General features: G+C 37.3%; 3 protein-coding genes across 7 annotated transcripts; 1 reads left to right on the top strand and 2 right to left on the bottom strand.

Moving 5' to 3' along the window:
• Positions 1-21,340: 21,340 nt before the first annotated feature.
• On the top strand, positions 21,341-27,731 carry LOC113310646 (probable serine/threonine-protein kinase PBL11). 5 transcript variants are annotated; one of them, XM_026559380.1, is made up of 8 exons: positions 21,341-22,672; positions 23,190-23,745; positions 23,861-23,969; positions 24,241-24,316; positions 24,970-25,637; positions 26,115-26,372; positions 26,557-26,670; positions 26,823-27,731. In XM_026559380.1, the coding sequence occupies exons 5-8, from the start codon at positions 25,014-25,016 to the stop codon at positions 27,459-27,461; spliced, it is 1,635 nt and encodes a 544-aa protein (XP_026415165.1). In that variant the 5' UTR covers positions 21,341-22,672; positions 23,190-23,745; positions 23,861-23,969; positions 24,241-24,316; positions 24,970-25,013; the 3' UTR covers positions 27,462-27,731. The 5 variants fall into 5 exon arrangements, with proteins under 5 accessions (XP_026415165.1, XP_026415166.1, XP_026415164.1 ...); XM_026559381.1 differs by lacking the exon at positions 21,341-22,672 and having other exon boundaries at positions 23,719-23,969; positions 24,965-25,637; XM_026559379.1 differs by lacking the exon at positions 21,341-22,672 and having other exon boundaries at positions 23,720-23,969.
• Positions 27,732-27,742: 11 nt separating this feature from the next.
• LOC113310645 lies at positions 27,743-29,724 on the bottom strand. The gene is made up of 3 exons (XM_026559376.1): positions 29,102-29,724; positions 28,687-28,790; positions 27,743-28,298 (listed from the first exon to the last, which is right to left on the bottom strand). Exons 1-3 carry the CDS (start codon positions 29,660-29,662, stop codon positions 27,989-27,991), a joined length of 975 nt encoding a protein of 324 aa, XP_026415161.1. The 5' UTR covers positions 29,663-29,724; the 3' UTR covers positions 27,743-27,988.
• Positions 29,725-30,199: 475 nt separating this feature from the next.
• Positions 30,200-38,357, bottom strand: LOC113310501 (B3 domain-containing protein Os07g0679700-like). Its single transcript, XM_026559195.1, has 13 exons — positions 38,055-38,357; positions 37,761-37,898; positions 36,378-36,459; positions 36,164-36,265; positions 35,488-36,071; positions 35,286-35,382; positions 35,008-35,182; positions 34,814-34,890; positions 34,275-34,679; positions 33,409-33,458; positions 31,949-32,062; positions 31,782-31,849; positions 30,200-31,236 (listed from the first exon to the last, which is right to left on the bottom strand). The coding sequence occupies exons 2-13, from the start codon at positions 37,871-37,873 to the stop codon at positions 30,368-30,370; spliced, it is 2,736 nt and encodes a 911-aa protein (XP_026414980.1). The 5' UTR covers positions 37,874-37,898; positions 38,055-38,357; the 3' UTR covers positions 30,200-30,367.
• Positions 38,358-72,089: the final 33,732 nt, after the last annotated feature.

The raw sequence follows: 72,089 nt of genomic DNA, 5'->3' as shown, positions 1-72,089 counted from the left end.
AAATCAACAAGCTAAAAACAAATGACTCCTAAACCGACAAAACCGATCATGAAATGAAATCAATGAGCACTTTCGGAACCCTCACGAGTCTTGAGTCCTGTGAGCTTGTGATTGACAACATCCACTGCTTCTTCAGATAAGATATCCTCATTAAGAAGATCTTTAACATGTGTCTTCATGAGAACAAGGTCAGAATTAACCTTTTTCAACTCAGTTTGTAACACATCGAGACCCTTCATAGTATCAACGAGCTGCATTTCGCTTCTTCAAAGTATTTAAGAAAATCATGAACCACCTCGGTTGAAACCATCTCATCATTCTCTACATCTTGATGAGTATAAGCACAGGAGCATGGGACATCAGAATAATCCTCAGGATTTTGATATTTGATTTCATCAACTTCTACTAGGGTTCTTTTCTTCTTCCCTTTGGACTCGAAACCAATACCTTTATCAAGAAAACCTCTTGCAAAATCACAAGTGCGAGAAGGTGATGACATTCTTGACAACAAGAAAATAACCTAGAGTACGCGTACGTGACTCAATAGGATTGGTATTTAAATGGTTTCTTAGGGAATAACTTTAGGGTTTCTAAAAATTGGTTCGTGACAAGTCAATGTGGATACCCGTACGAAAACCAATATTGTCCCTAAAAACAAAAACTTAAAAACTGTAAAGCGCATGTTTACAAGGTAAAAAGAATACAACACGATTTTGCTACGTGAAAATTTTTCTTTCACAATTTTTTGGCTCAATAAAAATTTTGTATTCTCACATGAGGAAAAATTTAGAACAAAAAAGTAGCTTACAACTCTACTAAAAGAGGAAAAAAAAACTTTTCCAAAAAAAAAAAAAGATGATCGAAGTGATTCTTAAAACAAAACAATAATCAGGCAAAGCTATCTGTACACAAAAGTTTTAGCTACGAACGATAAAAGAATAGCTCAACTAATCAGAAAGCATTTAGTCAATATGTATACCTGATTATTAGTATATCTTACTCAACATGATTTTTCATGAGTTAGAATTCAACCCTTGCGATTAATTAACGCAAGTATGAGCTTTATGCTCATCAAATGGATATTGTTCACGGTTAATCCTCTTTTTCTTTTTAATTTTTGGAGGAAACCCTTTTTGATGTGAAAAAGTATCATAAAACTTAATATCATCAAAGTATGAGATTGAGTTTGAGTCCTTACCAGAAGAAGTTTGTTTGGAGGATTTTGACAGCATGTTAATAAGATCCTTGTATCCTTCAATTATCAGATTAAGGTTTCCCTTCATATCTTCATTGTTGTTTTCACCTACTGGTACCTTTCTCACATCTTGAACATCATCATTCACCTAAGGTTGAGAAGGATTTTTCTGAAATCTCCTTGACCGATTTGTATTAAGGCTACAATTAGTTCGAACGTTCGAAGAGCAGATTGAACTGACTTTCCTGGAAAAATTCACAGGGTGATTACTAAAACCAATAGGTTTAGACAAACGAATGTCAGTTACACCTTTTAGTATTAAATCTAAGTTGTGTTGAAGTCAACAAAAATAATTGTCATTCAACCTCAGTTTGCTCTTCCGTTGAATTTGTCCTTTTGAATCACAAAAGAGACATACTTTCTGATCACCGGAGTGATTAGAGTATGTAGGATTAGTAACATCGTTAGAAGATTTCTTCCTTCCGTGAGATGTGGTGATTCCTTGATTAGTGTAAGAAGTAACCACATCTTTAGCAAGCAGAAGGGTTTGCAGTTTAGCTTCTGAAACAGGTTTCAATAGAAAAACATGATTACACATAGTCATATTTTCCATCATCGTTGTTGAATCAGAAGTGATTGGTATAGTGGACTCCATAGAGCATCCTTTAGATTGAATATAGATATTACTCAATAGACGTTCTATTACCATGGCATCTTCCTTGAGTTTAGCCTCGGTTAAGGTTCGAGACGAACAAACTACAACATTTTCCTCACGAAGAACCCTTAATTGAGAATCACGATCTTTTATCATACCAATCATCGTATCGACCTTGTGTTTCAGCCTATTGATTTCAACTGCCTGGATTCTGACAAGTTTTAGAATCGCTGCACCCTCTTGGGCTGCTTCCCTTTATACTCCAGAGTCAGACTCGTCAGTAAGATAATCAGGGTAACACATATCAATACTTGTTTGTTTCGTAGGAACAAAATTTTCATCTATATGCGAGATCGACAAGTCTTTCTCTTTAATAGATTTCATAGGAACAAAACTTTTGTCTCTGGTGATGCGCTTGTCATAGATATTACTATTGTCCATAGAGATAAGATTGCTACAAACACAGACTTATGAGGTCTTAACGTGTTTTCCTGCTCTGATACCAATTGAAAAAGTGGGGGTCTAACAACCACACCTAGTATTGTTAGGAAATCTAAATGGACTAACTCTAATATAATTCCAAGAAAATCAACTAGACAGTCAGACTCGATCAAGGAAAATACATCCAAGAGTTATATCTCTGTTTCTCAATGTAATAAACAAATCAAACAGATAGGAATCCGCGAGACTGATTATTATGAGAAACAACTTGAACAGTACCAAAGACCAATGTTCAAGTGTCAATCAATTTCAATCAACAATTACCAATTGAGTGAACTGCGCACAACCTGTGATATTTCAATTATAGAAACAAATATAATGCAGAAAAGAAATAACATAGACACCAGAAGTTTTGTTAACGAGGAAACCGCAAATGCAGAAAAACCCTGGGACCTAGTCCAGATTTGAACACCATACTGTATTAAGCCGCTACATACTCTATCCTACTACAAGTTAACTTCAGACTGGAATGTAGTTGATCCCTAACCAATCTCACACTGATTAAGGTACAGTCGCGTTTCTTAGGTATCTGAATCCCAACAGAACTCTACACACTTGATTTCCTTAGCTGATCTCACTCACAACTAAGAGTTGCTACAACCCACAGTCGAAGACTTGATAAACAAATATGTCTCCCACAGAAAAGTCTATTCTGATAGATAAATCTGTCTCCCACAGAAATACCTACAAAGTTTTTGTTTCATCTTTTGATAAATCAAGGTGAATAGGAACCAATTGATAATCCGGTCTTATATTCTCGAAGAACAACCTAGAAATATCAATCACCTCACAATAACTTAACTATATGGTAGTATAACAAGTTGTCGTGGAATCACAAAGAATGAGATGAAGAGCTTTGTGATTACTTTTTATATCGTACCTATCGGAGATAAATCTCGAGCAAATATTAGAGAAGATAATACTCAATATGATAGAACAAGTAAGATCAGAACAGGCAACATTGGATGGAATCCTGATTTAAGATTCAAGCTAAGTTTGCTTAAACCAAAGCAATATCTCTCCACCGTTATATGGTCTTATCTTGTTACACACAAATGAAATATACCTTTATTTAGATATGGGTAACCTTACCTAAACGTGTATATTGAGTTGGCTCAATAACAGTTAACCGAAGTTATCCATATGAACACTTTTGTGTTAACCTCATTCATCTTAAAACTTCTAGATCAAATGATACTCAAATGAATGTAATTGTGTTACTCGTAGAGTTGTTCAATTGTTTATATTCTCATAGAAGTATAAAATACACAATTGAAGCAAAATCGGACTTGAGTCACAAGAATAAATTCATGAACATTTAGCCATGGTTTGAAAAGATTGCATTCCTTAATATATAAATGTATTTGTTCATGAGTATGTAATCATACTTAACCGATTTTAGAACTTAACCACATAAGTTTGCAAACGGGTACACAAACTTAAGTTCCGGACTTTGGTCACGTCCGACAGTTCGCAAGTGGGTATGTATACTGTCGTTCCAGACCGAACTCAGGTGAAACAGTTTGCAAACGGGTACGCAAACTTGGTTCCCGGACTTTAACTTTTAAAACCGTTCGCATACGGGTATGCATACTTGGTTCCCGGACCTGAATTATTCTTACAACAGTTTGCATACGGGGTATGCATACTGTGCTATATCAAGACAATGGTTAATTGTTATAAACTCCCATTTCAATCATTTAAAATATCCGTAGAAGACGACAATATCTGTCTCACACAAACTATTAGCTTATAAGTAATTTTCAAGTGATCGAATGATCAATACGAAACATTTCGAGTCTACGTCAAATGACTGTGTCACACAAATCATGTAAGATGTTCTAAGGCGATTTTCACATGATTATCTTTTGACTTTCGTCAAGAATGACGATGAACGAAGTTAAAGAAAAAAGCTTTCCAAGACATATTTCGAGAAAGATATAAGCGAGTTAAACTCGGCTCGAAATATCAAATGTGTATAATATAAAGTCTATATTGCTATACGACTTAGTATCAATAGGAGATAGAATAGAATAGACTTCTGAGTGATAGATGAGTTCAAGTCTCCAGATACCTTTTGTTGAGGAAGTTCCTCCAAGCTCCCCTTAGTAGATCTTCGTCTTCAATCGATGGACGTCGTGAATTCTAAGCTCAGCTACACATTCTATCCTAATCCGAGACATATCTATAAGTAGACTAGAAATCAAGACTTATAGTTTTGAAACCTAAACTTGACAAACAAGCTTGAGAACGCTTGCGAGTTCGGCCGAGCAGTGCTTTAACAACTTCAGGTAAGAAAAACCTTGGTTCTGCTTGTCTGATTACCAGAATTGGCAGTACCTATGGAATTGCTGCTCGTGGAACTAGTCTTGGTTTTCCATCATTACTCTCCCAAACTGATATCAAAAAGATGAAGAGGAACACGTCTTCCTCATGTAGAAGATCCAAGGATCAGGGAGCTTCAAAAACAAGTAGCCTGCTTGGAGGAACAAGTCAACTTTACTTTAGATGAACATTCTGAGCTTATTGCGGGGATGTACAAGATTTCCTAGAAATTACAAAATCTTGGTTAATCTATGAGCAAGAAGCTGTTGAGTTCTTTCTTCTACTGCTTTCTTGTATGTCTGCTGTTAAACTTCCGTTGAACTTCTTTTGGTTCGTAATAACTCTTACATCATGTCCATTTCAAGGAATTGGATGCTGGGTAATCCAATTCCTAGAGAATGCATCCAATTACTTGAAACGAAAGGTGTAAATGAACTTTGTGTAATTAAGAATTTTGATTCCTAGGAATCTAATTCCCTCCAAAATAGTAGATTTCCATTGCATTGATCCAATAGTGCAATGAAATTGGATTCTGGGGTAAGGACAAAGATAATTGAATTACCTCAACCGAACATGAATTTTTAGGATTTCAAAAGAATTCCTTGGAATCCAATTCCAGGAATTGGATTACCCCATAATTGAGTTCTTAGATTTCCAATTTTCCCAACCGAACGAGCCGTTAAGATGATCATATGACATTGGTGTTATTTAGACAAAATTATCGTTTTACATTCAATTAATTGTTGAATATGTCAATTTAACGAAAGTATATTTTTCATTAGATGGTTCTTTGCTTATGATAGATGCATGATTAGAACGTATTCACATGACTTTATCATATAAGTTACGTTATTTAGTATTTGTGTTCGTAATTGGATAAAAGAGGAGTAAAATTTTGAGAAAAACATCGCAATGTTCAATATTCAGACTACACTCAAGCTGCAGAGATTTCATAAGATTTATCTTCTGGTAACTGACGGAAAATAGTTTTGTTTCTTTAATTTGTACGTTCATCACTGGCTAGACCAGAATAATGTCTTATGAAACTATAATCTTTACTCTTTCTTTCTAACTAAAAGGAGCGAATTTATATTTTTTTAAATGTCCAAAAAAAAAATCTTCTCTTGTAAAGAGTAAGGTCGCTCTTGTCGTTCTCTTTGAGAATGATATAAATGGGGAGAGTTTAGTTTGAACTTGTGCTTAAACGCCATATCTTTGGGGAATGCTGTAGTGGAATCTTATAGGCGAGTGTAGTACCTTTAAACAATCTCCTAGATGAAGTAATAAGTTGTGAAACTTAGTGGTATCATCGAAAAAAACTTGGTATGACTCTTTAGACTTGATATTTCTTAAGGCGTAGTTCATTGCGATCCCTATTCGAAACCTTTGTCAATTTACAACAAAAAAGGGGAGAATTATTTAGTAGAAAGCTAACAAGAAATATCTAAGAGGGAGCGAATTACATGGACGAAGATAAACTTCAAATCTTGCAAAAAGAGACATGTAAAGAGTAAGAGGGTGAAAATATCACCATAATATTGCTTTAAAATCTTGGCACAATGGATTTTGAAATAGGTAAAAAGACTACGTACACTGGCATAACAACCATTGAGTAGATTGATTATTCATCTAAATGTTCTAACTTGAGTATTCTCATTAGTTGTTATAAGCTGCGGATCTTCAACAATAAGGTGATGAATGAGCACATGCAGAACCATAGAAGAACTTTAAGAAAAGAAGAGTTCAAGAGTGTTGAAGATTTAATCAAGATGCATTATGGAGACGAATCTAAATTTTATCTTTTGTTCAACCAATATGTAATTGATAGTCTTGTCACTAAACTGACAAAGGGGGAGATTGTTAGAGAATTGCTCGGTAAAACTCACAAGTTTTGGCATGTCAAGCTTGTTATCAGTTTTAGTTGATCAAAACTATGTATTAATTTATAGTCTACTAAAGTCAGTCTCGGACTAGGAATAGAGCATGGTAGTTAAGTATCAGAATTCACTAATCGGCCTTGAAGATTGAAGACTGAAGAACGACGTCAATGGAAAGTTCATCAACAAAGGTATGTGAAGACCGATTATCCTATTCAATCATATAATCTACCATTCGATCTACCGAGACAATTCGTATGAATTTAGTATAATGAAACTATAAGGAGTGGTCAAGTTATTTGAAAGTTCAAAAACTGTTTTACCAGCTCACGAACTTGAACTTATAAGTACAAAGATTTGATTAAATAATCTCAATTAAGTCGCGCACACGAACTGATTTGCTCAGTTGGCCAACTAGCTGATTTTGAGAGAATTCTGGATACTATTTAATTTGATAGTTGTTGATGGTGGTTTTTAGACAAGGGGTAAAATCGTAAAACCTTATGCATAGCATGACGTCACCGGTGACGCTAAACACATTTATTAGAAAATTTAATGCACTTATGTAAAAAATTACCAGGGTATCTTTTTTCAAATGCTAAACTAGGGTTTCGACACACAAAACCCTAAGTCGCACAATCGCTGCGCATCATGGCAACTATGCCAAAACCAAAGCCGCACAATCGCTGCGCATCATGGCAACTATGCCAAAACCAAACCCGCACAATCGCTGCGCATCATGGCAACCATGCCAAAACCAAGCCGCACAATCATTGCGCCACACGCGCCATTGGCACATGCCAAGTGACGCTTGCGACCTAGCATGCCAAGCCGTGCAAACCTAGGGCGAAGCCGCCACACGCGCCATTGGCACATTCCAAGCGACGCTTGCGACCTAGCATGCCAAGCCGTGCAAACCTAGGGTCAAGCCGCCACACGCGCCATTGGCACATGCCAAGCGGCGCTTGCGACCTAGTATGCCAAGCTGTGCAAACCTAGGGCCAAGCCGCCACACGCGCCATTGGCACATGCCAAGCGACGCTTGCAACCTAGCATGCCAAGCCGTGCAAACCTAGGGCCAAGCCGCCACACGCGCCATTGGCACATGCCAAGCGACGCTTGCGACCTAGCATGCCAAGCCGTGCAAACCTAGGGCCAAGCCGCCACACGCGCCATTGGCACATGCCAAGCGACGCTTGCGACCTAGCATGCCAAGCCGTGCAAAACTAGGGCCACGCCGCCACACGCGCCATTGGAACATGCCAAGCGACGCTTGCAACGTAGCATGCCAAGCCGTGCAAGCCTAGGGCCAAGTCGCCACACGCGCCATTGGCACATACCAACCGACGCTTGCGACCTAGCATGCCAAGCCGTGCAAACCTAGGGCCAAGCCGCCACACGCTCCATCGGGACATGCCAAACGACGATTGCGACCTAGCATGCCAAGCCATGCAAACCTAGGGCCAGGCCGCCACACGCGCCATTGGCACATGCCAAGCGACCCTTGCAACCTAGCATGTCAAGCCGTGCAAACCTAGGGCCAAAGCCGCTACGCGCGCCATTGGCACATGCCATGCAACACTTGTATTTTGGCATTACCACTTGCACCCGATGGGCAACCTACAACCAAGGCATTCCGCACAAGCCATTGGCACATGCCGTGCAACCCTTGCACTTTGGCATGCCGCGCCTACATCAAAGGCCGCGATTTCTCTTAAGATGCAAAATCTCGACCGCCACTGAGCCGGCACATCTCTCAAGCTCAACTTATCAAACACCAGCGACATGCTACACGTTTTCCACGAAAACACTCGAGACATCAATACATGTCACAAACTGGGGGATGCTCTTTAGGTTTTTGGTTTAGCGGTTTACAGCGTGCGGCATACACAAATGCCCGTTTCAAGACAGTGTATTAAGAATAAAACGGTTAGTAAATGCAGGAAGTAATGGTGAAACGCTCTTTCATTATGGAACACCAATTCCATCAAATTCCATCAATACCAGGCGTTACCACCTCTTCCCATTTAACTCATCCGTTTCTTTTTCTTACGAGGACAGAGTACGTTTCACTTAGACTTGTATAAATAGGTCTTACCTATTTCCACCAAGACAACAAGTTTTTGGTCAGGAGAAAGATAATACTAGCTTTCCCAAAAGCTTTCACCTTCTGATACAAGTCAAGTGCTACTCTTCCAGAACTGTTCTGGTCTCAACACTCTCTTCGCTTCCCTCCCTAAACCAGCCCTTCTCCTCCTCTTTGTGACCGAAGCAAATCCGGAACGACCATTTCTTGGTTTAGGCTGGAGTTGTACAGATTGATCTCTCGAATCTAAAGTACTCCCGTGCAGTACATTTGTTTAGGGTTTAGATTTGTTTCTCACTCACCTACCGAAATTACCAAAATCGACAGAAACGATTTTCACCCATAAACAATTGGCGACCACAGTGGGAGATTGATCTTTCGGTTACAATGCCAGTTTTCAATCCTCGATCTCATACTCCGATCCAGACCTCAGTACGGTGAAAACAAGCGATTTGTTCTGGGATCTATAACTCGATTACCAGACAACCTGGTTACCAGTCGTGATCCGCAAAGAGATGGCTGGGGACTTCACAGGAAGCTCCAAAGCGACTGGGGACTTTCCACAATCGCGGCGGTGCTTCCCACAAAACTCGATCTTACACACGGAGGTTCCCTTTTTCATCAGGAGAGCCGGGAAACCGAGTAAGTCTTGCCTAGATAGAATATATGGTTCACAATTTCAAGTTTTCACGGGAATGATAAAACCAATAGCCATGTTATGTTTCATCACATGTCATCTACCAACACGCAACGTTCACGGTTCCATATCTTCCCTGGGATGTCCGTATCACTTACAATCATAACCAAAAAACGACATCATCCTAAAACGGTTCATCCCGAATAATAACCCAAAACCCTCATAGGTAACACTTGTCTTTCAACCCATAAATCCAGAAAATCAAAACCATAAGCCAGGTGTTTCATTTGCCTTTCGAAAAAAAACATAAGAATTTCAGAAGACAGAATTGCATCCAAAGGAAGCCATTCAACGGTGGTTTTCCCTTCTCGAAGAAAATGTCCTTCGTCATTTGGAGGACCGCCTGTTTCAGATCCAACTCTTTGGACAGCCTTCCAACCTCCGCCTTTTGTTGTTTGACCACGTCTGCAGAAGGAACTTCGGTTACCTTGGCCTGCAGCCTTGTATCTCAGAGAAACCCTAACGCCCAGTCTTCTTGGAATCAGTTGCATGCCCATATGTACCTACCTTGCATCATAACGATTACCAGTCACTATTCATGAGGTAGCTGACGCTACCACGGTAATATTCGAAGAGAAGAACAATATTTCTACAGATTTATGGAAGGCATACCTATGGCTAGGGTTTGCACCAACACAAGAAATACTGGAGTACATACCTGGAATATGCTGGCCCACTTTACTGCTACCGCGCCACGCCAAGACAGCGCCCACGCCAAGCCAGCGCTCGTTCCAACAAGATCCAGCGCTAACAACTTGCATCTTCCCATGGCCAGCAGCTTGCATCTCTTCCAGCGCGCCGAAAGCTTGCCTCCTTCCAGCACCGGCAACTTGCGTCTTCCAGCGTTGACAACTTGCGTCCTTTCGATACCGGTAACTTGCATCTTTTCCAGCACACCGACAACTTGCGTCCTTCCAGCACCGGCAACTTGCGTCTTCCAGTGCTGACAGCTTGCGTCCTTTCGATACCGGCAGCTTGCATCTTTTCCAGCGCGCCGACAACTTGCATCCTTCCAGCACCGGCAACTTGCGTCTTCCAGCGCTGACAGCTTGCGTCCTTTCGATACCGGCAACTTACATCTTTCCAGCGCCGGCAAGTGTTCAGGTCAAGTTAGATATTTTAGTATATTTATTGTTTATTTCTGTAAGGACCATGGATCCTTCTGTATGTCATAATATAGATGGTATTCTTTAGGTGAATAAATTGAGAAGCAAATGGACATGAATGATAATTACTTAGGTTTTCCTTTTTTTTTATCAACAAGAAGATTCCCTTCTCTATTTTGGTTAACAAAATGGAATAGAGGCAAGCAAAGTGAAAATCATCCAGTTTTTCTCAAGTTGGAAGTGGAGTGATGAGTAATAAAATATGTTAAATTCAGTCTCAATATATCATATGGTTTTTTTTCAAGTTGCGACAAACTCTACTATCAAAAGTATGAACTCTGTTCAATAAAAATTATGGAGAAATAATAATAAAGGTGTTCATTAAATTTCTTAAATAAAGGTTTGACATCATAAGAAGGCTGAGGATTTTGGGTTTCAGAGATCTTCACAACCAAAAGAGCTCTCTGAGAAAAATCTGCATGGAGACTATATATGTACTAGGTCTGAAGTGGTATGAGATAAACCATTAACAAACAAGTCTTCATCCTTTTAATAATCTTCTTGGTTTTGGAAGAGTATCCACTATGAGATGCAGTTTGTTAAGGATAACAGCGAATGGAAACTGGGGAATGAGATGAAAATTAAAATTATGAGGCATGTGTAAATTCCTGGTTTAAATTCTTCCCCTTGCCTAGAAATAATGCAAGTAATCTATGTAATTGCAATTATGTGAATCAACCAAAATCAACTTTATATTACCGACAATGAGAATTGGAATGTGAATCTTCTGCAAGATATTTTCCCTCCCGAAATAGTAAGGTTGATTAGTAATATCTTTATTCATTCTTAGCTATAAGATACTCTAAACTAGAAATCAGATAAGAATGAGAAACTTTAAGTGAAGTTTGTATACATAAAGCTTTGTGAAGAAAAATAATCTCCACAAACTCCAGTCACTATGAAAATGATCTGGACTCAATCACAAAGATTACCGAACATACCAAGAATAAAACACTTTTTATGACAGTGTTTAAAAAATATCCTCTGAATCAGAAAAACCATGATTCTAAGAGATATTGATCATGAATGTCCTTTAATGGCTCCATTGTTGGACCTGGCTCTCATCTTCTCTTGTAGTGCAGTTTCTCCAAATCCATTTGTCTTGCCATCATTAATAGCCACAATTTTCCAAAAATTGAGTCCACACCATTATATTTTAAGTTGGTTTGAATGAAGTTCTTCTGAAACTTCAACATAAATAGAAATTGGTACTAAAGCTACCATAGCTTGGGAGATTTGGGTAGAAAGATGTACTAAAGAGTTTTAAAACACTTGGCTCAATCCTCAATTTTCGGTTATAAAAAATGTACTCTTTGATGCAGGAAAACAATATAGCTAGAACTAACAGATTTTCCAGTCTCCTCGTTGACAAGACAAAACTAATATTGCTTGGTTACCTCCTGTTCAAGGAACACTAAAATTATTTGTGATGGTTCTTTTATGAACTTAACCAAAAATAAAGGTGTTGGTCTAATATTACGAAATCTTAAAGGTAAATGCAAAGAAGCAAAATGTCTCTTCGCCAATGGAGCAGTAAATTATGAACATGTGGAAGGACTTACGTTATTAGAAGTAGTTAAGTGGGCTAACAGTTTGAAGATAGAGAAGCCCGACTTTGATTCAGATTCTAAGGATATTGTTGACAGTGTAACCAAAGGGCAGTCTGATATCACCTCGAAAATTTATTATCTCATAAAAAAATCAAAATATACTTTTAAACAGTTTAGAAACTTGAAATTTTGTTACGTTCCAGAAGTCATAAATAAAATAACAAATATTTTATATAAGACCGCTTGTAGTTGCAGGAAATCCTACACTACACCCCTCATATGATTTCATTATTGATCAGCTCATTTTTTGGTTTACACTCTTAATTTTATTGATTAATCTCTGAATGTTCTTACAAGAAAGATAAAGAAGTCAAGAATGATCTCTCCTCTAAAATTTCTCTCTCCTATTTACTTGTTTCTTACTCAAAAAATATCTCTCATTCCCTTTACAACTCGAATGACTATTTATAACGAAATACATAGTGGATGACAGCTAATCTGTCCTTTATTTTCGGATATGGTTTGCGACATTCTCGCAACCCTACAAATGTTAATTTCGCAATCTCTCTAATTTTTTCAAGACTATCACATCTTTCTCATGATCCTTGCTGACGTCGTTTCTGAAATTTTTCTGCGACACTATTGTGTTGTGCCATTGATAATTTCGCTGAGACATAATTGTTGCGAGATTCTGATCCTACATCTTTCCTCTTCTCATATCTTCTCTGCAAAGTAGAGAATGATATGAGAAATGCCGCAACTGCTTATCTTTTCATATTCTGAATTTATCACACGTATTCTTTCTTCCATTTATTTCTCGACACGTCTTTTGTAACCGTTACTTTTTAACCGCTTATATCTTTCCGTATTAACCGTGTTTATTTTCTCGAGGAAAAATTCCCTCTATATATATTCCTTTTCACTCTCTTCTTTTTTCCTTTTATTCTCTCCTGCAACTTCATCGTTCTTCTGCAAATTCCATTACTGCAACTTTTCTTTTTTCTTCTTCAACCTTTTTAAGTTCTTCTTCATCTTCATACTAGATCTCCATAGCTCGTAATTTTCTTCGAGACAATCTCCCTGCTATTATTTTCCATGGATTCATCAAGGTTAGTCTTATTTTTTTCTTCCTTATGAGTTTTGCTGAAATTGAGATATTTGAAATTGATCTTGTTTATTGCGTTATTTGATGTTGTTTATGTTGTTTATGCGATTCCCATACTCTTGTTATTTCAGCAAAAGCGACTCCAACACTAAATTTACAGTTCAGAACCCTAACAATCCCAAATCACAGCATAAGGTTGTCGCACATAAAAGAAAGTCTGCGAATGAGAAGGTAGTAAGAAACACTATCTTTTTCTAATAACAATATTGTTGCCTCTGTTTCTTATCTGGATTGTAATTCGCAGGGTGATAAAGATCTTCATAAACCTCACAAGAAATCTCGCCACCTTAAAACTGTTCCAACTTTTGTTCCCTTCCACCTACTCATTTCTTCCAAATCTCCTGCGATATCTTCGCAAGATAAACCTTTATCTCCAATTTGCGAAAATGATGCTTCTGATTTCATTTCTTCCAAATCTCCTGCGACATCTTTGCAAGATAAACCTTTATCTCCAATTCGCGAAAATGTTGCCTCTGATTTCATTTCTTCAGTTGACCTTTCTATGATTGAAATTCCCCATGTGGATCCTTCTGTGAATGAAACCTCTTCTCTTCCCATTGAGAATGTTTCTCAACCTTCTGTCTCTACCAGTTCTCTACCCAAGTCTCTTCCTCTGTCGAAAGAAAACGTGGAAGGAATAGATATTGCTTTCAAAGTTTTATCTGAAATTCTGGATGATGGCAAGAAGTCTTCTACTGATCCCACCAAGTCTAATGTTTGCGAAATTCTGAGTAAGCATTTGGGTTATGGCAGAGCTGCTTCACAGACAACTTTAGAAAAAGAATGTAATGCTCTTCGTCTTGAAAATCAGAAGCTTCAGAATGTTTTGCTGGATCGTGATAATCTTCGCAAGAAGAATGATGAATTAAGAGGTATGATTTCCTTATCTATGTATTTAATTTGACTTTTCGATGGCTTTATCCTTCCCATGTTTAATTATCCTTTAAATCCCTCTTTCGCATGTTAAGCATTAAATCAGAAACGAATAATGGAGAGATATCAATTTGAATCTGCTGTTAAAGAAGCCCGTCTTGATAAAGAAATCTTGATGGATCAATATAACCAATTAGATAACCTCTATTCATATTCTCTTGATCAGATAAATAATCTTACCAATGAAAATACCCAATTAGTTCAAAAACAAGATCTATTAAGTAATGAAGTATCTCATCTTTCTTATTCTTTAACTAAAGCTAATTTAGGGATGGAAACTTTATCAATGAGAATAAAACCTTATCTCAAGAGAAGCGAACTTATTTAAAAAAGATGGCGATATCTTCGCAACAACTTAATATTCTCCAAAAAGTATGTGCTGACCAAGAGCAATCTCTTCGCTCTTTGAGAAATGAACTTAAAGAAATAACAGAATCATATATCGCTGAAAGAGATACACTCATTCAAGGTAGAATAGCTTTAAGTGTGAAGGCAAATCAGCTTAAAGAACAATATTCCAAATTAGAAGAATCTTATTCTTCTCTTGCGAAGAAGAATGCCTTTCTTGTTTCTAAAGAGAAAAATCTTCAGTCTCGACTTAAAGGTTTAGTTGGAGATAAATTTGATGACGCAACGGACCATTGGGAGAATAGTTGTCTATCCTTGATTCAACACCTTATTTCGCAAAAGGAAGGTAGTCATAATAATTTGACTGCCTTAATTATCTTTTCTTTGTCATATCTCTCTGAATTCCTTATATTAATAAAATTTTGTATTCTATTTTTCGCAGAGTCTGAGAAGAATCTTCATTCTTCTATTTCTGATTTGGAGGCTAAATATGATAAAATTCGCAAATAAAATGCATTGCCCGTCTCTACCCTTACTGGTTCTCGCGACCGAGCAGAAAGAAGACTTGATTATCTTGCTTATTTTAAGGATATTCAAGATAGGAATCATCAAAGAGCACTTCTTCGCCAAGTTCATCTCCGGGCTAAAGTCCTTGTAAATGACATCTTACTGTCCAACTCTCTTCCTCCTACATCAATTGATCCTCTAGAAGTAGATGATGATGAAGTTCCTCGTCCTGCTTATAGTGATTATGATTACGAAAGCGGTGCAGAGGATAATTTCTTGGAAGATGAAGAAGAGGTTCCTTCTAAAGAAGTATCTGCCGGTGTTAGTCAAAATGAGAAAGAAATTTCTCCTGAAGAAGTAATTGCTGGCGATAATCAAGATGCTAGTCATGGCGAAGATCAAAGCCGAAATGAAGGAGAAGCTTGCGAGAATGTTGGCGAAGAATTTCTGTCATCTCCTGTTACTGACATTAATATTGAAGCTTGAGCTTCTTATCTAGCTTTTCTTCTTGAACTGTCTTATTTTTATCACTTTTGGGAGTTACATTTTTCAATCGACTTTGGAGTCAACTTTTCCTTTTAATATTTTGTTGATAAGAAAGATAATGCTTCTTGTGTATCGATTCCCATACTTGCCTCTCATTATCTTTCTTGCAAAAAAAATAATTTGTTATGAATGCTTATGATTAATTTGTTTTATCATATGGTCTTATTTTTCCTTCCTAATTAAAGGTCTTATTATGCCATCTCTTGTCATTGCGACAAAATCGCAGGACGTCCTTGTACTTTCATACAAAAAACCCATTGATCTTGTCTTAACTTTTTCTTTTGTATTATGGCCTCTTCAGGAATGTTGCGACAATATGACAGGCCTAAATATTCTTGCGAAAATAAAGTCCAATGACATTGCCGTCTTGCGACGAGATCGCAGGACGTCTTCGCACTTTCATGCGAAAACCCATTGATCTCGTCTTATCCTTTTCTTTTGTATTATTTCCTCTTCAGGATTGTTGCACAAATATGACAAGCCTTAATATCCTTGCGAATAAAAAGCCTCATGACATTTGCGTCTTAAGACACTTATCAGCTCCCTAATGGAGGGTGCCGCCCTTATCTTCCCCCTGGTTTCCCCTTCAAGGAGGCGTACTTCTACCATACAAGGTTAGCTCCTCCCATCCAGTCTTAACAACAACCAGTTGTTTTCGCATCCTCTTATCCCTTTTTCCTATAGGGCTTATGGTTACAAGACTGCACCCTAAGTGGGGTTTTCTTCAGGCCGAGTGCAGTATGAGCCAAGACTTGTCAAGAATGGCAAGGACGCTTCAAACGCCCCCGGCACTCTTGACTCAACCGTGTACCTCGGCGCCTTGATAAGATTTTGCACTCCTTGGGAGATTCCGTATTACCTTAGTCGCCCAACCTAAGTCATATGCTTAAGTTGATAATCCAAGGTGCCTCTCCCGGATGGGCTTTATTGACCCCAAATCTCCATGACTCAGGTTCTGATGGCGGTGTAGCCTTTCCCTGAGCCATGTAACAGGTACCCCCTAATATGACGTACTTTAGGTCTTACATTTGCCTCTTGCGAAATTTTATTTGCGAACTAGGGTGTACGCCATAAAGGTTCGCCCCTTTCTTTCATGTCATTGTTCTGTGATTATCTCGGCGACAATTTCGCACATCATGATCTTCTTTTAATATGAGTAATTCTGCAATTATTCTTTCAGAATTCATAACTTCTCAAAGCTTCTTACTGATAATATCTTTTTAAATACAACCTGTTCCATGGTCTGTCTAATCTATGACCAACATCTCTTCCTTCTGGATCCATTAATCTATAAGCTCATGTTCCAACTATCTCCTTAATGATGTAAGGTCCATCCCATTTTTCCGCTAATTTTCCACCATTTTCTCACTGATATATTGGTGTTTCTCGCAGAACTAAATCTCCTGGTTGAAATTCGCGTATTTTGACACGTTTATTATATTCCCGAGCTAATCTTCGCTGATAATTCTCCATATGTTGTAAAGCTTTTTCTCTTCTTTCTTCTAATTCATCAAGTTTGTTTAAAATTAAGCACGCACTAAGATTTTTCTCCCAAGCTTCTCTTTTTGTTGTCGGAATAACAACTTCTGTTGGTAACACCGCTTCAACTCCGTATGTTAAACAAAAAGGTGACATTCCAGTAGCTTCTCTTCTAGTTGTATTATAAGCCCATACTGCATTATGTACTTGTTCGCACCATGATCTGTGATGTCCTTCCAATTTCTTCTTTAATATATCTGCAATTGTTTTATTTGTTTGCTTCTATTTTCCCATTAGCTTGTGGATACAAAGGAGTGGACTTTCCACATTTTATCTTGAATGCATAAAGTAACATTTCTATATTCTGCCCCTCAAACTGTTTCCTATTATCAGATACCAACTGTGCAGGAATTCCAAATATGCAAATGATATTTTATAATATGAATGTAAAGATATCTTTGTCGCGAATATGTTGTAATGCCTTCACTTATGTCCATTTTGTGAAATAATCTGTTGTGACTATTAAGTATCTTCTTTGTCCAGTTCCTGGTAAAAATGGCCCCACAATGTCTAAGCCCCATTTTCCAAAGGGCCACACACTGGTTGAAGATGACAATGGTGCTCCTGGTGCATGTATTTTCTTTCCATGCCGCTGACAATCTTCGCAACGTCTTGATATTTGTTTTGCATCTTCATGCATGTATGGCCAGTAATAACCTTGCATTTTTGCTCTATGTGCCAAAGATCTTCCTCCACTATGATTGCCAGCATCTCCACTATGTAACATTTTCAACACCTTTTCTCCTTCCTCTCGTGTCAAACATCTGAGTGATGGTCCACTAAAGGATTTTCGGTATAGCAACCCATCTCTTAATTCATAATTCGTTGCTCGGCTTTTTAATTTGTGTGTTTCCAATCTATTTTTTGGTGTTTCTCCTTTCGCCAAATATGCATGAAGTTCCATTCTCCAGTCTGCGACATTGTTTATTTGTTCTTCTTTTTCATTATTTATTATCATCACATCCACATCTTCCTCTTCTTTATTTATTGATGGTGAAAAAAGTGTTTGTATTTTTATGCATCTCGCAGTTGGATCTGTCATCATGCTTGAGATGAAAGCAAAAGCGTCTGCGAGTCTATTATCCTTTCTTGAAATGTGCCTCCATTTTATCTTTGGGATTTTCGCTGATAATTATTCAACCAGCTTCTTGTATTTCTTCAAGGATGGTTCATTTGTAGTATACTCTCCTTTTATTTGGCGAATAACTAGCTGCGAATCACTAGTGATCCTGGCATTTTCTAGTTTCATTTCTATTGCGAATTTTAAGGCATGTATCACAGCTTCATATTCTGTTTCATTATTAGTGGATGCAAATTCCAATCTGAATAAAAAAGTCATCTTTATTCCTTCTGGCGAAATTAAAACAATTCCAACTCCATTTCCTTCTCCATTTGATGATCCATCTACCAATATTTCCCATATATTTGGTTTTGTTAATAAATCTTTTGTATCTCCATGTTCTTCTTCTACATCCATCATTTCTTCTACTGCTTCATCTTCTTCTAAAGGAAATTATGCCAAGAAATCCGCAACAACTTGTGATTTTGGTGAAGACAAAATTTCATATTTAATATCAAAGTGGCCTACTTGTGCATTCCATCTCTCCACCCTTCCTGATCTTCTAGAATTCTTCATCACTGATTCAATTGGTACTTTTGTTAATACCTTTATCTTGTGTGCTTGAAAGTATATGCGGAGCTTAAATGATGCATAAACTAATGCTAAGATTAACTTTTCAATCTTTGAGTAATTCTTCTCAGCGGTATTAAAAGTTTTGCTAATGTAATAAATGGGTTTCTCCACTCCTGCGTCTACTCGCAATAACACAGCACTTAATGCATGCAACGTTGTCGCAAGGTAAATCAATAATTTTTCTCCTTGTTCTGCCTTTTGTAAAATAGTTGTATTCATAAGATGTTCTTTGATTCCTTGCAAAGCCTTTTCACATTCATCACTCCATTTAAATTTTGCACCCTTCTTGAGTATATCGAAAAAATATTTGCATTTGTCTGATGATCGCGAAATGAATCTCCCCAGCGAAGCTAGAAGCCCATTCAATTTCTGTACATCTTTTATTGTTGCTGGTGTCGGCATGTCACGAACTGCTTGCACTTTTTCTGGATCTACCTGTATTCCTTCCTTTGATACAATGTAGCCTAAAAAATTTCCCGATGCAAATCCAATAGTACACTTCTCAGGATTCAATTTAATGTTATACTGCCGCATTTGTTCAAAAATCTCCCCCAAGTCTTGCACATGGTCTTTAGCTTCTTTACTCTTTACTAACATGTCGTCCACGTATACTTCTAATGTTTTATGTATCCATTTTGCGAACACCTTCTCTACCATTCTTTGATATGTCGCTCCCGCGTTTCGCAAACCAAATGGCATTTTCGTGTAACAATATAAACCTCTTGGGGCAAAGAAAGCAGTATGTTCTTGATCTTCTTCGGCGAGAGGGATTTGGTTATACCCTTTGTACCCCTCTAAAGATGATACCCTATCATTTCCCGCTGCGGATTCCATCATTTGAGGAATACCTGGTAACGGAAAACTATCTTTGGGGCAAGCTTTGTTTAAATCAGTGAAATCTATGCAAATCCCGATTTCCTTGTTTTTCTTTGGGACAATGACCATATTCGCTATCCATTCTGGGTATTTTGCTTCTCTTATAATCCCTGCCTCAAGCATTTTCTGTAATTCTTCTTTTATTTGGGAATGGTAATTTGTTGCAATTTTTCTTATTCTCTGTTTAAATGGTCTCACATTTTTGTTAATCTCCAATTTGTGGCACGCAATTGATGGATCTATTCCTGGTATCTCATCCATGTTTCATGCGAAAATATTTTTATATTCTCGCAACAAGTTAACAGTTCTTTCTTCTTCTTCTATATCCATTTTGGTTCCAATTCTCAATATTAGAGGTTCTTCTATAGTCCCAACGTTTATTTCTTTTGTTGGTTCTGCGGCAGTGTAACTGGGTTTAGGTTTTCCCATTGGTGTTGGTTCTTTTATTGCTTTTATGGGTCCTTCCCCTTCTTCTGAAATTTCGCTGGGTATTCCTTTGCCTTCTTTTGCCCTTATCATATATACTCTAAATTCTTCTTCCTTCTTTGCTTCCTTTGCCAATTTTCTGCGAAATTGTTTCTTTTTTGCTTGTTCTTCTTAATGTTTTACTTCACTTTGATGACATAATTTCGCATTGTCAACATCTCCTCTAATTTCACCTATTCCATTTGGAGTGGGTAATTTAATACATTGATGCAACGTTGATACCACAACTTTTATCGCATGTATCCATGATCTTCCTAATAACATATTATACGGCGATTCCATATCCACCACGCACAATGTTACATGTGTTTCGATTTCTCCAAGTGGAATTCGTACCACTATTTCTCCTTTAGGTTTTGTTGTGGATTTTCCAAATCCGTGAACAAAATATGCTGAACTGGACATTTCTTCGTCTTTAAATCCCATTCCCCGGAATGCATGATAAAATATTATATCAACTGAACTTCCTGTATCGATTAAAGTTCTGTTCAACATCCATTCTCCTGTGGATTTTATTGCTGTATCCTTCTCTTTTCGTGTAATAGGCACTGTGATGACCAACAGAGATGTATGGTTCAAATTTTCTTTTGGTATTTTTTCCGCCATGAATGCAATTTTTTGCTTTTCCCAATCTTTCAAGGGTGATGTTTTTTCTACCGCCATAACTTTCTTTCCTTCAAAATTTCGTTTATGTATTCTTCCTTTGATGTTTTCATGGAATTCATTGATCAAGCTTTTTGAAGAGCTTGCGAACGGACAATGGTTGTCCGTTTGAAAAAGTGAAAAACAGACAATGGTTGTCTGTTCTACTCTTAAAAACCTTATAACTAAGTGGAGTCAAGTGAGATTTTAACATAAAAACCGTCTAACTTATAGAAAATGAATAATCGTCATACGATTTTGGTTAAACATTGTGTAACTTAGTAGGACCAGTAGAGAAATATGTGGGGCTTTGGTTGAATTTTTGGGAATTTTGATAAACTGACCCACTCACAATCTCCAGTTTAATAATATGAACTCGTTTTTTTCAACTTTTCAAAACTGTGTTTTCTGTTTTGTTTCGTCTAACAAAATTAGTCAGCGCCCATTTAGCCGGTCAATACTGCCATCAAAATTACATATGTATCCTTGGGATATCTAACCAGTCGAGATAAAATAAGAAAGGTGTGATAAAAGAAGAAAGTCGTCGCCCTTTCCTCTCTTATGCTTCTCCTTCATCTTCATCTTCATCTTCGGAAATAAACCATTGCTCCTTCTCATTAAATTAGATTCTTTCTAATCTCAACGCTAAAAACCCAGATTTGTAGATGATTTTAAGAGTGAAGTTAGGGTTTAATTTTGGTCTGGTTGATGGGTCTTGATCTGTTAGGGTTTGTTGATGATGCAAACAGTGAAGTTGGGTTTGAAGGAAATCATGAGATCGGATAGCGGCCATCTCAGAGACGGGGGCTAGGGTTTTATTTTGATTTGATTCTGTTGTTAGACAATAAAAAGAAGCAATAGGTTAAAGTTCTAATTTTGATTGATTTTGTTATTGTTAACATAGATGTTTGATGATTAGTGTATCAAATTCGTACCGTTCCTTTGAAAGACTTCAATTTGCTACGATGTGTTTGTTTTATTTCGTCATATATCTGTTTGTTTGAACTTGAATTGATTAACTAGGGTTTGTGACTGTTAATCTAGGGATTTCTTTTAATTAGGTGCAGATGCAGCTCTTGATGGAATTCGGGTGAAGATGCATATGCAGTTCTTGAAGGTAACCATGAAAGAGAGAGCAAATGTTGGTATTGGTATGCAAAAGACTAAGGAGATGCAAGTGCAGTAGAGAACTGAAATTGAGTTGGTTGGTGTTGTGTGTTGGCTCAAGAATGGATTTAGATTATGTTAGGACAGGGAATTGCAGGTGCAGGTAGTTGAGGTGTAGTTCAAACTGGTTAGATGGTATTGAAACTATAAGAGATGCTACTAATGTTGGCTTGAGGAAATGGTGGTGTTATAGGCTGGTGGAAGTGGTGTTGTTGTGTTACTACAGACCATGGAATTGCAACTGCAGTTGTAATGGTTTAGAGCTAGGGAATGAGATGCAGATGGTCCTGGTAGTGTTGTGGTGCAGTCAAGACTCAAAGGAGGTTGTTGCAGAGAGCTGAACTGGTTAGGAGATTATGTGTGCTGCTGCTGTGGGTGTTGATGAATGGTTTAGTGAACTAGGGTTGGTGTTGTTATCATAGCAGGAATTATACAAGGAAGATGAAGGTGATACTATTGATGCTTCCAATGGTTTAGTGAACTAGGGTTGGTGTTGTTATCGGGTGATACTAATGATTGAGTTGTGAATTAGATGTATGCTACGTTGTGCAGGTGAGAAGAATTACATGCCTGAAAGGGCTGGAATAACACCAGAAACAGACAGGACTCTGCCTAATTAATTCTTCAGCGAGTCTACTCAGTGACTCGCTGAACCCCAACTCGTCGACTCAGCCTTATTCAGACCAACTCTATTGAGGGCTTTTGAGACTTTTATCAGGTACCAGCCGGAACTTAACGGCCGTAACAAGCCGTTAGCCGTTTTATTCAAAAAACGGTCAAAAAGGGGCACTTTTGAAAAGTTCAGAAAAAACAGGGACACTTTTATTAGTGCATTTCAAAACAGAGGCACTTTATCAAAATTCTCTTAAATCTTTTACATCTTAGAAATTAATAGACCCAACAAACTAGATAATGGACAATTATTATCCATTATCCCCTCAAAACCGGAAATAACCACCGGGGCTAGGTTCTTCCCAAACTGATATCGAAAAGCAATTGAGAGTGGCTCGCCAAGAGTCACTAAACCCGTCTTAAGTGTTTAGTTGTAGTTGTGTAACTTCTTGTACTAGTATGTTATCTGCCGTCCGTTTTACTTACGAAAATGTTTGGTGTACCGAAAAAGAGGTGATTTTGGTGTGAGAGAAAAAAAAGATGGTACACCCCACTTTTTATCCCACCCCTGCAAATCTCTCCTATGACTGTCCTTATGACCCTTAGATTTTTTCACGGTGCAGATCACGGGACACACCTTGAGTATGTGTCTCATCGCTGTTTTACTTACTGATCTCAAGTCTCTCAGCCAGCCAGCAACATCACTGTTCAGTTGTCACTTCTTGTAACCAGGACACGACGTCATCGTCTGGTTTTACAGCAACCCAAAACAGCTGGATGATGGGCCCAACAAATCATCTTTATACAAGGACGATCCAAGATCATTTTGAGTTGTAATCTTCTCTTTAATTCCTCTCCATGTGCGCCACGTGTAGATAGATACTCAGAGATTGCGTTTCTTGAAGAAAACAAAATATAATTGAAACCTAAGATGGTCCACGTACAATTAGATTAGATCGTTAATATCTCCGCCACACGACCATCGGATGGATTGCAATCAGTCAAATCCCATATCTTTGACTTAAATTAAATTACGATATCCTTCTACTTGAATGCCCGATTTGCTCCTGCAGTGTTCAAAATCTTACATAAAAATACCACACATATTCACCTGATTTGTTGCGTGAGTCAGTGTTCAATGGAATACAGTAGTGGATCATGATCTTTCAAATGCAAATGGTATAATTTTCTTAGTTAGTACTTGGTAGGTACTTGGCAGTTAGTAGAACGAATTATGCATTCTTCTTCCTGATAATCTTCATTTTCCATGTAAAATGTGTGTGTTTCTTAACAGGAGGCTGATTATAATAAGAATCCCCGTCCGTCAAGATTGGCATTTACCCACTCCAAAAAAAGGAAAACCAAGAAAGAATAAAAAAAACGACGAAAGAAGGCCGTTTCCGGTTTGTTTTGTTATAAAACTGTTTTCTTTCTTTTTTCTTTTCGAGATGTTTGACTGAAGACTGACACTGTGACACCCACCTTCTACTACATCTCTCTCTCTATGAGTCTATCTCTCTCCTCTTGATTCAGTCTTCTTCAGTCCTCTCACAAAACCCACCTTCGGCATTCATTCATTGACTTGTTTTTAGTTAGGGTTTGCACTTTCTTTCCCCTTCTCTCTCTATACATTTCAAAAAAATAAATAAACATGTTTTGAATGCTCATTTTCAGAAGATTTCAGATCGTTTTCTTAGACCTGCTGCAATCATTTACTTCTCTCACTTTCTTTGGAACTAGATCGCTGCTGGTAAGTACGGTTTATCTGCAATTTTATTTTAAGGTTTCCATTCTCTGTTGTTCCTTAGCTTGTCAGTTAAGGTTCTTCATTTTAGTAAGTTTTAAATTATGTGATTTTTTTTTGCGTTTTGTTTGTTCATACAGCAAATTGGAGGTTATTAGGTTAGGTTTTGAATGATTTGGGGTTTTCGTATTATTTGTTTGTATTTGGGGGGGGGGGGGGGGGGGACCAGATCTTTGTTGAATTTACTGTATCTTAGATTCTGGGGTACAATAAAGTTTCTTCGGGTATTTTTTATCTACTACTTGATTCTTTTGTTGTCTTTTGGTGTATCATAGTTGATTTTTTTGGTTATATATTCCGAACATTAGTTGTAGTAATTTGACATCATTTTTTTGTTAGTTCAACCTGGGGTTTAGGTCAAGTTAGACAGCTTAGAATCTTCATTTGTAGGTAAATGTTGTTCATAATCTTCTTCAGCAATGAGATATATAAGATAAGTAAGCATGAATTTAAGTAGGTCCATTTGAATTTTCTGAGCTTCTGTCTGTGTATATTTCTTGACACATTGTAATTACCAGTCTTGTGAAGCTTGGGAATTTATTATTTTTGGTGAAGTATTGGTGGTTCAAGTTCTTATACCCTTCGTTTCCCTAGTGCAGGGAGAAAAAGAAGTTAGTTTGTTAGAAGAATTGAATTATAAGACATGGGGTGCTTCCCAGGTTTAAAGGGTAAAAAGAAAAAGTCTGAGTCGGTTGTTCATCCAAAGCTCGTACACCCTCAGGAGAGTATATCTACAGTACTCCCTGAACCTCAGAAACAAAGTTTTTCTCTGCAATCTGCTCCTCCAAGTTTCAGAGACAAAGTAAAAACTGTTCAAATTATTAATAGACTCGCTAATAATAGAACACGGGCGTTATCGGCTCCATCAAGCATAAACATGCCAGAGCAGGATAAAGTGTTACCAAATGAATGCGAAGAGCAGGAGACGAAGGTTTGCGGTGGATTAATTAAGGATCATTTAGGTCCACAACCTCTTCCTCTTCCGGCTCCTCAGAGTGGAGTGATGTTGAAGTCCGTAGGAAGTTTTAAATCTGGAAATGCAAGTGCTCCTCTTTTAGTCACTCCTGGTCCTTTACCGTTGCCTCGTTTAGTTGGTGTTCGCAATTTTTCTTATGATGAGATTGCAGCTGCTTGTCACCAATTCTCACCTGATCGATGCATGTCCGAGTGTCTTTCTTCTGTAATTTACAAAGCGTCTTTTGGAGATGATTTCTCTGGTTCGAAGAAACTCGAAGCCACCGTAACCCGCCTTCTTCCATCTTCTCAGGTAGCAATTCTCTCTTCCCATTGCTACATGCTTTTCATGGTTTCATCACGAGCATCAATCTTCTTGAGCTGGATTTTATAGGCTTAGTTTACAAAATATGACTGAATCTTCAGCAGGGACATGGTTGAGCCTTCAGGATTATTAAATGCTGGTTTACAAAATGCTGCCGAACTTTCATACTGAAGTTTATTGTTGAGTTAGTATTTTTAGGTTTTTGTGCCACCCATGCTGGTGTTGATGCATTATACCTGTGAATGAGTTTACTTTACACAAAGATCGCAAGTTCGCAAGCTCTATATTGTGAAGTATTTGGAGTGTGTAGTTAAAAGTTGCTGATGGTTCTCAACTTAATAAATATGCCTTGCTAAACATTAAATACATATCAAATTAGGAACCTTAACTGACAACCCCCAAATTTGGGGGGAAAAAAATACAAAAGTGGCAAGTTCGTAATCCAGCTCGTGTACATTATTGCAGGGATTCAAGGAGTTCTTTAATGAGGTCAACGTAATTGCTTCTTTGCAACATCCACAGCTTTGTAAGCTGCTAGGTTACCATGCTCGTGAAGGTTCCGAACCACGGATGTTGATATATGAAAGGCTCTTCCATGGAAGCTTAGATACATTGCTGTATGGGAGATCTGATGGGCCTCCAATTGACTGGAATAGCCGAATGAAGGTGGCTCTTTGTGCAGCACAAGGTCTGGCCTTTTTGCATGAAGAAGGTCCTTTCCAGGTACATACACACACTTTATTATAACTCTCTACCTGAAATAGTTCATTCTTACTGCTACAAGGTTACCGGTTTCCTAATCTATACTGTAAGTATCTGGAGTATGTAGTTAAAGTTGTTGATGGTTTTCAACTTAATAAATTTATCCTGCTAAACATTGATTAAATTAAATTTGTGCTTTTCACAGGCAATGTACAATGAGTTCTCAACTGCCAACATTCAGATAGACAAGGACTTTAGCGCCAAGCTTTCCGGTTATGGTTGTGTGAGTCCAAATCCTGAAATATTAGATACATCCGCGGTAAGCTCCAGACCAACTTTTGTGTATTAAATATTCGTGTCATGTTTTGGTGATAATTTTATTTCAACAGTTCTTAGAGTTGGTCCTCGTGAAAACCCTAATTTTTTTTCAAGTCATTTGGTTAATTAGGTTTTCTCTTATGTACTATCCAGGCAGTGGCAAATCTTTCAGTGGAGACGTTAGAGAGAGGACTACTTACTCCTAAGAGCAATGTTTGGAGTTTCGGGATTGTTTTGCTTGAATTACTCACTGGGCGGAAAAATCTGGACATTCGCCATCCAAAAGAGGAGAGAGACTTAGTAAAGTGGAGCCGGCCTTTCTTAGCTGATGATTCTCGTTTAGCTTTGATAATGGATCCACGGTTAAAAGGTCGATTCCCTCCAAAAGCATCTAGAACCGTTGCCGACATTGCTCTAAGATGCCTTCAGAAGGATTCCTTAGAAAGACCCACCATGAGAACAATTGTCGAGTCTCTACATAACATCCAAGATATGAAACACTCATGCAGGTTTCCCCTTCAAGAACCAACAGCAATTGCAGGAAAAAATATGTCAAGGTCTCCAAGTCTAAACGGGGTCATGACTAGACCACCAAGGTTAAGTTTCCCTCCAAGCCCACCTCTTAGATCCGGATCATCAATTTCATTCCTCAGGCAGCCGTCGATGCCCATGTTATGTCCTCGGCAATCATGTTCATCTATAGTGTCACTGCAAGAGATGAATGGGAACCAGGAAATTCGAAAATCTAGGTCCACAACAGCTAGAAGGATTGTTGGAGTTGAAGGGTTTTGATTGTAAATGACACATTCTTTCTAGACGTTTATATTATTTCTCAACATCTGCTTTGTTTGTTGTTGCCGTTTTTAAGATTAGTGCATAGAAGCTGAGTTGTAGGTCTTCCTTACTTTCCCACCTGACAACGGGTATGAAAAAAGAAAAGAAGGAAACTGATGGGGGTTCTGTATATAAAGAACTGATGAGTGTATTTTAAGCAATGTATCAATCTTCTGCTGTACTAAACGTTTCATGTGAATAAATAACAAAGAAGATTTTGTTAACTTATTTTAGATCTATTTTTCAGACATTACGGATCTCTATACTCCTCCATAAAATGTTTAAAAACAAGCTCAAAAGGTTCATAGTTCATACTACAAGCAGCAAGTTGCATAGTAGTAAAATGGATATAGTTATTTAACCAATTTTTAATGACAAATAATTTCAGATTAATGCAGCACAACGAGTCAATAATAGCAGCCACTAATAGCTAACATTATGTAGATAATTGAAATTGTTGATAACGATAAGGGGAATACCGAGCTTTAAAATGGAATATGGTGATGGGTAGGGGTATAAGAAGCAGAAAATGGAGAACCCATGACAAAAGAAGGAGAGTTACTAGCAACATATGCAGCTGCCCTAACGGGACTTGGACTTCTTGAAACTCTTGGTTTTGTTGCTGACGTCATCATGCTATTGCTATGGGTATCATGTCCTCCTCCTCCTCCATGTTCCCTCCGGTGATGATCTCCGTTCCTCCTAGGTCCTTTCTCTGCCCATATCAACTCTTGTTGTTTGACGGTGCTTGAATACCCGGCGCAGCATCCTATCTCTCCCGCTTTTTGTATATACCTGTCAGCAAATACAAAGACATAATGTTGTTTAGATAAGTACAAAAAGAAAGCAACAATAATGACCAGAACAAAAATGAGGACGGCAAATGTTTCATCAGCAAACTGTAGAGATGACAAAACTAAACATAAAAATGAATACGCAAGTATAAAACACACTAAGCATACAAACACTAACCGATTTTGGCATAATTAGCTAATTAAATCGTATTATCACCAAGTCACCCATTAGTGAACCCCCAGTAAATTGCTTGAAAACTGTCAAAGCCGACCCATAATGAACTCATGCATGGTCTCATAAGCACCATTTAACAAAGGGTTCAAGAGCATGTATATCCATACACTGAAAACATGAAAAAATCAACTCGAAATAGTAGTAGGTAGTATACCTTTGGCTAAACCTTCTACCAAGACATTCTACACACTTTCTTCCTTCTGTCATGTCTCCCATTCCAATATTTTTGCATTGTCTGCAATAAACTCTTCCACAAACCTGCATTTCAATCATTAAGCAAAATATGAATCAAGCTAACACATAATGTGGATAAAAGCTCTGGTTTTATACAGTAGTGGAACCAGGATTAAAGGTAGAAAAGAAGGCATAAAAAAATATAAAAAAATCATGAAGGCAAACAATGAATACTACAAGGGTGAAATTAGAACATTTTCTGTAAAGTTGTACATAAGCTGGCCTTGGGAGCCAGTTGCCTTTATTTCCACCAGGACAAATTTAGAACATTTTTCATATATATCTGGCTCCGCATTAGCTCAAATGAATTAGATAGGCAAGTTTCGGCATATTACCAGACATCGATTCCGGAAGACATAGATATATGTGCTACAAATGGTGCAAATATTCGAGTGAGGGATTCCGGCCCTTTTTCTTCCACCTCTCTCTGCAAAGGTACTCCCTGCACATATACTACCATCGTCGTACATGAAGCTATTTTCCAGAGATCGCATGTCGTTGTTCTTGGCAGTATTGATATCTTGAATCGTGTGATTATGAAAAGGATTTCCTTGTTGATAGCGGTGATCAGTTCCTCCATACCGGTGATGGTTTCTAGGTGATGTGTACTTAATGTCTCCTTCAATACGGTGGTCTCCATATTCCTTAGAAGCTTGTAAACCCTTTATGAATGCGAAGCTAGGTGATTTCGCAATACCTAAGGCTTCCTTGCCACTAGTCACATGAACTTCCTGAATCGGCTCTATACTTGGTTGTTTTCTTTCTGCTACACCACTCTGTTGTTTTAACTTAACCAAATCTTCGAATGTAAGATTCACAGATTCATCAGGAATTCCAAGATAAAGTTCTTCAAGTTCTTTCCTTGCGTTCACTAATGTGGCTTTTTTGTCTCCCATTTGTTGATTAAGCTAATAAATCAAGCTACTAATTTTTTTCTTTGAAGGTCTAGTCAAGCAATATAAGCTACTAGCTAATCTTTCCTAGAATTGGAAAAAAGCAGTCTGGTTTTTATAAAAGAAAGGGTTGCAAGTACAGCCAAACACTGATGAAATAAGCCAAGATTTTGTGTCGATCAATCTAAGGTAATGGAACTTGGGACACTTGCAAGGAAAATACGGTCATAAAAGAATCAAAAATGAAATGACAAAGTAAGATTTCATTTTATTATTTATCGAGAAAGTGTGACCGGCCTTCCTAATTAAGAATGAATTATATGTGAAAAAATAATAAGTTAACAGATACGCTAATGTTCCATGAACACGGTTTAGACAAAAAAAATATTGTTAGAAACTATCTCGACTGTTTTATTAATTTATTTAAAGTTATTCATGTAACAGTTTTTGAACGGATTTTTAAACTACGGGCAGAGTTTAGAACATGGCTTGTCGTAGCTTTTTATTTTTCCTGAGTAGATAAATGTGCGCCTTAAAAACTATGAGAAATTGAGCTCTGGACCTTTAGCTTAATATTGTAACACCAAAAAAAAATATTGGCTACAACAAGCAGAGATGGAGAATTATAACAACAACAAGAGACTTATCAACTTTACACCCATCAAAAACTTAAAATTACAGATGAAACAACTATTTTCAAATTTGGATTCACACTATACCATCATTATTTTCCTCTTGGCTCTGTTCGTCATTCACAGAAGGCCGCCCTTCATCGCCACCCTCAATCTCTCTTTCTTGTACTAAAGCGATGTCATTTTCATCAGGAGTTGACGGTCTTAGTCCTTCATGATTATCCTCCCCAACAACTTCGTGGGGTGGTACAGCAGCGGCTGCGCCATGAGTACTAGAGCTTCCTTGGTGATTCTCCCATGCCAAACTTGTCAGACCATTCTGCTTTAAATAAGTCTCAAGTGGAAGACTTGCCTCCTGAAGAAGAGTCATCATGCTAACACCTAGTGCTGACGGCGGGCCTCTTCGCAGAAGTTCTAACTGATCACGGTCAGGATCACAGTTCAAATCTATCTGAACCATAGCGGTGTCAGTGGTTTGATAATTAAATAAGTTTCTACTCCGACCATCTTTAGATTCTGTAGATCGTGGCCTTGTTTCTTCACCATCGGAAGGCAACATTCTACACTTCGATCCACCTTCTTCTATTGCATCCCTGTTAGAACCTATTGATATGTTGATTTTCTTTTGAGCCATTTCTCCTTCAAGTTCCTGACGTTTCTTCTTGCGCATCATTAGAGTTTCAAAGCGCCGTTTCACTGTCATGCACACGTTGCAGTTGCAAGTGGGCTTATGCTTTTGGCCTTTTCCACTAGGAGGCTGAATGCACACGATGCACGAGCATCCAGGACGATGTCGAGGGTGTCTGGTGGTAGTGGCAACAGAAGGAATTTCAGGATCAACAGCACTATCTCCAAGAGCTGCAACACTAGCCAGAGCATCTAGAGCAGAAGGTTCACGCTCTAGTGTTGGTCTACGGTTAGCTGTTACTCTTCGTTTCTTGATATCTGGTGCAAAAAGCATATATCAAAATTCACGAAGGCATTGCATGGTTCAATGATGCGATAATCACAACCATGACAGAAGACAGTGAAATGATAAATTATGGCAACGTGAGAGTTTTATGTAGGAAGACAACAAAATGACCAGAAAACCGGAGACGACTAAGCTGTTAGACGAGGAAAATATGAATGATAATATTTCAAATCATATATGAAACAACCAACTTCTTCCAAAGCTCGAAGATGTAGAGAGATGCTAGTTTATTTAAGAAAATAGAAAATACAGGATTCGGTCCACTGTTTTCAATACTTCCCTAGAATCCCTACAGCCTTAGCTCAGAGTTTGTCCTCTGCTCAAATGCCATGTGACTACCAACTTGTCAAAGGGCTCTACGCTGTATACAGTGGGCCATTTAATTATGTACATTCTATGGTTACCTTCCAATAAAATCATGGTTTAGGTTACAGGTTAGTATGGGAGCTAGAACTGAGGAAAAATCAACTATTATATTGAAAGCTATGAAAACACTAATACACAAGTTGCGTCATACCCATGTTCATTCTAAGAAAATTGTCCAGCTCTTTTCGGCTCAGTTCATCTGGTATCGAACACGAACTCCTACAATCGTTTGAAAATAATATTAGAAAGGGAAGATAAACTTTAAACATGTCCTCCTCAAATGAAAAAAAATCATTTATCGTAACCCTTGCTACGGACCTTTCAGGATCCCAAGTATTATCAGCACATGTCCACTTAGAAGGGAGAAGAACATCTGCTGGCAATTTTCGCCACCTGGAGCAACTATCACACTGAACCCATTGATCTTGACCCCTGGAAGACCAAGTTCATCAAACTGGATAATCATGTTTGAGTGTCCAAGCCTTAAAGATTTAAGCTTGCTTAAAAAAGAGAAAATGGCATCAAGACATAAAAGAAATTCTCCACGAATCACAGACTTATGCAGAATGTTCATACTTTAACATTACAAGATAGCGAACAAGTAGCAGGTGTTTAACAGTAACTAGAAGAAAGGAAGCCAATGGAATTTTCTTTCAAAAAAGAAAAACTTCAAACGACTCTCTGGTAAATAGAAAATTAGTTTACTATTAATTATTAATTAGTAATACAACTATTCAATTGAGTCTAATATTAGATATAATTTAATATTTGAATCATCAAAGCACCTCTAAATGTCAAGACCTAGATAGGAAGTCTAACAGTGACAATGGGCAATAAAGTTGGCCATCCTGTACTTCATAATTGCACGTCTATCACATGAAATTAAGATAATGATAACTCATCCCTAGCCCTCACTGGCAGAAAAATCGTGTGCTAGAGCCATACTAGCACAAGCAGCAGCCAAAAGGTTCTGGCACGTGAGACTTCTCCACCCAATTATAAGGTGGGTACACAAACTTAGCCCCACCACACACACACGAAAAGCCAGATATCAGCCAATAAGCACTGGCCAGAAATCAAAATATGTGCCACGTCCACACCTTCATAAGCCGAAATGCACATGATGCCTTATAGCCCCCAACACACAGCATATAAACTGGCTGTTAAACGGTCATACTAAAGTGAGATTGACCTTTCACGATCTTGGTCACCAACCTATAAGTGAAAACCTTATTATTGCAGTACAGATAGTCGCAGAATAGGAAGCTGCTTGGCAGAACAGGGGATTCTGACCAACAAAGTGACAACAAACACAACCATGTGTATAAAACAAGGCAGGACGCTGTACACGCGAAAGTAAAATGGAAACAGCACCAACAGGTGCAACCTGGCTGCTGATATGTGCTAACCTCTCAGGTGATATGTGCTGGGCCAAAAATACTAGAATGGAACCAAGACCTACAGATGCTAACCTGTCTGCTGATAATGTGATGGACCAACTAGCTACTCTTCCTCGCATGACAAGTACTACAAAATTAATCCAGCAACTTTTTTATTTACTTTGTGCCTAGGGTTGTTATCTTCTAGACTACCCCAAGCCCTTCAAGGATATCTAGAGCAAGCGGATCAGAAGAAAAGGTTGACCACCTTGCCACATTGGAATTACTACTGCATAAGGATTGCTCAATATATGATTTGCCAAAATTTACCACTCATCAGAAAGATAATATTTGTGCAGGTGCAACTGAAAAAATAGTACACAATAAATAAATACATACCCAGATGATCGTGCTGTAAAAATTGTCTTCTTCCCGAAAACTGGAGGTTCCTACATTAAAACAAAAGAAGAAATGAACCATGAAACTAGACCAGTTTAACATCTACTACGAAGATTTTCCAAAGAACCTTGCAGAAGTGAAATATCAGAAACGTCAATCAAGCAAAAGTATTGATCCCATGTGCATTTGGTTTTGGTTTTGGGTGAACTCCAAAATGGCCCGTGGATTTACCGAAATCTCATACATGAAAAAAGTGACTGGTTCTGGTAAGCCTTTAGATAAGAGAAGTTTTGATTACAGTCTGAGTACCAGTAAAATCATTTATATCACACTGAATTTGTAAGAAGGTTAATTGGCAATAAAAAGTATTTATACAAACATAAACCTATTAGATTACTATCAATTTATAGAAATATTGACTGGATGGGATGAGTTTTACACTACTGTAAGTTTCTTGGATAACCATCACTTGTGCTCTGTCATGCACCACCTATTATTCAAATTTTCTCAGGTAGGATATTTCTACAAAGTCTAAGACAATGGTGATTAAATGACTCATTCTCTGAACAAAAGAATCTTTTCTTCTTAAATCCTAATAAACTAACTCAAGAGATGTATCCTTTCTATTCCAATCACTAATCAAGAGAGGAATCATGCTGGACTACTCTTCGGACACTAGAGAGTAAGCTTAAGGAGGAAATGGTTAAATGAATTACTAAAAGGGATAAACTTGATACTCAGAAAGTATTCATTGGGAGAAAACATACATGGCAAAAATCATTACGAGTTTAACCAACACTATGGCATAACAAATAATAACAATAATGTTTGCGGAAGTATTTGGAAACTTCTATTTCGATACTTACTTCATATTCTTCAAACTCATGGTCCTCAATTTTGACTATGCTAGGTTTCACAGTAGGGGGAGGGCGAAGCAAATCCTGTGCCTCTTCCCATGTCAGCTTCAGCTCAAGAGCATCTTCGGTGTCCATGAGCAACCTCTTACCTTTGGATCCAATTTTACGACTTCTCTGAACAAACAATGGTTGCTGCATCGGCAAACCCTCGCCTGGCCAGCCTCCGTTGTCTTCATTTTTATGCCAGCTAATATCTCCATTGCCTATATTCAAGTCCGATAGAGCACTTAGATGTGGATCCACATATCCCTTCGGTGACCGATTGCGGTTTGAATAACCACTTGCTATAGGTCGGTTCCCACCAGCACCAGAATAGGGTAGTATGCCACTAGACATGGCAGACATTTGGTTCTCCTGTTGCATTATCAATAGTAAAACGAATCTTAAAGTTAGTACCCCCTCTGGGCAAACAGAAAACTCAACTGAGATTCTAGAGTGTGGTGGCTGTGTGCAGAGATAAAACACGAAACGTGCCCTAAGATGAATACCTGCATAATTACAGGGCTTGAGGTCTTCCGAAAGCCCATGAGGAGTTTTCCTTCAGGATCTATGCGACTGAAAGTAACTGCAGTATAAAAGAGGATGAGAAAAACATTAATATGACGGAAAAAAGGAAGACTGACATGCCACTGTACAAATACTAAAATTTTCAATATCCGGGTACAAGAGCTTTTGATAGTACCAGTATCACCAGCTTGTAATTGCATAGACTGTATACATGGGGTTACACCTTCTAAGACATACATTCTGCTGTTGTTATTGGGCCAAAATCTGAATTGAAACATCCAATCTTTTCCCTTAATATCTTGAATCCTTATAGGAAGACCTTCAGGCTGGGATATTCGAGGGAAATACGCCTGCATATTTTTTTCGTTTAACAAAGTAAGTTCTACGAAAGCATTGAAGTAGAACTACAAATTTCATATTGGTAAACATAAGTTAGCATAGAAGAGAGGTTACCTCAGCACATGCTTTTGGGAGAACTAAACGACCAATCCGACCCGCATCACTTGCACTCAAAACCTTCTCAAACAGTGGCACAATAGTTGAATTTGTACTAGAAGATTGGTTAAGGAATCATAACTTTCAAGGAGACAAACAGCAATAAATATAGGCTAAATACTTAAGCAACAGATGCAACATAAAAGATTCTCATGGATACTCTCCTGCTATTTGCTGGAGTTCTTGGTCCGTAATTTTCGGCCAATAACGTGGTAGCAACTGGGGACGGCAACGCCCTTCAACAGGAGGAGGCCTGGCAACCCGTGCCTGTGGCAGAACATCCTTACTTGCCTCTGAGTTCAAACCAGAACCAATTTTCATAAGATTATGTCCTTGCTGAAATGAAGAGGCAAGTGTGTTCTGATCCCTTCCATCGACAAGTAAACCAGGTACACGCAATGCTATATTAGGATTTTCAAAAGAGTTCCCTATATTCATACCGATGGAAGTCTGTACTAAAGATCCCATGAATGGTCTTTTTAAATTTGAAAAGTTTGGGGTTCTAAAGTCCCCTACTGGAGACATCACTTGCTCCCCTTTAATATGTTGAAGAGAACCATTTGTGTTATCTTTGTGAGACTGATGTAGGTTTATATGTCCGTCACCATCCGTCCGTAAGCCAAAAAACATGAGATTTCCCCTATTAATAACATCTACTTTATTGGCCAAGAATGTCTGCTGTGTTTCACCAAGAGCATCCGCTGACAGAGTACGACATCTATTCACCTCTTCGTCTCTCGGAATCTGCATGTAGTTTCAGAAGGTTTAGAGTAATGGATGGATAGCATTTATGCCTGCTTAATGATATTGTTCAAATGATTGTCGATTGATCTTACAAAGGAAAACTGGGCACTTCTAACACAGCTGATACACTCTACACCACCATTATCGAGTAGCTCAAGAAACGACTTCGAAACAATACATCCACAATGAAGGCGCTGTGATTAATCAAAAAGAGTGGGGGTAAACCATATGGTTGTGTTGGATAAGAAACAAAAGCATCAGCAAAGTAAATAACCGGGAAATCAAGACATCGGATGACCAGCTTACCTTGCGACAAGAAGTACATTCCCTCCAACCAGTTTCTTTAAGGTGGAATGTGTCACAATAGATTAATTGCTCATAAGCAGACCTGGAATCAATGTAGATTTAGGGTAACCAATTGATATATCTCATGCATTAACATGTTGAAATCACAGGAAATATTAACATCAAGTATAAACAGGAAAAATGAAGGCTTAATGAAATTTGCATTTTTTTGGTTATTGCTAGGTGCCAATCGTAACTCTATTTTTTATTATGTCTCCGATAGCCCTCACAGAAGACTGTAGTAGGAGAGATTTTCGATATAGGATTTTCAGCTGTCAAAGTAGTAGTTATGGATGATTATATATTCCATAATTTGCTTTGGCTTCAAACATTTTATATTCATGCTGGCAAACTTTCCTAGAAGAAACTATTGGTGGCATGCTTCATCTAGGGAGTACAGAAGTGTGTTAAAAATTGGATACTCATGCTATCATAAAGATCTCCACGCAGTGGATCCACAATTAACAAACATCTCAGGTAAAGAATGATTTGGCATGACGGTATGGGAGTCGTATTGCTGAATTTGCCATAAGGACTATACAACAATAATCAGTTTAAGGTTGCTTGCTTTGCGGAAGTCTTCCACATACATCGATTTTATAAAACTTCATAAATCACTAACTTAACTTTTAAAGAGTGTTACTGTCGTATAACACACAGAATATCACCTATCAGCCATCACCTATTCCACAATCAACCCAACCTTCCTCTTACAGCATAACACCCAACAGCTGCATGATCGGGGGCCATTGGGCAACAACCATTTGTCAAATGTATGCACAATAGCACCTGTCATTCTCCTGAACAGTGTTGCCTAACTAGGCTGATCAAGATAACAATTCACTGATTTCACTAAGCTGATCCAATTCATTGAACATCCATTCACACTTGGAGTATTAGCCAATCCTAAGTGAGGGCGTTTAAATCTTAATGACCACTTAAGTACCCTACAACTTTGGAACTAGGGTAAGGATTTTCTATCTTACAGTCAGATAATAAAAAGTCTATTTTTGAGGACAAAAAGCCTATTATTAGCATTATCAGTTATCAGTACGAGTATTGTACTACTGTTTCATATTTGTGAACCAAAATTAAAGCTAAAGATTGTAAGAAAAAAACAATAAGGATAAACACGTAAACCATTGTTTTCCCCAAATATCACCACATGGCATTTCCATGAGATTTTCTACTAATTTTGGGGGAAAAAAGTCCAGAAAAAATGAACACGCAGGAACCGGCATTAAATTGAGCTGAGATTAAAATTCCAACACAGCTAACGTCTATTTCCTTGTTTTCTAGAAAACATTTCAAAATAACTTTGAAATTGAATTTTAGAATAATTACCCGCAGTTATCACAAAGATCTGCAAATCCACCAGATCGTAATTTCCAGCCTTTCTTCCAATGAATCGAAGTGCTTGATGAGCATGACACATTCATACATATATTTGTACCCATATGATTACAATCAATCAATATTAACCTGAAACAACAACAACAAAAACCAAATCAAAAATTTACCAAAACTCACTATTCCCCTTTTTCTTCCTCTGACCCAACCACCAAATTGAAAAAATCAAATCAAAATGAAACAAAAGAATACAGAAATTTCCAAAATACAGAAAAGAAAATAACTTACTTAGTTTGTAAGTGTTGAATCAAAACCCTAAACTGAGTTTATTCCCAAACCCTATCATAGTTTACTTTTACTCATCCCTCCTTGTTTTTTTTTTGCTTGTTTATTACTGCTTGATATTATCTTAGTGGTGAAGATGGCGGCGGTGAAGTGAGATCCAAGTATGTATGTCAGATTCCGGTTACCGGGGTCACGGCGATCGGGGTTTGAAAAGAGAGAGAAGAAGAAGAAAGAAGCGTGAGTGCATGCAAAACCGGCAATGCAGAAAGAATATGCATGCACGACAGAACACAAAGCTCCCTTCTTTCTTTCTTCTTCTCTCTATTTTCTAACCCAACCCCACTTATTACTGTTTCTTCATTTAAAAATTATCCAATTATTTAAATATTTAATACGGGCACCGTAAACTGCGCTACCAGGCGCTTTTTAGAGTCTCTCTCTAGCGCATGCTTTCGTTGCTTTCTCTCTCTATCCATATTTGGTTTTGGTGTCTTCATGAATTCTGTGTCAAATTAGTACTTTTATGGATTTTGGATGCTGCACTACGATATTTTCATTTTTCATGCACCTTTTGCTTTTGGTATTGAGTAAGTTCAACTTCAGATACGGGAACAAGCCATCTCAATTTTAGTGGCAGAAAAAGCTAATGGATATCATAGTTCAATGCATATGTAGAAGTCTTTTTTCTTTTCACAGGAGTAGAAGTTCGTTTCCAGACAGAATTAAGAAGCAAAAATGTTGTAGAAGTTGGATCTGAGAAATAAATAATTTGCAAAATTTTGGTCGCTCTTACACTCCTTCTATATCCGCAAAAGAGATGTTATTATTTTTTTTTCAATTTAACATATTTTTAAAGTGATAGTATTTCCTTCCATGAAACGAAGATAGTATTTTATTCCATACTAGTTTTTAGCTTTTATATTTTTAAAAATTGAAAAATTACTATTAAAATAATTACTTACGACTACAAAATTGATATCGAATTGCTCATTATAGAAGGATAAAAATATGCACATTAATTTTCATCAACAAAAAAATGTTAATGATTTTGTTTATTCATCGGTCCCGGTCATCATGTTGATATTTATAGTGAAAGATATGATAAGATCCGAAACTAAGTTGAGAAGGAAAAACAATAAGTTGTAAAGAGAAGACAATGAGTTGTATTACGATCAATTACTGAGTTGTTTACAACCAGATTAGAAAATAAAGAAAGAGAAGAATTGATACTTATAAAGTATCATTACAGAACTCGACAGTTACAGAAAGAAGTTGTCACAAAGACATATGCCATAAAGACATAGGTTACAAGAAAACAAATAAAGAATGAGTTCTACTAGTGACACGTACTAGCTGAGTTGTACTAGCTCTTACAGTCCCCCTCAAACTGAGCATTGTGATAGTGCATCAGTTTGCTTTGCAGCTTAGTAAACAACGACTTTGACAACCCTTTGGTAAACAAATCTGCAACTTGCTCCAAAGTAGGAATATACTCAGCACACAAGAATATGTTAGTAACTAGACTCCTGATAGTGTGATAATCAATCTCCACATGTTTGATACGAGCATGGTAAATTGGATTCGGAGCAAGACTTCTAGCACCTAAATTATCACAAAAATAGTGCAGGGAGTACGTAAGGGTACCTGTAATTCAGTCAACAAATATGAGACCTACAATATTTTAGAAGAAACAACTTCCAAGGCCTTGTACTCTGCCTCAGTGGAGGAGCAAGAAATTGTGGGTTGCTTCTTGGTCGACCAGGGAACCAAATTATCACCCAAAAAGACACAGTATCCTACAGTAGTGGACAACCTTCCCAATCAATATCAGAGAATGCGTTGATTGAATGACAAGGACCTGAACCAATAACAATCTCTGAACCCAAAGAACCCTTTAAGTATCTCAGAATGCGTTTAGCTAAATGCAGATGCACATCAGTGGGAGAGTGCATAAACTGAGAGACACAGTTTACATCAAAACTACTGTCAGGTCTTGTAAGTTTTATGTATTGGAGACCACCTACTAAATTTCTGTAGGAACTAGCATCTGGTAAAGTAGTACCATCAAGAATAGAAACTCTTGGGCCTTGAGAAACAGGTGTTCTGCATGGTTTACAATCAGTCATATCATGTTTATGAGCAAATCTAGAGAAAACTTGTTTTATGTGAGGACAAGCTTGTTTGAAGTAGAATTCAAGGTAGCTTCTATACCCAGAAAATAGCTTAAGTTCCCTAAATCCTTCATAGTAAATTCAGAACTCAAAGCAAGTATTAAGGACTGAAGTAAAGCATCAGTTTCTCCAACTAAGTTTATATCATCAACATAGACTAACAAAATCATCTTCAAGCCAGACTTGTTGTAGTAAAACATTGAATTATCCACCTCTGACTTTGTAAAGCCATAACCAACAGCAAATGTGCTAAACCTATCAAACCAGACCCTAGGGGGTTGTTTCAAACCATATAAATACTTCTTCAAATGACGCGCATAAGAAATAATTTTCTGAAGAAACAAACCCAGGTGGTTGTTCCATATACACATCTTCATCCAAATACCCATGCAGAAATACATTAGATATATCAAGTTGTCTCATAATCCATTTGTTTCTCATAGCTAGACTCAGGACACATCTAATGGTAGTGGCCTTCACAACAGGGTTAAAAGTCTCATCATAATCAACACCATCAATTTGATGATACCCTTTGGCCTCTAATATGGATTTGTGTCTTTCCAAAGTGCTATCTGACTTTAGTTTGGTCTTATAGACCCATTTGCAGCCGGAAACGTTCATGCCAGGAATATATGGGACCTCCTCCCAAGTACCATTCTCATATAAAGCAGTATACTCATTCTTCATTGCTTTAATCCATATTGGTGGTTTGGAAGCCTGTTTAAAGGTTTTGGGATTTGCAGGATAAGTAGATACGACACTAAAAGCCAGGGTAATGAGATATTTTGTGTGTCCTAGCAGGACCAGATGATTAGCATGTTGTCTAGTAGTCCAATTGTTAAAAGCCACAAAGTCGGAATCCATTTTCTTAGTCTTGTCAATGCCAGACCTAGATCTTGTATGCATTCTAAAGGAAAATGGAAAAGAACTTACTTTCTCAGCAGCTGAAGAAATGTCTGAAATAATATGAGAAGTAGTAGAAGTATCTGGCACTGAAGGAGTAATATAAGTATCTTGCACTGAAGAAGTATTAGAATTATGAAGAGGTGGAAGTGCCAAAGAAATTGTTGATGGTGAATGATGACCGGTAGAAGGAGTTGCAAAAGGAAATATACACTCATTAAAAACCATATTTACTGTAGTATATACCTTTGCAGGGGAGGGATCAAAACACCTATAACCCTTGTGGTTTGAAGCATAACCAAGAAGAACACATGGCACTGACTTTGGACTCAATTTATATTGTCTTGCATATGTGAGATTAGGAAAACATAGACAACCAAACACCTTCAAGAATGAATAATTAGGCTGCTTGTCAAAAAGTACTTCAAATTGGCACTTAAATTGTAAAAAGTTTGTGGGTAGTCTGTTGATTAAGTAAGTAGCAGTGAGAAAAGAATCCACCCAAATTTTCTTTCGAAGAGAAGCATTAAATGCTAAAGTATTTCCCATCTCAGTTATTTGTCTAATTTTTCCCTCTGTTGCTCCATTTTTTTGATGAATATTAGGACAAGAAATCCTAACCGAAATACCACAGGAATCTAAATATTCTCTAAAAGGACCTTTTACCAGTTCAAGTGCACCATCACATTGAAACTCTTTAATTTTTGAATCTAAAAGATTTTCCATTGATGTTAGTGAAACAAGCAAGACTTTCAGACCTAAGTTTTATTGGAAAAATCCAATTGGACTTGTTGTAGTCATCAAAAAACAAAATGAAGTACTTATAGCCTAAAGCAGACAACACATGACTTGGTCCCCAAATATCACAATGCACTAAAGCCAAAGGCTTACAATACACTGAACTAGAAGGATGAAAGGGTAAACTCTTACCTTTTCCCAACTGACTTGGAGTACAGGTGGAATCAAAAGCCTTAAAAGACAACTTTATTGTTGATGTAAAAGCAAGATGTTGAACGACCTTTGATGTTGGATGACCTAACATTTGATGCCATAAGGAAGGAGAAGCCGCAATGGAAGAATAAGTAGTTTGGGAAGCCACCTTGAGAAGTTGAGAAGATTGAATAGGATACAGATTCTGATACATTAATCCTCTGGACAAAACTTGCTTATTGAGAAGGTTCTTTATTTCGTATCCCCAAGGATAAAATTCAAAAGAACAACAATTATCATAAGTAAATCTTGCAATGGATAAGAGATTGTGTTAAATGTTTGGAACTAGTAAGACATCTTTTAGAGTAAAAGAGGCATTACTATCTGCAGGAATTATAAAACTAGAACCAATAAGAGAAATGGGAAGCATCTTACCATCACCCACCATAACTTGATCTCCACCTCAATAATCTTGTGACTCATTCAGAATAGCAGGATCATTAGTTAAGCGACTTGTAGCACCAGAATCTGGTAGCCAAATTGGACCTGATGGAACAAAACTCCACTCACCACCAGATTTAGTAGGAAAAGTACTTGGACCATCCTGAGCATGAAAGGCACTTGGACCATCAGTATGTCCAAAATCAAAATGTCCATTGGCTTGACCATGGTATGCAGAACCAGAACTTTGACCAACTTCAATATTCTCATTAGGAGATGGAGCATAACCAGATTGTAACTCTATCCCAGTAAAAGCCTTCTTTTGTAGTTCATAAGCAGATTGAACATTAGTAGAATTAGATGCATACCTAAATATGCATCTACCACCAAAAGGACATGCTTTGTTGCATATCTGACAAGGAATTTCATCAGGTGAAAATGATTTTTTCTGAGCACGATTGAACTCTGCCTTCTTGAAAGTATGATTGTTATTAGGGACAAAAGAATTTGATGGATGTTGATAATAGGTAGTGACATGTTTCTTTGATGAATATTGTGGAAAATTTGATCTTCTGTCATAGAAAGCAGAATTAATAGGGTCAAAAACAGGAGGTGAATACATTTGATCTTGCTCCTTTAATCACTGTTCATGTTGCAAAAGTCTAAATCTCAACTCGCAAAACATAAGCGGTATTTCTCTATTCTGAATTGTAATGACAAAAGTAGAATATTTTCGACCAAGACCATTCAAAATATATACTACCAAATCTGAGTCAGGCATTGGTTCACCAATTTCGGCAAGAGAATCAGAAATTGTTTTAATCCGATGAAGAAACTCAAATATGAAAGTATTACCTCGTATCATTTGATGTAATTGACTACAAAGTTGAGATTTCCTTGCAAAAAATTGTTGTGTGAAGAGACGAGAAAGATGATTCCATTTATCGCGAGCAGTGGGCTTTCCAAGTAATTTAGTAGCTAATGAAGGAAACACAGTCGCATTGATACAAGAACCTACAAAATGATTCAAAGCTCTCCATTCCAAAAATAATGGATTTAACACAGGCAGGTTATTCATATTTCAAGAATTGAGGTTGAGGGAAAATCGATCCATCAACATAGCCAAACAAGTTTGTACTAATCAAGATTGAAGAGAGTTGATCTCACTGAACTAAGAAATTAGATCCATTAAGTTTTGCAGAAACAAAATTACAGATATTAGGAATTGGAAGTTGAAAACGAAAAGGTGAATGTGTTGGAGATGAATCTTGATGACGATTTAGTGGTGGTGGTAGTGGTTGAGGCGTTGGATTATGTGGTTTAGGTGGTGGTAAATTTGATTGAGAGGGTGGAAACATTAAAGGAATAGAAGGTATGTTGTTGTTATCTGAGTTGTTGCTGGTGTTACCTGAGTTGGTGTTAGGGTTGCATGAGTTGTTAGATGTAGAACCTGAGTTGTTTGTAGTGGAATTCATTGAGTTGATTGTTTTTCTCACCATTAAAGATGAAGAAAGAAGCTGTATATAAGTTGTTGAAAATAAGATGTAGGACCGAAAATGGTGTCTGATACCATGAAAGATCTGAAACTAAGTTGTGAAAGAAAACAATAAGTGTAAAGAGAAGATAGTGAATTGTATTACGATCTGTTATTGAGTTGTTTATAACCAGATTAGAAAATAAAGAAAGAAAAGGACTAATACTTATAGTATCATTACAGGACTCGAAAATTGCAGAAAGAAGTTGTCACAAAGACAGATGTCATAAAGACGCTGGTTACAAGAAAGCAAATAAAGAGTGACATGTACTAGCCGAGCTGTACTAGCTCTTACATATAGGTTTCTATATATCTCTGACGATCAACTTGCAAAAAAAAAAAAAAAAGACAACGGTTTTTCCGAAAATGAGCATTTTTGGATTCTTTTGTTGTGGTGTGTTGTTCTTGGAATTCCAATTGGAGAGAGCACAAAAGAAAAAAAGAATTACTTTTTAGGTGTAGGTGGTGTAGAGGATCTTTCAAACTGAGAAGAATTCAATTTGTATCTTGTTGTGCTCTATTGTTTGGCATTGCTTGTTCACCTTGATAAACCACGTGAAAATTCAAAAATGGCTTATTTCATGCTGCTGGTGAAATCCTCTCCTGACTTCGTCCATCAAAGAAGATGTCAAGCAAACTCATTATTCGTCGCACTTACGTAGTTCCATTGATACTATGCCGTGTTACGACTGCTTGCGCCACGTTGTTACATTTCTCGTCTTCATGTGAGTCATCTTGCAGTTGGATTTGGGGGGAAGCGTGCGACCATGCATCTGGCATGAATTCAAAGGTTAATTAATTCCGGATAAGCAAGACGGCCATGCATGTTATAGGCATTTTATGGCGCCCCTTGGACGAGTGAAAATGAATAGTTTGGGTGTAAATTGAGGGCACTGTTGAATGATTCTTCTCAAGGTAATTCATTTTGATGTTGATGTAAATTGTGATGATGACGAAGCCAATATAACCCCCACACATGGCTATTAAATTTAATACGAAGCTTTTACTTTTCTCTTCTCCTCATAAAAATAAGAGTAACAACTAACAACTCCCAATTCTCAAACCACAGTATGTTTTTTTAATTGCTAAAACTCCACGTTACTCTTAAGTCATTGACACAATCGACGTCACGTCGGTGTCCAAATAATATTCCATGGCCGACTTTTGTCAATTTTAATTGTTCGCAATTGGAGTGGATATCTTTGTTGGGATTATTACGTGTTGTTTTAGTTGACATTTGTTTGCCTCATGGAGTGCGACTTGAGGGGACTACTGATCTGTCAAAAGACTCAAAACGGTCGCATGTCTATTTTCATAAGTTAGTTCACGGAGCCAAATAACAGCGGATGAATAGATTCATGTAGATTATCCGTTTGGTTGGATATGGATGAGAATTGCCCAACTTTTGCATGCGAATAGGATGTTGTTGTCTTTTGTGATCCGTGAAGGCAAAACAAAGAGATAGGCCGTGGCCTATATAGATTATTGTCCTAGTTCTAACATCCCCCTTTAACGAGCGCAACAGTTGAAAAGTCAATAAGTAAACTGACTACAGCCGTTTGATCTCCTAACGTTTAATGAAAACCGTTGGATGATAGGAAACAAAGTCCGTGTGACATTTTTTCGTTACTTCCCGACTATACCACTCTTTTTTTCGTTACTTCTTCTCACAGTCACATCAGAAATCGAGAACATCAAAGAGTTTAGCTTCGTCTTCTCCCTTACCTTCTCCATTAACATGTTTCGTATCCGGCATCAACTCTATCTCGCACCAAAGAGTTTAATTTCTTCTCCCTCACATCTTCCATGAAAACCCTAGAACTCAAATTATAGATTGCTTTCAAAAAATAAATCAATCGATCTATTTTTAGTTGAAGAATGGTGGTTCAGAGATTATCTATTTAGTTTCAATTTGGTTGAATTTTCATCTTCTTCATGAGGTATGTAATTCCAAACTCTTAGTTATTTGATTTTTACTTGAAATTGGGTTTCCCCTGAACCAAACCAAGACAACAAAATAGGGGAAATTAAGGGTCTTTTCTCGATCAGATTGTTTGGAATTAGGGGTTAATAAATTAGGGAAAAATAAATAGGTAAATTTGTGTTTGGACTGTAAGTGCATGGTTTCCAATTTGGTTTGACATGTGTAGTTTCATATGCAATTTAGATATTAGGTGTTCGTGATTTGATTGATATGCAATCTGATTGCTATTTTTGGTTTACGTTTCCCATACTATATCACTTTTGTTTCTTTGGTCCTGATTGATTTATAGGGAATTACATAGTGGATGACAGCTAATATGTCCTTTATTTTCGGATATGACTTGCGACATTCTCGCATCCTTACAAATGTTAATCTCGCAAACTCTCTAATTTTCGCAGGACTATCACATTTTTCTCATGATTTAGCTGACGTCGTTTATTATTTCGTTTCTGAAGTTGTTCTGCGATACTGCTGTGTTGTGTTGTTCATAATTTCGCCGAGGCATTATTGTTGCGAGATTCTAATCCTACAACTGTGAAGTGATAGTTTGGGTCCGGAACTCTTGTTTGTGAACGAGTTTATCTGTATTGGGTCCGGAACCGTGGTTTGCGAACGACAAAACTAGGAAATGTCCGGAACGGTAGTTCGTGAACTCAGTGGTTATGTTCTAAAATCGGTAAGTATGAAAACTTATTCACACACTCTGTACGCAAACTAAATGGTCTATACTCATGAACTCAGGTTCATTTACGAACTCTGTTTGCGAACCGAAGTCCCGAGATTTTCATGCGTTAAGGTGTGCAAACTCGGTTTGCAAACCGTGACATTATGTTCATGAATTGGTCCTTGTATACGTACTTTCTACACTTACAAACAAAGCCGAATATGTTTCAAATGCTTCATATATATTTCTATGAGATAGTGAACATTTGAACAACTCTCTTTTAAACACATTTAGATACATTTGATTATCTATCATAATTGGTTGATTATCAGATTGAGTCTAGAATTGTTATATGAATATAGCTAAGCTAAAAGTGTTCATATGGCTAACTTCGGTTAACTTTTATTGAGCCAACTTGTTATAAACGTTTAGGTAAGGTTCATCCATACCTGAATATAGCTTTTTTGAAGATTGATTGCTCATTTTTGAAGCAAACTTAGCTTGAATCTTAAGTCAATTATTTTCATCTAAAAGTGAATATAAATTGCTTTGTTAAAAAGCTATCTTAGCTTTGATTGTAAGCAACCCTGATTTGAAAGACTATATAAGGAGAAGCTCTAGCATCTGGGAAACCTAATCTTGACACTTTCGTGTGTCCTAGTTGCAACCTAGAGTCGATTCTCTCTTAACCTAGGTTTCCAGTTCTTCTGAAAACCATTACTAGGTTTAAAGACTTCGCTTGGGATTCATGAAGACAAGTCCAACTATATTCTTTGTAGTTCCGTATCCTGATCTTATTTTTCTATCGTACTGAGTTTATCTTCTCTAAGATTTTCTTGAAATTTATCTCCAATAGGTAAGATATAAAAAAATAATCACAACAGTTTCTTCGTCTCAAACTCTTGTGATTCTGCAATAACTTATTCTATTAATAAGTTAGGTTATTGTGAGGTGACTAATGTTCTAGGTTGCTCTTCGGGAGACATAATACCGGATTATAAGTTGTATTTCATGTTCACCTTGATCTTTATCTAAAGACGGAAACCAAAAATAAAATAGACTTATCTGTGGGAGACAGATTTGTTTATAAGTCTTCGACTTTGGGTCGTAGCAACTTCTAGGATGTAAAGGACGTCAGCTAGGGGAATCAAATGCGCAGAGCCTGGCAAGATTCAAGAGGCGTAAGGAACGTTATTGTACCTTAATCGTTGCTAGTGTTGGTTAGGGATCAACAACATTCCAGTCTGGAGTTAACTTGTAGTAGGTTAGAGTATGTAGTGGCTTAATACAGTGTGGTGTGCAAGTCTGGACTAGGTCCCGAGGTTTTTCTACATTTACGGTTTCCTCGTTAACAAAATTTCTGGTGTATGTGTTATTTCTTTTTTGCATTATATTTTCTTCATATAATTGAAATATCACAGGTTGTGCGTTATTCAATCACAGTTGATAAACCCGACCTTGTTTGTTGGATATAACTTGGTTAACACTCAGACATTGGTCTTTGGTACCATCTGAGTTATTCTCATACAATCAGATTCACGGATTCATATCTGTCTGATTTACTGATTGTGTTGAGAAAGAGATAAAGCTCTTTGATATCTTTCTTGATTGAGTTTTGTTAAGTTGATACTCACGGAATTATATTGGAGTTTAGTCCATACAGATTGCCGAACTAAATAGTTGGGTGTGGTTGTCATACCTCCGCGTTTTCAATTTTCATTAATAGGAAACAATCGTACTAAAACAATAGCACTGCTCGGTCGAACTCGCAAGCGTTGCTATCTCAAACTTGTTTGTCAAGTTTAGTTGATCAAAATTATATACTTGATTTCTAGTCTACTTATAGTTATGTCTCGGATTAGGATAGAAGTGTGTAGTTGAGCATTAGACTTCACAGCATTCACCAATCGAAGAAGAAGATCTACTGAAGAGCTTGGAGGAACTTAATTAACAAAAGGTATGTAGAGACTAAAACTTATCTATCACTCAGAAGTCTATTCTATTATATATTCTAATGAGACTAAGTCGTGTAGCTATATATACTTTTACATTATACACACTTGAGATTTCGAGCCGAGTTTATCTCGATTATCTATTTCTCGAAATACGTGTTGGAAGTTTTTAGCTTTAGATAAGTTCATCGCCGCTCAATTGTAAAGGAGGAGAGATCTTTTTTGAGTGAGAAGCAAGTAAATAGGAGAGAGAAAATCTAGAGCAGTGGTTATTCTTGATTCCTTTATCTTTTCTTGTAAGATTGTTCAAAGATTCATCAATAAAATTAAGATTGTTAATCTAAAATGAGTTGAATGTTAATGAAATCTTGTGAGGGGTGTAGTGTAGGATTTCCTGCAACTACATAATGGCGCTAGAAACAGGGACGGATTGAAGATTGAAGATTATTCTAGAAAAAATTGAAGATTAATATTGAGATTTGTGAAGATTTGGAGTGATTGGTTAAGAATTTTACATAATCTCTTGTAATTCATTAATATTGAAGAAATGGCTAGAAGAAGAAATACATCAGAACAACCAACTACTGTTAGAAGAAGCATGAGACTTGCTGGAAGGGAAAGAAGTGAAATGGGAGAATCTACTAGAATGAGAAATAATGGAGAAAATAAAATTCAACCACCAATTCAACAAACACTAGTACAAGGAAGGAATATAGATTATGATAGGGTGAGTAGGGAAAATTATGATATTTCTTACCTCTTTTGATTTCGAAACAGAACTCCCCAGAATCTTCTTTGATCTGACAAAAGAGAAAGGACCATATGAAAGTCTCATCAAACCAGAATAATATGAGATGTTTACTTGAAGGATTAAGAAATCACTTACTTGGATAAAAACTCAGCACTAGAAGAAGAAATCCGTTGGTCCGCCATGAAGTCTCTGATGTGAAAGAAAGTGATAAGTAAAAGAAAAAGGAGAAGGACAAACTATGGGAAAACCAGTGGTGAAAATTATCCGTATTTATATCAATGGGCATTTAAAGCAGCCAAAAAGAGGGTAACAATATTTAAGATGGAGAAGACGTGAAGGTTACGCAAAATTCAAAGGAACGTGAAAACAACTAGGAAACACCAAGAGGCATGGCGAGAAAACGAGAAATTCTCTTACTATTCCTCCTTCAGAAGACCAGTACGATAAGAGGCACAATGTAGGTACGAAATATCGCCTCGCCATGTTTTAGAAGGTAGTAAACACGACAAATAGAAAGTCTCCCGATGACAAGACAGTGACAGACCTTAACGATAAACTAATCCAATAAAGGCACCAGACATCATAGCGATAATCCATCAGAGTGAACAATGACGACAATCACAAGGTTCACGTGAAGAGGTAATCTCAATACGAAAAAATCATTGACCAAGACTAGCACGATAAAGAGATATCGGAGAGAAGATTTACCTGAGTTTGTAGGAGAAGAGACTACTTTATTAGCTGGTAGTCACCATGTAAAGGCCTATATAAGGATAAAGAAAGCATTGTAGAGGGTAACGAGGTTTTCTCTAGTCTAAGTAATATCCAAAGAGAATTGAAAGAGAAAACTAGGGTTTGTATACTTTGAGTGATATTATCCTTGTGTATGAACTTTCAAGAGAAATAATATGACTTGATTCCAATCTACTTTACTTGTTTTACTAAGTTTGTGTGCTAATCTTATCAAGGGTGTAGTTGTGGGATTTCCCGTAGCTACATAAAAATTCAAATTTGAAGTGATTTTAGTAGTAGTTGTTTGATACTTACTCATCTGATGCCGGTTATTCCAGTTCAATATCTAAATCAACCATTTTCTCTTCTTCTTCTTCAGATGAAAGTTCCATATGAATGATGAGAGTACCGGTAATAGCAACATTAATGGTGTTAATATCATCACTTAATGAGAAAGAGTTTTTGCTCGACAAAATTTTTGAGTGAGATGAGAATGAGATCTAACAAAATGGATGAATAAGAGAGTTTATTTTAGAGACGGCGGCTCAAGAGATTTTCAGATATATAAGAGAAGAAGATTAGAAACAGGACCCAACGGTTGTAGATGTTTAGGTTGGACATATCCATCATCATTATTAGGGTATTGAAGGTGTGTAGACATGTAGTGTAGGGTTTGGTTCAAGCCTTCATGGCCCAGAAATTAAAATTGTCACATCTACGCGTTATAACCACTAGTAAGACTACATATGCGATGCACATGCTTGAATTTGATGCTTTTAACAACACCAAATTTAAAAAAAAATGATAAGAATGAAAAATGAATTTTTAAAATAAAATTTAATATTCTTGTTTGTACTCATTATATAGATAATTCAAATAGCTTTCCAAATATACCAATTTTGCAAAAATCCGATGTTTATTTGAAAGGTATTTTTTGATCTATTTTTAAAACAATGTTATTCCTGTGAATAAACAAACATTGATTCAGTGTACATTTTCACCCTTGAATACATAGGTATAGTAGTGGTTGATATTTAAGGTCATATTAGTAATATCAATGTTACACCAAGCTATTTTGTTCTTTTGTGACCAACCAAAATACCTATTTTCTTTATATTAGTAAGATTTTGTCAAACTCTTTTGTAAAAAAATAAATATCTTTTTTAACTAAAGCGAAGATGATAAAGCCTATGTAGTATTTTAATTCTCTTAGGCCTATTTCTATGCACATGCCACAAGAAAACTGTTTAACATACCGAGTGGCATGACAAACGAGTTGCGCCACTATGAGAAAACTAATGAGCGACGGAGTTTCTAGCGATGATATAAATAATATCGCCAGTGATAAAGACTTTATCACCAGCGCTACCATGTATATCGCTCGATGTAAAGTCTAGCCCCAATGGCTAGTTCTACTTTATCGCCTATAAATAGGTAATTTTCAAACAAAAAATTACACCAAAATTTTTTTACACAAAAATCTCTCTACTTCTCTCTTTCTCAATCTAATTTATTTTTTCAATTTTTCCCAAATGGCACAATGTCAAACCCAACTTGATTCGGCAACACAACTTGATTTTTCTGGAGAAGTGTTTGAAGGTGTCGTTAAGAAGATATGTGATAGTTATAAAGAAATAGGTAAAAAGCAAAGAAGTCTTCAAGTTTTGGATATTAACCAAGTCAGAACCGCAACTAAGAAAGGGAAAAGAAAAGTTCAAGGCAAAATAAAATTGAAGCCAAAGAAGAAGATAAACAAAGGAAACTCCGTTCATGAGCGCGTTGATTCAAAGTTTTGTGAAATGAAGAAGATTAACAAGATGAAGAACATGGTCCCACATTTTTATTTTTGAAGTCTATATTTAAAATTATTACTGTCTAGTATTTTGAGATACATGAAAATTAAGCATCAGTGTTGTCGTGACCTTTACCTCCTAAATTTCATCAGGTGTAACCTCTTCAACTGAATACCCAATCTTAGCTTGACAGGACCAACAAAACACTAAGGCATGGTTAAGAGTTCACTGTCGGGTGGTAAACCCCGACTAATTTGACACGACCAACAAAACACCAGGGCATGATTAAGATGTCTCATCTTGCATGAAACATAGTTTGCAAACAATAGCTCCGGACCTGAAGTAGACTTGCACAGTCAGCATACAAAGCATGCAATCTGTATAATATCCAGGCATGGTAGTAGTTCTAATACTCTCATTTAATCATTGAAACATCCTTGGAAAACAATCATGGTAATCTTACACATACCACCAGCTTCAAGTTATTTTCAAATGATTAATCTTCAAGTTATTTTCAAATGATTAATCGATCAATATGAAACTTCCCAAATTGACATCAAATGATTGTTTCACACAAACCATGTAAGATGTTCAAGGGTAGGCTTAGACACTAATTTTAGGTATGACGTACTGATCTAGGTTTTATCAATAGGTTTTTAAAGAATTGTCGGTTGCTGTCAGTTTGTAGGCACTTACCATGAAGGTCATTATTCCATACACCTATCTTGGTTTGTAGTTGCAGGCTGTAGCATTGCAGCTAAGGTGTATCATGTAGTAGACTGGGCACGTATCTTGGTTATTAATGTTTGCACCACCAACGGTAGAGTAATGAACAATAAAGGGGGAAGATATATAAGTTTTTAAGTGTTACTAGATAGAGGGGAAGATTACTTTTCTGAACATACGTGTTTGTGTAAATGCTCAAGAGAAAATGCATTTGTAGAAAATCATACAGGGTGAATCCAAGCCAACAAAGATGGATACTATACTTTAGTGGAGATACTGGGTATGTGTGAAATCAAGTGAATGAGCATTTACAAGGCTGCAGATCCGAAGGTGAGTTATAAGAAAGAAGAATCACCAAAAACTAAAGATTTCTTTTTAAATTTCAATAGTAAACTTCACAAATGAGAGGGGATCTTAAGAAAATAGTGAGCCCACAAATGAGGAGGGAAGTAAACTTCATGACATGGGATAAGAAATTTTCCTTTCAATTGTTTACATTTGTAGACATGGAAGCTTGAGATAGAATACTGAGTGCTTAGCTAACGGAACCTTTTAAACACTAATCTTTGTATTGATTGTGAATCATATTTGACTCGATGTAGGCGTTTTGGTTCATAGGTGAGATTCATTCAATTGACAGTAGTAAGCAACAAATAGGTGATTTCGCATAGGGGTGTTCACACGAGATTAGGATATAATCAATTGAAGTGATGTTATTTGGGGCCTTAGAAACTAAAATTTAATACCAATGGGCAATTGGGCATCTTCCAGTTTTTTTTCTGCGAACTCTAGCTGATGTTTGTATGGCACCAACTTCTCTTTTTTCTTCCAGAAACTTCTTCACATTCTTGAAATATAAAGTTCAACCTTTCTCTACTCAAGTTCTTCTTTCACTTTATGTAATGTTACTTATTTCTCATTATTCCTTTCTTACAGAATTTACATTTGGTTTGTTTTGAACACAATGATTGATTGAAAATAATATTTAGGTGCAGGAATTGGACAGGCAAGTGTCTTTGGAGGATGATAATGATACCAAGATGAGAAGTTTGTATTAAGAAAAATTTCAATTCTTCCCAGTTGTACAAATACCATGAGAGCACATACTTAACAGTGTATTGTATTATCTGATGTGCGTTTGATCTCATTACAGGTGTATATAAGGCTAGATAGGCGACCCAACAGAAAAGATTGAGGGTCTTGAATTTGAAAATGCAAAATATGTACAAAAAGATTGTTATTTGATGACGTGCACTCTACTTGTCACATGTAAGACGTCTGGTCTAAAACCAAGACGGATTTCTAAATCACAGGACAATGTTGGGTTGCGCTGTTGGCCTTACATGAACAATTTAAATTGTTTATTTATTTATTTTTCGAAGAGAACATTTAGATTGTTTATTGAAAGTCTTAAATACTCTTCGCGAAATTAAAAACATTTGTAAAATGATTTTCATATAATCCTATTATTGGGGCTGTAGGGAAGATGTGTTTTTGGGGGCTTCATGGGGTCATGAAATAGTGGTTCTTATAACCCCTTATCCTCCAACCCCATAATCCCTAATATACCCTTGATTTGATTAGTGATAATTATAATGATTAAGTAAACTAATCACGATTAGTAATTGGATTATGTTAATTTAGTGATTAATTTCTTGAGAATCAAAACTTTCTTTTTTCTTTTGTTTTTGATCTAGAAGAAGAAGAAGGATGATTTTGATGAAATTTTTTTAAAACTTTGAAGAAAAACTGATGAAACCTATCCTGAAACTAGTTTAGAAAACATTTCAAATGAACCCCCTTTTGAAATTTTGATTGATTCAAATCCGGTTGAAACGGAAAATTTCTGAGTTTATTTAACGCTTACGGCTAGGAAATGTTGTCGTCCCAGCTGTAACAGGTATTTACGGTCCGAAGATTAAGGATTCCAGACGTAATATAAATTAACGGGTAGGTTTGTAAGAACTTCTAGCCGTAATTCAAACAAACGGCTGGGTTAGTATGAACTCCTGACCGAATAGTTAACCAGAGTCTTCTATGTATCAATTACGGTTCAACAACCAACCGTAAATGCAATAAACGGCTAGGATACCCAGCCGTTTATAGGCCTGATCTCTCTCAACCAATGCATTTGATGCATTGCTTGACTTCTATTTTTAAACTAAACGGCTAGTTTTCAAAAAACATAACCGTTATGTCATTAAACCCTATAAAAGGAGACCATTCTATCATCTCTTGCTCACCCAAATCTCAGTTATAAGCTCTCATATTCATTCTCATCTATTTCTCATCCAAAAAAATAGGAAAAAAAACACTATGGTGACTCCCTACACCAATGAAGAAGATTTTGCGATTGTTGGAGCATGGGCGATGGTCAGACAACATGATGGAGATCTAGACATTGACATAGATCAAACATCCTTGTCTTTTTGGAACCGTGTTTTCATAGTTTTTGTTGCACTAAACGGAAATCGTAATGGAAGAATTTTGGCAAGCGTTAAGGAGGGATTCGAGAAAGTCTTTGAAGAATGCGAAGATTTCAAAAAGGAAATGAAAGCCCAAAAGGAAGCCAATCCCACGATGCCAAGTGCGATAAGAGTAAGTTTTTTAATAAGTTGTTTCATTAGAAATCATTTTGAGTAACATTATCTAACATATCGTATTTGTTTCTATAGTGGTCGAGGGATCACCGCCAATATGAGGCAGTTCATGGGAAAGAGTTTCAACAAAATGATAGCTATCGCATCTTAGAAAATACTACCTATGATTTTGACCGATACGAATAAGGGTTTCAATTTTTATGATCTATCTTATCAATGTAATGAAATATGTATGCTTTTCTGATTCAATGAATGAAACACCATTTTGTTTTATGTTTTTTCAAGTATTTACAACCAGGTTTTAATGCAGAATTACCTAGACGTTTTGACCATAAAACTGAAAATTCATATTTACGATTTGAATAACGAACCACGACCTAACCGTAACAGCTATATCGGCTGGGTTTTCATTGTTACCAAACCGTAATTGATATATCGGTTTAGAAGCTGGTTTTTCGGTTAGGATTTAAAAATTTACGAAAGCATATTCTGACCGATATTTAAGATTCTCATATTTACAAACACTTATGACTGGGTTTCCCAGCCGTAACTTTGGTTGACTTTATAAATTTTGTAGTCTTATTCGATCAAATTTTTCACTTTCCATTCATCAATAATGTTACCATTACATAAAACATGGAGTAATACACTTAAATAGTTAAGGTTGGTTGTAAATCTCAATAAACTCTCTCGCGATCCAATAACATTTCTCATGCTCAAATTCTTTGCCATGAATAACTTGGTAACTGCCAACAACCCAGGTGACCTAAAAAACAAATCAAAGTAAAGTTAGTATTTATTCAAAACTCACTTAATTAGAAGACATTTTGACTTACTCACTCTAATGAAAAAGGACATTTCGGGACTCATCGCCTTCACCCGTGCTAATTGCACCCTAAAAACTTTCATTTCTTGGTAAATCTCCTTGAACCTATCCTTTATTTGGTTTATCGATCTTCCATTTTGATTACCATCTATGGCCACAAAGACCATAAATATACGGTTTAATTGAGAATCATCACTTTCACCCGCGTTAATGCCTTGATTTTCGTCATGCTTTCTCACCGTGAGCGTCACTCTAACGATTGTCGTATCTTCTTCGGTGGTGTAGGGAGTCACCATGTTTCTTCCTTTTTTTGCTACAATTGTGAGAGAGATAGAGAGGGAGTGTGTTTTGTGTGAAAAATTAGATGGGAGAAGGGTCATTTTATAGCCAAAAAATGACCCAACGGATAGTTTTTGAAAAAACTAGCCGTTCCTCAAAAAACGCAACGCATTAACTCAATGCAGTTGGAGAATTACGGCCAAGAAACATATAAACTTCTAACCGATATTATGTAGTTACGGCTTGGAGTTCCTTCACTACCCGACCATTTACGACGGTTACGGCTTGGTTATTTCATGGATCCAAGCCGTAAAAATGAACTTACAAAGTAAGGATGTCGACATACTTTGAACACGTGATATGAATGTTTATTTCTTTAATTTTTCAAAGATATTCCTTAACGGCTAAGGGAAGAGAATCCCAGGATCGAAACGTAAGTTAAGAATCTTTTAATTAAGGTTATTAATTTCATTTTGTAGGGAAATTCCAGAATTAGTAATGTGCATTTACTAATTAGATTTTCCGAGAGATTTCGATCATTATTTTTGGACAGAGCATTTCCAGGAATTATGGAAACCGAATTTGTGCTTTAATGAATATCTTGAGAATATTTTCGGTTTTGGAAATTCCTTGGTGTCCAAAATTCCTTGTCTATAAATACTTGAAATTTTCTTTTCTAGCAAACTAATCCTTCGTAACAACAAACTTCCTCTTTTGTTGTTGTTACTGGTGTAGCCGCCTATTCGGAGAGGAGAGTAACCTAATTAGGCGAAATCTCTTACGGCCGCTCAGTTTAAAGTCTTCTTTGGGATTGAGAATCTCTAGCGTGTACCGTTGGTGGGAAACTAAATAATTGCGATTTATCTTTTGTTTTGATTGATTTGATTGACTAACGGTGGTTGAAATCTGATTGCACCTAGTTTGTTTATTCTTGAGAATCTTCTCTTCTGATATAAGATTCACTCAAACTAGTTCAGAGTTTCAACATGGATCTTTAGACTTTTGTGAGTTCTAAAGACGATCTTGTGATAATTCTGTTAACAAACTCTGTTCTGTGCGTGATTGATCACAAGAGATTCAAGTGATTGTGTGCAGGTTTTTATTGAAGATTTAAGAAGATTTGAAGACAAAGAAGATATTGAAGATCTGACTTGGGTTTTATAATCTTTGGTGCGCACAATACTTATTTTGGTAAAAGAGTATCCAATTAATAATCGTTTTATCCTTGCGGTAGATTGGATTGATTAATTGAGTAGATCGGCATAAACACAATTCTTTGGATTAAGAGTGTTGTTGGCTTGATCTTAAACGATTACTTTGGTAATTGAACATAAGATAGATCTAAGGACCCGACGAAGGAGTTTATGTTAAGATAAACGGAAGAGCCTTTGTTTGACTCATATCACTTAGTTGAAGAGAGTTGATACCAAACAGATTTGTTGTTCCTTTACTGTTTGGAATACGAACCAAAATAATTGTTCCAAGTACGTGACTTATTTATAAGTTGGAGGCGTAGGAAAAGTTTTAGTTTGAGGTATATTTGGGTACCGCCTTTTCATAACTTATATGTGTTGCACATGTCCATAGGATCGGTTCCCCTTTGCCTAAAAACGTGTTGCACATGTCCATAGGATCGGTTCCCCTTTCTGCTACAAACTTGATGCACCTCATACAACGTTCGATTCCCTTTGTGATGTGTTGCACCTCTTCATAGGATCGGTTCCCCTTTACCCAGATCCGGTTCAACAAATCACAAACTCGATCATACCATCTCAGGTGATTACTTAAGATCGGTTTCACTAATAAAAGTCATACCAATACATAAGTCAGGCCTTTGTGAATAGTTTTACCAAGAACACAAACAAGTCGTGAGCGGTTATACTAAATCACGCCTGACGATTTCCTTTTCGATTCATAAACAAGTTTATGAACTTACTTCCTTAAAACACATGTAAAAAACTGTTTCCTAGGATGAAATTCTCACCTCATACCCATACATAATCACAATAGCATTTAAACGATTATGTCGATGTCTTATCTACAAAGTTTAATGGTTAAGCAATAAACTTCATATTGTATTCCTTAATACTATGTCTATCTAGAGTGTTCATGCTTCGCAGTTTCGTTTTCAATATGCACGACTTGAAAGATACGTTAGGGAATGAAACAGTTCAAGTAAAATATCACTAACCTCAAGTGGAAGGATGATGTTTGTAGCTTCTTACTTCTTCACTCTCATATCCTAATACTTTCAAGCTAACCTATACGAAGTTGACTCTAGTACATAATCAAGCGACTCTTAGAATGAGTTTTGATTCACTAAAATACGACAACCAAACTTGACATACCAATGCTTGGTGGGTTCAACCGAGCTATGCTCTAACAACCCTAATTCTAATACAAACTTCATGTGCAAGCAACTTGGGCAACAAGACTTCTGGAAACTTATGGAATCTTCTTCCACGGTCTAGACGGGTTTGATTAATGGGCCTTCCATGTATTTTATACACGGTACAAACAACATTGTATTTAGTCCGTAAGTTTCTTATGTTGAGCGATTCCGATTAAATTAATCAAAAAAAATTTCTTATGATTAGTTTGATTAGTTTACTCGATGTTTACTGGATACAAATCCATGTGATTTGTTAATGTCCAAAGAAATCCTTCTTTTCTTGTAAAAGTAAGGTCGCTCATGTTGTTCTCTTGGAAATGACATCACATGGGGGAGAGTTCTTAAATGAACTTGTACTTAATTGATGTATCTTTGTGGGGAGAGCGGTTGTGGAATTTATAGGGGTTAACTTGTATCTTAATAAACTCCTTGATGAATATACTAAGTTTTGACTATGTGAAATCATCTAAAGAAAATCTGATATGCTTCTTTAGTCATGAATAATCTTTTGAGAATTCATAACGATCCCATAGTTTTCGTACCTTTGCCAATTTATATTGACAAAAAGGTGGGGAATTATTTAGTAGTTCACACTATATACATATGGTTTACAGATCATTATGTAAGGGTTGTGTATTCCAATCTATATGTTCTACCTATTGTGCAAAAGATAGAAGTATTGGGTTGGGTGGGTGTAGGGGTGGGTGGGGGGTGTAAATCATATCATCATAGTATTATTTCAAAGTTATGATTCAATTGGACTTTGATTTAAATAATAATACTTTGACAATGAATAACAATGATTGAGAACATTTGTTTTCTTATTGTTATTGTTACGGATCTTCAACAACAATTATGCTGAGTTGAACACATTCAGAATCGATGGAGAACTTGAAGTTACAAAGAATTCAAGGAAGTTGAAGAGCCAAGGAAATCAAGCATGATGGATCAGAATCTACAAAGTTTATTTATTTCGTAATCCATACGTATTGATAGTTTTGTCACTAAAATTGACAAAGGGGGATATTGTTAGAGCATTGCTCGGTCGAACTGGCAAGCGTTGCTATCTCAAGCTTGTTTGTCAAGTTTAGTTGATCAAAACTATATCTTGATTTCTAATTTACTTATAACTATGTCTTGGATTAGGAAATAAGTGTGTAGTTGAGCATTAGACTTCACGACGTTCACCCTTTGAAGAAAAATATCTGCTGAAGACCTTGGAGGAACTTCGACGACAAAAGGTATGTGGAGACTAAAACTTATTTATCACTCAGAAGTCTATTCAATTCTATCTACTAATGAGACTAAATCGTATAGCTATATAGACTTTATGTTATACACAGTTGAAATTTCGAGTAGAAATATGAGTTTAAAGCTTAGAATGCTTCATCATCTACTTGACACCTTTAGTTGTAAACAATTCATTTGTTTGAAATTAAATATTAAGTCAAGATGATCATGTGAAAATTACCTTGAAATCTTATATGATCTGTGTGAGACAATCATTTGATGTTAACTTGGGATGTTTCGTATTGATCAAATTATCATTTGAAAATTACTTGAAGCTAGTGGTATGTGTAAGATTAGCATTGCCGTCTTCTAAGGATGTTTCAAATCTATTAACAAGAGTTTTAGAACTACTACCAATGTATGGATACAACACACTATGCGTACCCAGTATGCGAACTGTTGTAGTTGCAGGAAATCCTACACTACACCCCTCACAAGATTTCATTAACATTCAGCTCATTTTAGATTAACAATCTTAATTTTATTTATGAATCTTTGAACAATCTTACAAGAAAAGATAAAGGAATCAAGAATAACCACTGCTCTAGATTTTCTCTCTCCTATTTACTTGCTTCTCATTCAAAAAAGATCTCTCCTTCCTTTACAACTGAGCAACTATTTATAGGGAATTACATAGTGGATGACAGCTAATCTTTCCTTTATTTTCGGATATGACTTGCGACATTCTCGCATCCTTACAAATGTTAATCTCGCAAACTCTCTAATTTTCGCAGGACTATCACATTTTTCTCATGATTTAGCTGACGTCGTTTATTATTTCGTTTCTGAAGTTGTTCTGCGACACTGCTGTGTTGTGTTGTTCATAATTTCGTGAGGCATTATTGCTGCAAGATTCTGATCCTACATCTTGCCTCTTCTCATATCTTCTCTGCGAAGTAGAGAATGATATGAGAAATGCCGCAGCTGTCCATCTCTTCATATTCTGCATTTATCACACGTATCCTTTCTTCCATCTATTTCTTGACACGTCTTCTGTAACCGCTGCTTTTCAACCGCTCACGTCTTTTCGCATTAATGGTGTTTATTTCTTCGAGTAAAAAAATCTTCTTTATATATTCTTCTTACTCTTCTTTCCATTTTCTTTTTACTTTCTCTTCTCTTTTTACTCTCTCATCTCTGCAACTCTATTGTTCTTCCGTAAGTTCTGCTAATGTAATTCTTCCCTCTTCAATCTTCTTACTTTTCATCCATTCCCATACTTTATATTCAGATATGCCTCCAAGTGGCCAAAAGCATGAGGAAACCTTAAAAGACGTCCAAAAAGATCTTGCTGAGAAAGGTTTCACACTTTCTACCATTCCTGGTGAAAGTGCCAAGTCAATTCTTTCTATCAAACTTTTCTCTGATCAACATTGTGATGATCAATCAATCATAGTTTTGCTAGGTCAAATTTTCGCAGGTCTCCCCATTCCTCTTTATGACCCAGATATTCCTTTGTTTTATGAAATTCTCGCTCATTCGGGATTTTCGCGAGCTATCTTCCAATTGAGTGGGGATTGCATCCGTATGATGTTGGAGTTCGCTAACCGTGGTGATGGTAAAGGATCTGTTTATTCCAAAAATCTTAGGGATCCTAAATTCGTAGATCTAGAGATAGTCGCTGAGAAATATACATTAGCGAATTTCTTCGAAAACTATGAATTAATATCCATGAAGAAAGAGAATACTCGCTGGGGTATTCGATTGAAAAGGAAAGATAATATTGATGAAGATAAAATACTCATGCAAGACATCGATTGGAAATCTGGTAAGAACACAACTCCTCGCCAATCCAAAGATGATAAATGGCGTGTTTTTCCCTTGATGCTGAAAGGACCTTACATTGCTGGGTCAAATGTTCTTCCTGAGAATCTCGCTTCTTATCAACCTTGGGTATTCTCTTGGCCCGAGAAGGAGAAAGAGGTATGTCTCTTCCAGTTTCACCCACTTTATATTTCTTTATTTATCTTTATTCTTTTGTTCGCTGATTCTTGCGACATTCTACAGATCCAGAAACTGAAAGATAGATATCATAGGACTGGGAAGGCTAGTACCTTGTTAGCTCTTCGCTCATACACAGATGAGGTAAGAAATATTCTCTTATGATTTTAAATAGTATACTGTTGCCTCTATTTCTTATTTCTATCTGTGTGTGAAGATTATTGCTGAAATAGAAGAGCCTGCCAATGTTGCGAAGACTGGTGATAAAGGCAAAGGTGCTCTTCGCAGGGAAAAACCAACTGCTCCTCCTTCAAACAAGAGAAAAATCCGTTCTTCCTCTCCTTCAAATATTCCTTTTCATGAAAACTCATAGAATGATGAGGATGATGAGGATAATGATGACCTTGCTGCAAATGAAGATTCTCCATCTGAATCTTCTATGGCTAAGCTCTCTGGCCTCTTTTCTGATTCTTGGCAAGGAATGTGAGATAATAAATTCGCTAATACCTGCAAATCTCTCGTTACGATTTGCGATGTTCCTTTATTGGATGATGATAATTCTCTTCGTGGAGTTTCTAGATCGGTGACTCCCAACTTCCTGCATTCTCTTAATAGTGTGGTATGCTTTCTCCCTTTTACTTCTTCATTATTGTAACTCAAAATCTCTTTCTATTTTAATACTTTTTACATTTTCTCGCAGGATGGAAAAGCTTCTTTCGCTGTTGCCTCAGATCTGGAGAGGAGACGCGAAATTCTTGAAAAGAAGAATCTTCAATTTCGTACAAAGAATGAGGAACTGGAAGCTGAAGTCAAATGTCTTCGCGAGAAGAACAAACAACTAGAAATTGATTCTTCTTCGCACAAGAATAAAATCTCTAGTCTTCAGCAAGCTAATAATCAACTCTATGGTATGTTACTTTTCTCCTTTCCCTTCATTCATTCATCCTGTTATTTTATCTTATTTGATTGATCCTTTTTGTAGACATTTATGGCCTTTCTGATGAAGCTACCATTCTTCGTTCATTTCCTAATACCTTGGATAATGACACCCTTCTTGAGCATCTTAATAAATATTTAAATAGTTTCTCAAATGATAAAATTTCATCTCTTTCTCTGAATGAATTGAGATCCAAATTTCGCCTCTTAGAGATTGACCATAGATCTAGTTTAGGCTTAGCCAACCAATTTAAGCGTTTCTTTCTTAATTCTAAAGAGAAAATCAATGAGCTAAGAACCAAAATTAGCGGTCTCATAGATGATAAGGATCGCATTTCTAACCAAGGTGTTGAGACTTTGGCGAAATTCCAAGAAATTCTTCTTGAAGTTCAACTTGAACGGGATGAATCTAACCGCCAAAATGTCGTACTTAATGAGAGAGAAAACCAAATTCGTTCTCGTCTTCAATGAGGATGAATTCGCTTGGGCTGCGAAAATATTAGACGATGCCAGAAAAGATTTAGGTGTAAATGTTAGTCTCCAAGTTGAGCATACATCCTTGATTAGAGATATGATTTCTGACAGAGAAGGTTATTAACTGTTCTTCTTCACTAATCTTTTGTTTCTTATGAATTTTCATCAAGTTATTAATTGATTGCCTTTTGATCGTAGATTCTGAAAGTAGATATCGCGAAAGAATTGAGGAACTTGAAAGTTCGAGGACTTAAGTTAATCAGTTGAGTTTTCCAAACTCAGCAGAAATTCTCGGAAAGAGAACTTCCGCCAGTTCACGGACTGGGTTCGCGGACTTAGCACACAAACGAGTTTTGGAAAATCCAGCAGAAATTCTCGGTCGAGAACTTCCGATAGTTCGCGGACTTGGCAAGCCAATTCCACAATCCTCCCGATTTCTCTTGATCAACAAAGTTCGAAAACTTCGGTTCATGGAATACATGGTTATGTAATCTAAACTCTCATTTCAATTATTGAGACATTCTCAGAGGATGATGTATAGCCGTTATTCGTTTGTTAACTTAAGAGGTTATGATCTAAAGATGTGCTCTGAACATGAAACATTAAATTACTAAGGAATTCTTTATGCAAACCGTGGCTATAATGTTCATGAGCCGATTCAATAGAATCGAATCATCTTTGTTTCAATTGTGTCTTGTGTAGTTACATAAGATCTCATAGCAATCTAACAACTCTTTAACTAGTTCATTTGAGTCAATTGAACTAGTTATGGTGAAGAAGAACAAGGTTAATATGAAATGCTCATATGGTTAACCTTTTGGGTTACTATGTTGAACCAACATACACGTACACGTTTGGGCACGATTTTCACAAACCCAGTAAACGTATATCTCAAGTGTGTGTGACAAGCTAAGTTTTCGATCTAACGGTTGAGAAATATTAGCTTGAATCTAAATCATGTTTTCATCTAACGGTGAATATGGATTGCTTTGTAACTAAGGCAAAACCCTGATTTGAAGGTGTAGATGGGGAAAAAAGATTTGCTGGTTTTTAAGGAATTGAGGAGATGACCGTATGGAGGAGACTCCTCGAACCGAGCGAAATATTAAACCTCACACAGATCACCACTGCAAAGGGGGTTCTTTAGATTCGAGAGATCAATCTGTAGTACTCCGGCCTAAATCAAGACAATGACCGTTCCAGAGTAAATTTGGTCACAAGAGAGGATGGGTTGATCTGTAGGAGGGAAGCTGGGAAATGTATGGAATCAATGGTAATCAAAGATTGTGGTTGTGTGAATTCTGAATATGATAAGCTCTGAATGATTGAAATTGCTCAATTGAGAGTAGTTGCTCAATTGATGAGTTGATGATCTCGTGTTGTCGATGAGACGTGAGATTGATGATACTGATGATGCTGATGATTCAATCATGATTCAGAGACTTATTTATATTGTTGGAATTTTAGACACCATGATTCCATGAAGTGTGACAGTTGATGGAATCAAGGAGTGGGGAAGTGGAGATCGTGTTTGAAACCAGTTGCTCAACGTGTGGATACTTGGTCGATTTTCCACCCACTACCTCGTGAATTCCTTCAACTGATTGCACGACTTGCTCACATTCCATAGTGTGTTTGAACACACGTGCCATAGACCGCCAGACGAAAACCCTAAGTGATATCCCCCCAAGTGACACGATTGACGTCTCGTGGTTTGTTAGTCAATTGATGACTTCGTGGTTTGATGGGACGATGAGTCCGTGTAGTTTCTGAGTTGAACATGATGTTCTGAAACTCATGAATTGAACATGTCATAAGACAACGGTATAGTTCCTACGATGAAGTGAGCAAGTATTGGTCATTCGATGGATCGTTGAATATTGGTTAAATATTGATTATTGAACCAATAGTCCTTGGTTTGAGCAAATATTTATCATCTGAGCAAGTGTTGCTCATGTAATGAATTGTTAAATATTTGATCGTCTGAGCATGTGTTGCTCATCTGATGGATTCCTGGCAGCGTACCAAAAATATTAATTAGGTTACTGGTTGTTGAACCGAGCATAATTAATAAAATTAATGACCATGAGGCCGTCGTAAAATTATTAAGGTTGGAATCTAGAATGATGATCCTTGGATTCAGAAACCCTAATTTGATCAATTGATGATCAATTCATGGTTCGTCGGAAGTTTAACCATGGGATGAAGGAGGGAGCGACTACATGGGACCGTGGATCAACCATGTAGTGTCCATATGCTCACGTGAGCAAATACGAAGAACTCATGAAGAGTTGACGATTTGTTGGTGGAAGAATGATTAAATGCTGGCTTAATCATTTATTAAAAAATGCTCGTCTGAGCCTTAGGCGAGAAAACCTAATTAATTATGACGAGGCGAGGGACCGACCATGGAGTCATGAAACCGGCCCTGGGTTGTCAGTGACCGCCTGACGATCACTTCATGAAAATCCAAAGTGTTTGGGAGAGTTTTGGACCTAATACGAGCAATTGTGCAAATTAGGTCAAAACTGTGAAAATTGATGGGACCGGCTTCCGTGAGCCAAAGAGCCAATCTTGGTCGGTCAAGATAGCGTGCTCGTGTCCCCAAGGTGTCCGCGTCTCAGTCCTGAGAATTTTGATATTTTCTGGCGTGCAATTGAGCATCCATTCGAGAAAATATGCCAAAATTAGGGTTTCGACGAAACTGAGGAAAACACCATGAGATGATGAAAAATAATTATAAAATAAGGAATGAGGAGGCGTGGGACCGCCGTGGTCAAGGCATGGTCGGCCAGTCATGACCACGGTCCCGTGGTGCCTTTTCCTTAATTTTATAATATTTTGATGATTTTATGAAAAATTCATGAATTTTGAGAAATTTGATGAATTTTGGGAGTTTCCATGAATTGAAGGAGTTTTCATGAGTTCAAGGAAGCAAAAAATATTAAAATAATAAAAAAGGGCGTGTGGGACCGTGGAAGGCATGGCCGGCCGGTTAGGGCCCGGTCCCACGAGTTTCCCTAATTTTATAATGATTTAATGAAAAAATCATGAATTTTGAGAAATTTGATGAATTTTTGGAGTTTCCATGAATTGAAGGAGTTTTCATGAGTTCAACGAAGCAAAAATAATTAAAATAATAAAACAAGGGCGTGTGGGACTGTGGAAGGCATGGCCGGCCGGCTAGGGACCCGGTCCCACGAGTTTCCCTATTTTTTTTTAATATTTTTAGGTATTTTGATGATTTGAGGGAATTTTTCCTAATTTGAGAGAAATACCATGAAATCAAGGAATTTGATTAATTCAAGGAAAACTAATAATAAAATAATAAAACAAAGGGGCGTGTGGGACCTGCTAGGGCATGGCCGGCCGGCCAAGGCCCGGTCCCACAAGTTTTGATAATTTATTTTATTTTATTATTATTTGATGATTTGTGCAAAAATACCATGAAATCAAGGAGTTTTTTCATGAAATTAGAGAAATAATAATAATAATAAAATAATAAAGAACCGTGGGTGTGGGGCCGGTTGGGACCAAGGCATGGCCGGTTGGCCAATGGCCACGCCCCACATTCCTTTCCTTAATTTTATATTATTTTTTATGGATTTATGGAAATACCATGAAACCGAGGAGTTTCCTTAAGACGAAGGAGATTTGATAAAATGAGAGAATTTTCATCAAATCATGGAAATTAATAAGAATGTATTAAAAATATAAAACTGGTGTGGGATTGACCATGACATGGTCGGTTGGTCGTGCGTCCGTGCTCCCAGCACCCTGGTCAATATTTTTAATTATTTATTGTTTTCTTCTCTATTTTGCATAGGTTCATCGTTTCGTTGTATTTTTGAAATACTCGTTCGTGCGGTGACTGTTAGTGTATCATCGTTGAATACACCTTCACCATTTAATCGAGGCTTACTTAGAGGTAGCTCAGACGCCTGGTTGTTGATTATTTATTATTAATTGTGGAATTCAGTAGAGAATAATTCACAAAACTGAGTAATAAGATGTTTATTATTAATTCATAGGATCAGCTGAGGATTCGACTACGAATTCAGAATAATAAAGTGAACATTACCATTCCATGGGATCGTAGATTCGACATTAGAATCAGAGTAATTAAGGTTTATCTATTACCATTTATGAGACCAGTTGTGGATTCGATCATGAAATCGGAGTAATGAGATAATATGGTTATTGCTATTCTATGAGATCAAGCTGTGGATTCGATCATAGAATCAGAACAATTGTTATTGTCATTCCATGGGACCAGTCGTGGATTCCACCATGGAATAAGAGCGATTGTAATTAGGAATAATTAACTTTGTGGCTCTATACTAGCAGAGCAAGCTGTCTAGGAGCATTAATTATCCTGATACGAGCTTGCCGGTAAGTCATATCCTTTATATAGTCAGGGTAAACTTGTTGTTTGTTCCTGAAGACGTTATCTCTCTATACTAGAAGAGCAAGCTGTCTAGGAGCCGTCCATCTCGTGATGCTATATATAAATAATCACTGAAAGTATTCAGTATTCATGAGATATGCCGTTGTCCAGTCGTGAGACTACATATACACATGTACTCTGAGAGAAGGTACTCTCCATTGAGAATTCGATGAGAGACCCGTGTCTCGATACTCATGTCTGATTGCTGAATCAGAGCTTCGTATAATTATGAGTTTACGAATTTAGCCTTTGTCGAAAATCCACCATCTACATTGAGTCCCTTGCTTACTGAGGAAAGCTGTGTTCCTCAGTCAGCATTAAATGGTGATTTTCCGGCCATAAATAATAATACCAGTAATTGAACTTAGTCGTATGTTGAGATGTTACCGGATTTAGAGAGCATGAGCCAGCCACGATTTGATGAAGGCTTCACTGTCATGATTGGAGTGTCGTTTGATGAACATAAATTGCTGTTGAACCGCTGGTTTGGACGACGAGTCCGTGGTCAGTTAGGATTCGCGGGTCGGGCCCAATAAGGAAATCCTTAGAAAATTAGGTTTTGGAAATAAATTTGATATAAAAGGGATTAATCCTTTTTTTCCCCACACACGACCAGCACCTTCATCACCTTCATGCCAGGGAAGGAGAGTTTTCCACCGGAGCCGATCGTCGCCGCCACAGTCGGCCAGTTTCCGGCCGGCGCCGACCAGGTGAGCGATTTTTTTTTTTTGATGTTTGCTGTGACATATATTGTGTAAAATATGATGGTATATTTTATTTGCATGAATTTGTTTTCATTAGATAAAATTCTTGAGAATTTATGTAAGCAATGTTGCATTAATTGCTGTTTTTTTTCGAAAAATCAGAAACGTGTGTTTTATGGAACCTTTGAAGATAGACCATATATTTATGATGAAATATTTTATTGTTGTAAACTTCACAGGTCAGTTGTGTGAATGTCCACATTATGGAAATTATGTCCGAAAAATCAGTTTTTAAATTAATAAAGTTTCGTTCGTTTTTTTGCAGTTTTCGAAGAGACGAACGATTTTGAGGTGTTAACTCTAGCATTACTATCACTCTTGTTAGTGGAAGTATAAAAGGTAAGAGTTAAGAGTTACCATTTTTTGATGATGTTGGTTTGTTTACATAGTAGTAATCTTTGATCTTCCGGTTCCAGAAAATGTCGACCAACAATAACAACAATTACGATTGCTGGTATTCCTCTTCTTCCTCTGGATCTTCTGATGAGGATTCCGATGCTCTTGTAGCGAAATCAAAGGCTAGGGTTACCCAGGAAGGGGAGAAGCCTAATGTTCCTTTGGGTGAGCGAAGAGTCTCTTTTGCTGAACTCGAAAAGAAAAGAGCTGAAGACAAAAAGGAGGATGTCCGTCAACGTGAAAAATATCGCACCCGGCGTAAGAGACAGAGGGTTGAGGAGAAACGTCAATTCTTGGATGGGGTGCCTTATGATTCTGATGGTGATGCTTCTGAAGGAGAGATCACATGGGAATCATCCGAGCGTTACATTAAGCCTGATCGATATGAAAGAGAGCATCAGAGGACGATGAAGAAAATTGAAGCTGAAGCTGTAGCAGAAGATAACTCGGATTCAGATGATGATGTTATCTTCCGTCAACCGGACTTCACCAATGATTCTGACAGTGACTCTGAAGAAGATGATTCCGAGAAGGACAGTGACGATGAAGCTGACAATTCAGATGAGTCCGATGGGTATTTTTACTTCCATCTTCTTAGATGCTAGAGCATTCCCTTTTAGTATTCATAGTGGATATCTTTCTTTTGACTGTTTAAACGACTTTACTTCAATTAGACTTTTCTTCTGAATGATGAACATTTTGTTAACGTCGATCTCTTCTAATCCATGACATGGACCAATGTACATATATCTAAATTCATCATGACTTGTCGATTTTCATGAGAAGTAACACATGATCGAGAATTCATGACGTGTACAAGGCCGCGTGGCCTATCCTTTGACCCGTGATGTTCAGTCCCCAGTGTGTTATTTTCCTCCGCGTCTTCGGTATCGATCTTTGAAGCCTAGGGTTCCAGTGAAACTCGTAACTGAGTTGACTATATGACTATTGCCTGATATATATATCTTCAAGACTCCAAATCTATGATCCACGCAAATATCTCTTCCATTCCTGAGTCAGTTTCATCGTGCAGAGAAATTTTGATCCTACCCTCTTGCCGTCATGTCGAGCAATTCGGTCGAAGCGTGAAATAGCAACGTCTATCTCAGTAAGTTGTACACTTCTTCTTCTTCCCCTTTCTTGTCTTTGTTCGATCGAGATTGTTGATCACAAGAGAATGATTTGTCGTAGGAATGTAAGAAGAATGCTACTCCTCATAATGCAAGGCCTAAGCGGACTGTTAGAGCTCCTGCCCGGCATGGATCGGCCCGTGATGAAGCTGGATCGTCTGTATGTAAACCTATGACTCTTGAGATTATATTGAGTCCCGGGATTAACATTCCTTCGTTTCATCGTAGGCGGATGTCCGTGTCGTCGTCGATGCTAGACGAAGAAAGAGTGGAAAGTCTGTGACCGTAGTTGAGGTTGAGGAAAGAAGTAACCAGGCATGTGAAGATTCTGTAGGATCCATGGATACCGGAGACGGTGTCCATGCTCGTGAATACCCAACCGCTGGACTTTTATTCGAAGCCCCATTGATTAATACCTTCCCAGACAATGAAATGGTTGGCGGATTCGTGGTTCCCAAATGTCATGCATCTCTGTACACCAAGATCTGGAAGAAGTATGGTCACATTGCCACCACAGAAGTGTGGAAAGGTTTTCTTCCAACCCTTTTAACCACGGTAGCGGGGTTATTGCCGATCATCGAGGAAATGAATCAGATGCACTTGCGAGACGTCAAAAACCATGAACTACACCAATGGGATGAAATGATCTCGAATTGTGATATATTGCGATTCAATGTAAGCTGGCTCCGTCGTCGTCTTGAGATAATCAAGGTTCATAAGGCAGCAGAGGCTGCTGATGCAATTTCGATGAATGTGGCTTTACTGGATGAGGAGAGGATACTGGCTCTGGAGTCAGCAAGGGTTGAGAAAGCGGTCGAAGACTTGAAGGAAAATACCAATATTTTTCAGAAGAAGCTTGACGAGGCTTCTTACAGGGATTATCTGTTGCTGGATGGTTTGCTCTGAGTGAGCATTTGTGGTTGTTGTTTTTTGAGTAAATCTGAGTTTCTAGTTAGGTGAAATAGTTGATCATGGTATGAACGAATTTTGCTCATTTATGAAATGTTTTAATGAACAAAGGAGCATTCGCCTGCTCTTTGGAGGAATGAAATTACATTTTTGAAAATGCTTGAAATGATGAAGAGGTAGTTTGTTTCATGGATCAGGCATAATAAGCTTTGAGCCATTTGCCATGGATGATGTTTCATTCCTTTCCTCCATTGATTGCTAAAATTTTGTAGTATCCGCTAGACACTGCTTTGATAACAACATATGACCCTTACCATTTAGGAGAGAACTTAGGAGCGGACATGTCTTGTTGAATGTGCTTTGCCGTCTTTAATACCAAATCTCCTACTTGAAATGTTCGAGGTCTTACCATTTTGTTGTAGGCTCTGGAGATCCTCTGTTTGTAAGCTTCCACATATTTTTCCACCTTGGTTCTCCTTGATTCCAGCATATCTAGCTCAGCGATTCTTGATCTGGAGATTTCGTCCTCATCCCATTGTACACCACTGGATGCTGCAATCCTGGCTGAGGGAACTTTGATTTCTGCTGGAAGTATGGCGTCGGCTCCATAGACAAGGGAATATGGCGAAGTACCGATCGAGCTCCTTGGTGCAGTTCTGTAAGCCCATAGAGCCATGGGTAATTGCTCATGCCATGATCGAGGATTGTCATGAATCGTCCGACTGATAATCCTGACCAAAGTCTTGTTGGTACTTTCTGCTTGACCATTTCCTTGTGGATAGTAAGGCGTGGAGAAGATTTGTTTTCCCATATTTATTGAGCAGCTTCTCAACATCTTGATTGGCAAAAGGAGTTCCGTTATCTGTGATGATATGCTTAGGAACTCCGAATCTGCATATTATGTGCTCTTTGATGAAGGCGGCAATCGTAACTCCAGTGGTGCTTCGAAGAGGAATAGCTTCGACCCACTTGGTGAAGTACTCTGTCGCAGTGATGATGTATTCATGTTGTTTTGAAGATGCTGGATTGATCTTCCCAATGATATCTAGTCCCCAGCTGTAGAAAGGCCACAC

The sequence above is a fragment of the Papaver somniferum genome, chromosome 9, assembly GCF_003573695.1.
Source record: "Papaver somniferum cultivar HN1 chromosome 9, ASM357369v1, whole genome shotgun sequence".
In the NCBI taxonomy this organism is placed as follows: domain Eukaryota; kingdom Viridiplantae; phylum Streptophyta; class Magnoliopsida; order Ranunculales; family Papaveraceae; genus Papaver; species Papaver somniferum.
The sequence above is the reverse complement of the archived record's forward strand: the minus strand, read 5'-3'. Positions and strand labels throughout refer to the sequence as shown.

Coding starts and splice junctions, on each gene's coding strand:
- LOC113310645 (XM_026559376.1), bottom strand. CDS start 29,662: ATGGGAGACAAAAAAGCCACATTAGTGAACGCAAGGAAAGAACTTGAA. Junction 28,791..29,101: donor TCTTCCGGAATCGATGTCTG/GTAATATGCCGA, acceptor ATTGAAATGCAG/GTTTGTGGAAGAGTTTATTG. Junction 28,299..28,686: donor GGTAGAAGGTTTAGCCAAAG/GTATACTACCTA, acceptor ATTTGCTGACAG/GTATATACAAAAAGCGGGAG.
- LOC113310646 (XM_026559380.1), top strand. CDS start 25,014: ATGGGGTGCTTCCCAGGTTTAAAGGGTAAAAAGAAAAAGTCTGAGTCG. Junction 25,638..26,114: donor GCCTTCTTCCATCTTCTCAG/GTAGCAATTCTC, acceptor ACATTATTGCAG/GGATTCAAGGAGTTCTTTAA. Junction 26,373..26,556: donor ATGAAGAAGGTCCTTTCCAG/GTACATACACAC, acceptor TGCTTTTCACAG/GCAATGTACAATGAGTTCTC.
- LOC113310501 (XM_026559195.1), bottom strand. CDS start 37,873: ATGGGTACAAATATATGTATGAATGTGTCATGCTCATCAAGCACTTCG. Junction 36,460..37,760: donor GATCTTTGTGATAACTGCGG/GTAATTATTCTA, acceptor CATTGATTCCAG/GTCTGCTTATGAGCAATTAA. Junction 31,850..31,948: donor AATACTTGGGATCCTGAAAG/GTCCGTAGCAAG, acceptor AAACGATTGTAG/GAGTTCGTGTTCGATACCAG.